The sequence below is a fragment of the Trichomycterus rosablanca genome, unplaced genomic scaffold (assembly GCF_030014385.1).
Source record: "Trichomycterus rosablanca isolate fTriRos1 unplaced genomic scaffold, fTriRos1.hap1 scaffold_213, whole genome shotgun sequence".
Classification (NCBI taxonomy): Eukaryota; Metazoa; Chordata; class Actinopteri; order Siluriformes; family Trichomycteridae; genus Trichomycterus; species Trichomycterus rosablanca.
In genome coordinates, this window is record NW_026947041.1 from 1 (window position 1) to 72089 (window position 72089).

General features: G+C 37.9%; 1 protein-coding gene, 3 non-coding genes and 2 gene segments (V, D, J or C); 3 read left to right on the forward strand and 3 right to left on the reverse strand.

The window, feature by feature from the left end:
- Nucleotides 1–976: 976 nt before the first annotated feature.
- LOC134306715 (Ig kappa chain V region K29-213-like) lies at nt 977–1482 on the reverse strand (the record flags this gene model as incomplete). The annotated part of the segment is given in 2 exon segments: nt 977–1358; nt 1443–1482. Coding segments are annotated over 2 exon segments (422 nt in total), but the record flags the coding sequence as incomplete, so codon positions are not given.
- A 6755-nt stretch (nt 1483–8237) lies between these two features.
- trnae-uuc (transfer RNA glutamic acid (anticodon UUC)) lies at nt 8238–8309 on the forward strand. The gene has a single exon. It is a non-coding gene; the product is annotated as a tRNA-Glu (tRNA).
- Nucleotides 8310–9606: 1297 nt separating this feature from the next.
- On the forward strand, nt 9607–9678 carry trnae-uuc (transfer RNA glutamic acid (anticodon UUC)). The gene has a single exon. It is a non-coding gene; the product is annotated as a tRNA-Glu (tRNA).
- A 1327-nt stretch (nt 9679–11005) lies between these two features.
- Nucleotides 11006–11077, forward strand: trnap-agg (transfer RNA proline (anticodon AGG)). Its single transcript has one exon. It is a non-coding gene; the product is annotated as a tRNA-Pro (tRNA).
- Nucleotides 11078–24188: 13111 nt separating this feature from the next.
- LOC134306717 (T cell receptor alpha variable 18-like) lies at nt 24189–24668 on the reverse strand. The segment is given in 2 exon segments: nt 24189–24502; nt 24602–24668. Coding segments are annotated over 2 exon segments (381 nt in total).
- A 40583-nt stretch (nt 24669–65251) lies between these two features.
- On the reverse strand, nt 65252–68317 carry LOC134306718 (uncharacterized). The gene is made up of 3 exons (XM_062990380.1): nt 68278–68317; nt 67828–68190; nt 65252–65619 (listed from the first exon to the last, which is right to left on the reverse strand). Exons 1-3 carry the CDS (start codon nt 68315–68317, stop codon nt 65252–65254), a joined length of 771 nt encoding a protein of 256 aa, XP_062846450.1.
- Nucleotides 68318–72089: the final 3772 nt, after the last annotated feature.

Genomic DNA, 72089 nt, shown 5'->3' on the forward strand with positions numbered 1-72089 from the left:
ATATAAACATAAAACATTTTTGTTTTTAAAATTTTATATTCAGTATTGTCATTTTCAAATCTACATCAATCCAAGTGTTATTGATTAAAAAAGAACAGCAACACAAATAAAATTTTTTGATGGAGCTCTATAGTTACTAGTGCTATTTTAGAACATGCCGTGCGGGCGACTCACGTGGTCCCTGCGGGCACCGGGTTGGTGACCCCTGATCTAATCATTGCAGATGATGTGGTGCACCGGATATTAATTTTAGACATTTTAAGTAGTAATAAATGTGGGGGTGTCCTAACTTTTTCCTCACAATAAATTTCTATTTTTGTTTATTACATTTTACATCTCTACATTCTACACTCTACATTTCTTTAACCTTAAAAAAAAAAAATTATATATATATATATATATATCTTTTTTTAATAAATGTATTTATCCAGGTGTGGAGCAACTCCTCCACTTTTCCTTTCAAAACACAATCATTAGTTGGACCTTTAATAAATTATTCTAATTAGTCCAGATGTGTTTATCTGGAACTGATGTTTAAAGGTACAGTGTGTGCGTGGTGCTGTTAATACTGCATCATGGCACCATGTGTGCAGGCACTAGTGTGTGTGTGGTGCTGGAACCAGTGTGTACTAGTGTATCATGACTGTGTGTGTATTGTGATAGTTCTAGTGTATAGCCAGACTGCTACAATAACATAAAGACTCTATGGTGAGAAAAAATTATTTTAGAACATATCACACCTTAAGATGGATGGACTATAACAGCAGATTTACTGACCACTTAATGTAAAATAAATTATTGCAAAAGAATTGTACACATAGCAAAAAAAAAAAAATTAAGTGCAACAATTGGAACTGCAATAAAATTCCATATTTAAGTATGTTACTTGTAAAAGATACATTCTTGTGTAATTACAGCTTGTTTAAACTTGCACAAGAACATAAATATGAAATAAACTCTAGAACAAAAAATGAACATCGAGTTAAGTAGTGGATCTGCCAAAACATCTGTGTTGAAGTTTTTGTACAGTGCAGCTGGGTTTCCTGTCACTGTGGGCACCAGAGCACAGTAATATATTGCAGAGTCTGATACTGCAGCAGAGGAGATGTTCAGATCCACTTGTTTCATATCCTGATTACCTTTAGCAGACAAACGTAATGAGATGTTTTTACTTGGATCTCCAAAGGGAACGGTGGAAAGAAGGAACTCTGGTTTAGATTTTGGATATTGACGATACCACTGCAGATTGTTAACATTTCCACTGAAGTCTTTGTAGCTGCAGGACAGAGTAACAGTATCACCTTCAGTTACACTTTTATGTGGATCAAGTGGCTTGATTGGATCTGTTGTAGAGTCACCTGTGATAGAGAACAGAGCATAATCACATTCTGATCACAGACTAATGTTTCCATATTTCATAAGTTAACATGGTTTTTACTCACCTAGTGAAATCCACATACACATGAATATAAAGGTGAACATGATGGGTGTGTATCAGTATGAGAATATTTCTGTAAATGCTTCTCTACAGTGGTGGTAGCATCATACATTATGATGAAGCTCCACCTCATGGCACCACATGAGAGTGACAGTTTCTTCCTGGCTTTATAATTAAAGTTGCAGATGTGTTACATGAGTTGTTGTATTGAGCACATTGTAAGTAAACACAAGCCACATCAACTATACTAGAAATATTTTGTATATACAGTATGTGTTTAACTGTTAAAGCTACATCAATTATTGTACGAACACCATTTCCAAATAAACAGTTTGAACATTTTGTAAAATGCTAAACATTTGATTTTTGTTTACAGTTTTTAACTGACAAACCTGGTCAGAGTCGTGACAAGTCTGGTTCCACCTGGAAACACTGTGTACAGGACAGGAATACCCTGGACATACCACCAATCAAAGGGCTTTGGCCACTGTCCCTTTGGACATAGCCAATCATGTATGTGTAGACAACCGTCAAGCCAAAACGATTGACTTCTTGTTTCTTTGATGGCTGCATATGCCTCTCTAAAATCCAAATGTATGCCCCTGCACCAATGGTACCTTCTCACATAACCAAATTTACTTGGACGTTGCTGCATACCCATACCATGACAGATGTTTTGCTAGTAACAGTTTTGAGGGTCTTTGACATTGAACTAAACTGACACATCTGAATGATGTATCTGTGTGTAACTGGTGCTATTTAAAAAAATAAAGATGTTTTGATGAGCATTTTACGTTCCAGCAGTTTAAGTTCTGGTTTTCTAACCTCTAGAACTGGATGAATTTAATGTTTGTTCATTTTGTGTGATTTTTACTTTAGATTATAATGTTAAATATTAGTATTTTAGAATGAGTGATGGTTCTTACTAATAAACACAATTGCAGTGTAATGAATACTAAGAAATGTTAAAGCAGCTTGACATCTTAAAAAGATTTAGGAGTTAAATTGCTAGACAGATACTGTAGCTCCCTCTTCTGAGAAAAGCAGGTTCTGTCACCAACATCTAGGGTTGCCAACCGTCCCATAAAATACGGAATCGTTCCGTATTTGGAAACTAAATGTGGTGTTCCATAAACTGCTGCTCTCACTCAGCTGGCTGTAATGTTCCAGCACCCAGAGAATGTACATGAGTCACGACCAATGAGAAGCGCTATCAGCGTTGCTACGATACGCCTGATAAAGGCGCGAGATTTTAAAAATGGCAACCACCGAGCATAATGTTAGTCCGCCGGTAAAAAAAACAGAAAAGATTACAAAAATATAGAAAGGAGTGGGAAAATGACCACCAATGGCTGGAATGTGTAAGAGGCAACAAATACAAGGCCAAGTGCACCGTCTGCCATCGGGCTTTTTCTATTAGTCAAGGCGGAATTTGTGACATCAAACAGCACGCATCAGGAGAAATTCATAGGAGGAGCGAGAGGCTGCGGAGGAGACAGGGGGAGGGAGCACTCTCAAAGTTCCTTATCCACCAGGTGTCTCCAGAGGCGGATATGGTATGTATAATAATCATATTGATTTTTGTAACCCAGATCTGGTTGCTGGTTGGTAGATAACAGGGTTAACCACTACACTATGGAACCGCATGATAGATACCAGAGTTGCTTCTTTGAAAGCCACCAATTGCTTCACACTGGAAGAAGCTGAACTACAGCAAAAATTACCCTAGGAAGAAATCTAGTTTGGTTAACTAAAATTACTTAAACTAGTTGAAATTACATTGTGGAGGAAATGATCAAATTGACAGTGTACATGTGATATGAAATTCTAACAAAATATAATACAAAAAAGTAACATGCCAGCAAAAGATGCCACACAGTAAAGTTTATTCCAAACATTCCCCACTGTAATACATAACCTTAACAAAAAAAAAACAAGTATTTATGGAAAAGTGTGAGAAATGTTCAGCATTTTATGGCCCAAATTGTATGTAGTTTCAGTAGTTAACTACACACACACTTTTATAAAAATAATAATGCACCATATTTATGGTTCATACTGTATAATATAAATAGCAACATTTGAGTAGTGAATAATACAGGTATTTGCTATTTAATTTATAAATGTTATTTATATATGCAACATTACATACATCTTACAAGTTTAAACAGTTTATATACATATACTGTACTATACAGGTAGTTTTAATACAATACATAAAGTATACATATATCATATACAGTGCAATTGCATCCCTTTTTTTTACAGGTGACTGCTGCTGAACTAGCACATATCTATCATACTGTGAAGCACAACTTGAGCTACAATAGTTCTGACTGTGCACTTAAGCTGACTCACCGAACAATGAGTGACTCCAGCATTGCCAAGAAGATGTCCTGTGGGAGGACAAAAGCCAAGGCAGTAGTCACAGATGTCCTTGCTCCAAAAGCTGTAGAAGAGGTGATCAACAAATTAAAAAGAACTGAGAATCCGCTTCCATTCTCTATACAAACAGATGCTTCTAACAAGGGCAATCGCAAGATGTTTCCCTTGGCTGTACAGTTTTTCACTCCAGAAAGCGGGGTCATCAACAAGTTGATAGATTTTGTTGAAAATCCAAATGAGACTGCTGAAGGAATTGTCAATACCATCCTGAGCTCTCTTGAAAATCTGAGCCTGACTTTGGATAATGTGTCTGCATTCAGTGCATACAATGCAAATGTCAATTATGGCATCCACAATTCAGTCTTCACAAAACTGAACATAAAGTCCAACAATGACCTCCTCCAAGGCAACTGCCATGCACATATTGTCCATAACACTATTAAAGTGAAGGTTACAGTAATTAAATGTGCAAATATTTAGTGACTAGAAAAGGTTGATGTAAAATTTGATGGTAATTTATTAAAAAAATATATATTGTTAATACAACAGGTCAATAAAAGTCTTCATTCATCATTAGCATTTTAGATGGTGCACTGTCACCTCACATTGATCAAAGCTCAAGGGTTTGATTTCCAGGTCCGGGTCCTTTCTGTGTGGAGTTTCCATGCTCTCCCAGACAGTTCTCTCGTTGTCTGGTTGAGAGGCAGGTGTGTCCTGTGATGGACTGGCAGCTTGTCCATGGTGTTTCCTACCTTTCGCCCACTGAATCAGACCCATCGCAACCCTGAATAGGATAAAGTGGTGGTGAAAGGGACAATGAATGAATGATTTACAAAGTCACCAGTGCACAGACCTTCAACAATTACAGCATCAGTTATATTTCTTATTTATGTTGTATTGTAAATCCTGGTGTAAAAGAAACTTTAACATTTAAAACAGCTTTGAATCTATAAACATGTAAAACAGACAGATAGCTCCCTCTTTTGACAAAAGCAGGCTCTGCCAGTTGCTTTTTCTCCAGTGTTTTGGATTTCCTGTCACTATCATTTGCAGTGTGAGTTGCATATTGCAAAGAAAGATACAGCAGTAAAGATCCACTGTCTGGCTATTTATGTAAGGTTGGCAGAATTTGGAGGAATTTTAGTGCATAAAGAGCAATAGCTCAAGCCTAGGATGAAAACCTGTAATGTCTCTCAGGCGACACTGTATCAAGAACCGTTATCATCAATAGTTCATATACACTTCATGGGCAAGGGATTACTTTGGCAAACCTTTGTCCAGCCTTACAATCCAGAGTTACATTTACAAAAGCCACTGATATCAGCAACAAGTTCATATGGCAGGTTCTATCATGGTATGGGTATGTGTCAGTGCCCTTGTCAAGAGTAATTTACACTTCTGTGTTGGCAGCATTAATGCAGAAAAGTACATTGAGATCTTAGAGCAACATATGCTGCCTTCAAGATGACATCTTTTCCAGGGATGTCCATGCATTTTTCAACAAGACAATGCAAAACTACATGATGCATACATTAGAAAAGCATGGCTGTGGAATAAGAGGGTACAAGTACTGGACTGGCCTGCCTGCAGTCCTGACCTGTCTCCAATAGAGAATGTGTGGAGAATTTTGAAACAAAAAATTAGACAGCAACAAGTACAATGACCATATAATGAATCTATAATGATTTCTTAGTCGGTTTAGATTAGAATACAATGTGGAACCCTAATTATAATTTTGCTCATATAGTGTGTGTATAATGACTACTGCATTGAAATGCACCATGCCACAAACCACAAGACTTATCAGACTTGGCCTATGAACGTAAAATTAAAATACTTTGCTGATTTGTATATTGTCATAATTCTGTTACAAAGCATTTAAATGCTATAAATTAATAATAATTAACCAAAGTGTTTACATTATAAGTGCATGAGTTATTGTATTACCACAAAGAATGTATTCCAGATCTATGTATGGCTAAATGCTCACATTATAAAGTACATGATTATACAATTGTTTTACTATTATCTAACATTTAGTTGAGCACTGTGCAATGACAATAAAGGCATTCTATTTAATTCCGTTATAATCTATTTTATTCTAGTATATTCTATTTTATTCTATGAAATGAAATGAAAGAAGCAAAGTGCCAAAACTCAGAAGAGAGTAAAGCATCAGTAGAAGAAATGTTTTGTTTTATTGTTATTTAAAATGTTTCATCACATCCATCACTTCCTGTTTAGACCACACTGTTGCATTAATTTTGCATTACATGCAAAATGCTATACTATTACAAAGGTCATTACTATTGTTTAAAATATACTGCCTGGCCAAAAAAAGGTCACACGCTCTAATATTTCGTTTGACCGCCTTTAGCTTTAATTACAGCACGCATTCGCTGTGGCATCGTTTCCACAAGCTTCTGCAATGTCACAACATTTATTTCTGTCCAGAGTTGCATTAATATTTCCCCAAGATCTTGTATTGATGATGGGAGATTTGGACCACTGCGCAAAGTCTTCTCCAGCACATCCCAACGATTCTCAATGGGGTTCAGGTCTGGACTCTGTGGTGGCCAATCCATGTGTGAAAATGATGTCTCATGCTCCCTGAACCACTCTTTCACAATTTGATCCCGATGAATCCTGGCATTGTCATCTTGGAATATGCCCGTGCCATCAGGGAAGAAAAAATCCATTGATGGAATAACACCTCTTCTTACCCTGATGCACCCATCACTCTGGAACAGGGTAAATCTGGACTCATCAGACCACATGACCTTCTTCCATTGCTCCAGAGTCCAATCTTTATGCTTCCAAGCAAATTTAAGCCGTTTTTGCCGGTTAGCCTCACTGACAAGGTTTTCTTAAGGCTACACAGCTGTTTAGTCTCAATCCCTTGAGTTTCCTTCACATTGTGCGTGTGGAAATGCTCTTACTTTCACTATTAAACCTATCTAGCCATAGAGTTCTACTGTAGTTTTTCTACCATTTGATTTCACCAAACGTTTAAGATCATTCAAGATTTTTTTCAGACCACATTCCTTCCTCGAAGATGATGTTTCCCCACTGTCCTTCCACTTTTTATTAATGTTAAGACAGTTCTTAACCCGATTTTAGTAGTTTCAGCAATCTCCTTAGATGTTTTCTCTGCTTGATGAATGCCAATAATTTGACCCTTCTGAAACAGATTAACATCTTTTCCACGACCACAGGATGTGTCTTTCAACATGGTTGTTTAACAAATGAGAAGCTACTCCCTGCATCACTTAGGGTTAAATAACTTGTTGTCAGCTAAAACATAATCACCCATGCAGTAATTATCCAATGGGAGGCTCTTACCTATTTGCTTAGTTAAATCCAGGTGGTGACCTTTTTTTTGGCCAGGCAGTGTATATACAAATGTTCAATATGAAATATGTTTTATTACATATTGATGAATGTTGCAACTGCCCACTGTTATGGGGTCAGTTGCAACATTCATCAATATGTAATAAAATCATTCTTTAACATCATTTTGCAAAGACTTTTTTATATGTGTACAGATAGGGTATTTACTCATTCATTTGGTTGTATAAAGACTGATACTGGTAAAAGGAAAAATATTGGCCCGGTTTTTAAGTAACAATCATGTTTGGTTAATTATTACAATCCATTTGTAACTACAAATATTTTAGCTTACTGAACAGTGTGTGTAATAATGTTAGAATTAATGTTATAACAAGGCTTTTCATTAATATTGTGATAGGCGACAATTGCAACAGCATGTTGTAACTGTCCCAACATTGACATCCATAATAAAACTTGTTGTGTTAGGCTTTCTTTAATCTCTGTTTCTATTGGATAACATGTCTGACTATGGCTCTAAAGATTCTAGGTTGGACTCCTGGCTGGCTCGGTTACCTTGTGCCTATTTTGTCTTTCTTTTGACTATTTGCAGTCTTTATGAATATTAGTATCTATGTGCCATGTTGCTGTAGCTCAAAAAGCTTGTTCTGTTGGAACTATGACTGCAGTCTATCAGGGAGCAGTGGACGTGAGCTGGACGTGGCTGTGAACGTTGGAATTGTATAGTGGTTAGTACTCTGCGTTGTGGCCGCAGCATTCCCGGTTCGGATCACGGCAGGGTGTTTTTGAATGCTGTGTTTCAAAGTTTTCCATTCTCTTGGGCAAAAGACAGAAATGAGGCCGGAGCGCGTAAGCGCAGTCTCTCAGTGGCGCAATGGATAACGCGTCTAACTACGGGTCAGAAGATTCTAGGTTTGACTCCTGGCTGGCTCAGTGGCTTGTGCCCTTTTTGTCTTTCTAACTTTTTGTGTATGGTTCTTGGTACCTCAGATCCAACAATACAGGTCTTGTCAAAGTGGAAAAAAGTGACTGATGCTGGCGTCAACCGATGGTAAGCTCTTCAGTTTCCCATATGGTCTAGCGGTCAGGATTCCTGGTTTTCACTCAGGTGGCCCAGGTTCGATTCCCGGTATTGGAATTTGTCTTTATGATAGGTCTCGAGCAAAACTTTGCCTATTAGTTCCTCTGCGCTATGTTGCTGTAGCTCAAGAGGCTTGTTCTGTTGGAACTATTACTGCAGTCTATCAGGGAGCAGTGGACGTGAGCTGGACGTGGCTGACCATTGGAATGCCGTGATCGTATAGTAGTTAGTACTCTGCGTTGTGGCCGCAGCAACCCCGGTTCGAATCCGGGTCATGGCATGGTGTTTTTGTATGCTGTGCTTCAAAGTTTTCCATTCTCTCATTGGTCAAAAGACAGAAATGAGGCCGGAGCTTCAGGAAAGCCCTACAGGGGCCAGCGGCGCAATGGATAACGTGTCTGACTATGGATCAGAAGATTCTAGGTTCGACTCCTGGCTGGCTCGGTTACCTTGTGCCTTTTTTGTCTTTCTAACTCCTTGTGTATGGTTCTTGGTACCTCAGATCCAACAATGCAGGTCTTGTCAAAGTGGAAAGGAGCGACTGATTCTGGCATCAGCTGATAGTAAGTTCTTCAGTTTTTCCATATGGGCTAGCGGTCACCCAGGCGGCCCCGGTTCAACTCCCGCTATAGGAATTTGCCTTTATTACCTCAGATCCAACAATGCAGGTCTTGTCAAAGTGGAAAGAAGTGACTGATGCTGGCATCAGCCGATGGCAAGCTTTTCAGTTTGCCATATGGTCTAGCGGTCAGGATTCCTGGTTTTTACCCAGGCGGCCCGGGTTAGACTTCTGGAATGAGAATTCATTTTTATGATAGGACTCCAGCAAAACTTTGCCTATTAGTTCCTCTGTGCCATGTTGCTGTAGCTCAAGAAGCTTGTTCTGTTGGAACTATGACTGCAGTCTATCAGGGAGCAGTGGACGTGAGCTGGACGTGGCTGACAGTTGGAATGCCGTGATCGTATAGTGGTTAGTACTCTGTATTGTGGCCGCAGCAACCCCAGTTCAAATCCGGGTCACGGCAGGGTGTTTTTGTATGCCGTGCTTCAAAGTTTTCCATTCTCTCCTTGGTCAAAAGACAGAAATTAGGCCGGAGCTTCAGGAAAGTCACAAGCGCTGTCTCTTAGGGGGCAGTGGCGCAATGGATAACGTGTCTTACTACGGATCAGAAGATTCTATGTTCGACTCCTGGCTGGCTCGGTTACCTTGTACCTATTTTGTCTTTCTAACTCCTTGTGTATGGTTCTTGGTACCTCAGATCCAACAATGCAGGTCTTGTCAACGTGACAAAGCCTTGTCAAAGTGGAAAGAAGTGACTGATGCTGGCGTCAGCCGATGGCGAGCCCTTCACTTTCCCATATGGTCTAGCGGTCAGGATTCCTGGTTTTCACCCAGGCGGCCCGGGTTCGACTCCCGGTGTGGGAATTTGTCTATGTGATGAGACTCGAGCAAAACTTTGCCAATTAGTTCCTCTGTGCCGTGTTGCTGTAGCTCAAGAGACTTGTTCTGTTGGAACTATGACTGCAGTCTATCAGGGAGCAGTCAACATGACCTGGACATGGCTGACCGTTGGAATGCTGTGATCGTAAAGTGGTGAGTACTCTGCGTTGTGGCCGCAGCAACCCCGGTTCACGGCAGGGTGTTTTTGTATGCCGTGCGTCAAAGTTTTCCATTCTCTCCTTGGGCAAAAGACAGAAATGAGGCCGGAGCTTCAGGAAAGTCACAAGCACTGTCCCACAGGGGAAAGTGGCGCAATGGATAACGCATCTGACTACGAATCAGAAGATTCTAGGTTCGACTCCTGGCTGGCTCGGTTACCTTGTGCCTATTTTGTCTTTCTAACTCCTTGTGTATGGTAACATTCATTTTGTTCAGACAACAGATGTTTTAACTCTTTAAGAAGAGGTTATAACCAGTCTATGTACTGATACGGGAGGTTTTGATAGTTTTGTAATGCAAGCACCAACCACACTTACCAGCTCAACCAGACAACATAGTTTTGAAGGTCAGTCACGCAGATTAAAGTAACACAAAGACTCTTATTCCCGCTGGCTCGTTGGTCTAGGGGTATGATTCTTGCTTTGGGTGTGAGCGGTCCCGGGTTCAAATCCTGGACGAGCCCTTGTTTAGTCAAATGCTTCGTTGAACTATACAAAAAACTTATCAAGTGTCCCATTAAAATCTAATGATTAAACAAAAATGACAAATGCTGATACACTGGTAGAAGTTGGTAAGCTTATGTGGATGTAAATACCTTTCATAACAATTCTTCCAGTCAGCTTCAATTTTTTTTTTCTTCTACAGATTTTAGAATCTTTTGGTAAATGCAAAGCACTGAAAATGTTACAAAATCCAAACAGCAAGGAGCATGAAGACAACACGTCAAGATAAAATATCATGGTAATGTAAATGTTGCAAAATCTCTTGTATAACTAAGCGATTAAAGACAGCGTCACAACGTTTGTATTGTACAGTTTGGGTGGATAAACATGATACATAACGTAAACAGTGTGAAGCATAAAGTCAGTGGGACTGCACACAGCTCCTGTCAAATGCTTCCAAGTCTTTTTATTTGACAAAGCGAGTCTTTAATGACACCTCATGCTTAAACTGTTAGAAATGCTTTAATGAAGCTCTGCATTGAATTTTGATTTGTCATGAATACACTTCCCAGTGCAACCAGTCAACATGGTTTTGATGCTAAGCCATGGAGGTAAAAAAAAAAAAAAAAGTCCTTGCATTTTTCCAAGCTGGCTCGTTGGTCTAAGGGTATGATTCTTGCTTAGGGTGCGAGAGGTCCCGGGTTCAAATCCTGGACGAGCCCTTGTTTACCCACGTCCTATTTCATAGTTCTGTAAACGTCGTTAATTCATCAACTGCCTCTTCAGGTTCTAATCCCAGCGTGCAAATGGAAATGAAATGGGGGGTTTAAGTGGCAAAACTTGAACAGCTTTCTACGTGGATGCCAGGCCACATTATTAAAATTCTAACCTTTAGTTATTCTTAAAGCCATCGAGAGGTTTTGTGAATCCATGTTTAAATGTAAAGCACTGTCATTGTGAAGGAAAGTCAAACAGTGAAAAGTATGAAGTCAAAACGACAAGGAAAATCTCATGTCAATGTAAATTTTGGGCTAGTAATGAGGTGAAAAAACGAAATAATGATGTGAGTTTAAACAGGTGATGTTAACAGGTGATTGTAATCATGGTTTGGTACAGAAGCAGCATCCAGGAAAGGCTGAGTCTTTGATGAGCAAAGATGATCAGAGGATCTCCAGTTTGTCAACAAATGTGTGAGAAAATAATTGAAATGTTTAAAAACAATGAACCTCAAAGAAAGATTGGAAGGGATTTTCATATTTCTCCCTCTACAGTGCATAATATCATTAAACCATTCAAGGAATTGGGAGAAATTTCAGTGCATAAAGGCCAAGGGTGCAAGATTAAGCTGAACGCCCGTGATCTTTGATCCCTCAGACAGCACTGCATCAAGAACCACCACTCAACAATAGCTGATATAACCACATGGGTGAGGGATTACTTTGGCAAACCTTTGTAACGCTCTACAATACAGAGTTACATGCACAAATGCCACTTAAATCTTTACTGTGCATTAAAGAAGCCTTATGTTAACCATGTCCATAAGCGGCGTCGACTTCTTGGGGCTCGGAGGCATCTAGGATGGACCATCACACAGTGGAAATGTGTATTGTGGTCAGATGAATCAGCATTCCAGGTCTTTTTTGAGAAAAAATGGATGCCGTGTGCTCCAGACCAAAGACGAAAAAAAAACATCCAGATTGTTATCAGCAACAAGTCCAAAAGCCAGGGTCTGTCATGGTATGAGGCGTCATTAACACTTCTGTGATGGCAGCATTAATGCAGAAAAGTACATTGAAATCTTAGAGCAACACATGCTGCCTTCAAGACGTCATCTTTTCCAGGGACGTTCATGCATTTTTCAACAAGACAATACAAAACCACATGCTGCACACATTACAAAGACATGGCTGCAGAAGAAGAGGGTACGGGTACTGGACTGGCCTGCCTGCAGTTCTGACCTGTCCCCAAATGTGTGGAGAATTTTGAAATGAAAAATGAGACAATGACGACCCCGTACTGTTGCACATCTTAAGACGTGTTTGCAGGAAGACAAAATAAAAGTTGAAACACTAAATCACTTGGTATCCTCGGTGCCAAAACGTCTTTTAAGTGTGGTGAAAAGGAATGGCAACATTACAAAGTGGTAAATGCTTTACTGTCCCAACTTTTTTTGGAATGTATTGCAGGCCTGAAATGCAGGAATGGATGTTTAATAATAAATAAAATGAAGTTGAGAGATAAAACATGAAATATCTCAGGTTCATCCTGTCTGCAATTAAATAAAAGTGAAAGTAAATGTAAGAAACTCTGTGTTTTTTATTTGCTTTTTCCATGCTGTCCCAACTTTTTCTGATTTGGGGTTGTAGATGAAGCTTTTATATTAATTAATGATTATTGTTATTATTAATTATTATTTATTTGTTATTATTATTATTAATTATTATTTATTTGTTATTATTATTAATTATTTGTTATTATTAATTATTATTTTTATACTTATACTAAAATGCTATAAAGTTGGTCAATAAAACATCTTTGTATTCTTTTTTTATTGAAATCTACAAACAGTCCAAACTTTTCATGAAATTTGGTTTGTATTTAATATATATAAATTTAATATATATATATAATATGGCTTTATATGTCTGGAATTCAAAAAACTAAAGCATGTGTTACTCAGTCTGTGATCTGTATACACTGGTTTTTGTACAGTGTAGAGAAGTTTCCTGTTACTGTGGGCTGCATGGCACAGTAGTACAGAGCAGAATCTGATACTGCAGCAGAGGAGATCTTCAGATTCACAAGGTTTTTTGTTCCATCAACTGTAGCTGATAAACCAGGAATGCTAGATGGTTTGAGGGTCTCACTTTTAAGGATAGAAACTATAAACTCTGGTGTAGATCCAGGATACTGACGATACCACTGCATATAAGTTGCACTCTGATATTCACAAGAGAGAACAATGCTGTGACCCACTGCTGCATTTAATGTATCATTCAGTGGTTTTATTGACTGTGCCAAACTCTTCCCTGCAAATCAGATAAATATGTTAAATGTGATGTAATAAATAAATACACTCATACAGTAAAATGAAAACACATTGTGTACTGTGACTGCATAAAAATAATGAGATGTACTTACATTGTATAGCTGAGAAGAGAAGAAGAGAACACAGGAACATCATGTTTGTATTGTGAGAAGTGAAGGAAGGACGGGGTGATTCTGCTTCTTTACAGTTCTATACAAACTCCTCCTATTTTATATTGATATGAGTGGGAAACAAAAGCTGAGCTTTACATCAATCACTCACAGCCATTTTTAATATTTTAATAAAATACACTGTATTCACTTCACATAGATAAAACAATCTATCTAATTATTCTATCTATCTATCTATTTATCATCTATCTATCTATCTATCTATCTATCTATCTATCTATCTATCTATCTATCTATCTATCTATCTATCGAATTTTTTGTTATTTATGCTGCAAATGGAAGCCATTAATTTGTCAACAAATTTAGATCTCAATTGTTCCTATAATTAAGTAGCAGGTCCTGATGCATTTTCTCATCATTTTTAGAACTGAGGAACCTTATCCACGATTTTCCTGAACTTTGACCTTTCCCGTGATTCGTAGCTGAAGCCGGTTTTTGACTTCCGGTTACAGTGTTTACGTTCTGAACGACAGAAGTAGTGGTCATTCGTAACTGGTTTTTTTTAACAAACATGGCCAAAAACGCTAGGTGGTTGAATAGTAAGTGTAGAGCGACTGTCTATTTATGCATTTTGTTAGACGAGTGCACTGTTGTACCCTTATTCCCTCCTCTCGGTGTGTTGTTGGAACGCACTCTGCTCACTCGCATGTTCTGCGTCTGCAAGCTGATACTCCGAACAATAATAAAGTAGTTTTGTTTGAGTTAAAACTGAGTCCTTTCTTAATTCCTAGCACTCGACAGTAAGGACATTTTAAGAAGCTGTGGTGACCGTGTTCTGACAGTGCTCCACGTCTACAGAGTGGGTAGATGACATGAGGTTAGCTATATTGATATAAGTGAACCATTTCGTCTTTTCCGAAGCTGTAGACGGTGAGGAGCTACAGGACTATAAAAGCACAGAGGCTTACATGCGTAGGAATTGCTGAAGGTAAACATCAGGCGTGGGTAATGCTGAGGGAAAACATCAGGCGTGGGTAATGCTGAGGGAAAACATCAGGCGTGGGTAATGCTGAGGGAAAGTGGAGTAGTCGAGACGGTGGGTTACTCGTGCATTGCAGGGTTAGCGAAGTTGTGGAAGGTAGGGATGAACCGAGGAACATTCTAATAGCTGTGAAACATTGGAAATAATAAACGATGTATCACGACTGATTTGTTGATTGTTTTTACTTCTACAACAGTGTATACTTATATTGGTTCATGAGTGGATGTAAAGTAGGAAAGGGGAGCTGAATGGACAGAATAAAACGCGTTGCGTTGTTTAATTTACTAAAACAATGAACTGGGAACAACACTTGCACAAGCCGTGTCTGTCTGGGTGTCCGGATTTAAATGTTATTTGTGCAATTTCTGCAACGCTCTCTAAAATTTTGGACTATACAAAGTGAAACTGCATTATACGATATTAAATTTTTTTTATTATTATTTCATTAATAAATATTATTATATTATTAATATAATTAATATTATTATTATGGAATGTAACGCGTAAGGCGCAGCGCACCGACAATGTTTACAAATCCGCTGCTGTTAAAAGCTCGTCCTTTCCAATAACAGCTTTAATTTCTTTGAGTTGTTGTGGCACCCGAGAGCGGCACACGTCGAGCCCGAGTTCATATTTGAACCATGCAGTCCTTACCAAAAGTAGTTTAATAATGTTGTAGTTAGTACTACAGCAAATCTAACGCGACCGGAAACGAAAAACCGGCAAACGGAAATAGGGAGGTGTCATGGCAGCCCCCATTGTGTTGCCAGGAAAATCGTGGATAGATCAGGTTTATTTTTTACTCGCTCACTTACTCCTTCATTCACAAGTCACAGATACTGTAGTAGTTTTTATGTGCACTGATACATTTTCTCTGGTTTGTCATTTTGCTAAAATAAAATACTACACTGTGGTTTCTAAAGTGGTTGCTGGTGAGTTACATAAATTGTCAAATAAATATTTAAGTCACCCAATGTTTTGCTGACTCAGTACCTCCTCTGGAATTAACATCAGCACAAAAACTGCTCCAGGAGTTTTATGGTATGGGGTTCCATGGCTGAGCAGTTGCATTCGAGCCTTACATCACCAAGCATAATGCCAGCTGTCAGAGGGAGTGATGTAAAGCACACCACCCCTGGACTCTGGGCAAGCTAAAGGCTGAATTGAAAGTAATAAGATTATCTGATCATAAATGCATTTGTTAGTTGTCTTGTTAAAAAGTAGTTGTTTATTATTAAAGTTCAGTAAAAAGTTTCATGGTTATTGATGCATTTGTCAAATATTTAAAACTCTACTTTATACACATTGCCATGGTGGCACCAATTACATATAATTACTTTGCTAATCCCCCCCACCACCAAAACCAAGCTTTCAACCCAGTGCAGGTGTCCGTCTTGCCCATGCTGCCACCCTGCCAAGTGTTCTCTTATCTGAAAACCAAAATATCATCACCCTATATGAAGTAGTATTTAATGCACATTACATGTTATTTCTCACTCAATGGAACAATTAAAAAAGGCAAACAAATCCAAGCAATGTCATATTTGTGCTGCAGAATCACTCAGCCCAAAGACTGCCATCATTTTTATGTTTGTTTGAATCATGTTTTATCTTCAACTTCTCCAACAGTACAGCTTTGTTACTGTGTTTGACAAAAGGTAGATGGAGTCTGCCATCATGTGTTTACTTTCCTTCACTACATCTGTGTGCAAAAATAAACAAACTGGTAACTGATCATTTATGCCAAGTTGTTTCTGCCTGTAGAGCTTGTACAAGAACTGTTTGTGTCTTTCTGTGTAACTAGACAGTTTCTGACTTAAATCAGTCCATCCAACACCAACAACCCTGCCAGAGTCAAAGTCAATCAGACAACTTTTATAAAATTTCAGATATAATGTTATTTTCATGTTGGATATGAAGAGTAACTGAACTTCTTCACCCAGGTCTGTATGATCTCATGCACTGCACTGATGTCACACTGGCATGGCTGACTGAGTTATTATATTAATCTAAAAGTGTTATTAATAAAATGGACAATATACATCCTTTAAAAAGTGCACATTTCTTACAGTATAATTGGTTTGATAATCTAAAAGTAAAAGATTTATATTGTTAAGCAATATGCAAAATCATATGGCTGGCTGCAGCATTGTCTCTACAAACATTTAGACAAATCAGAACAATGATGATATTATTGTTATTCATGAGGAGGAAGGGTTACCATATTATACCACAAATAATCACAGTAAAGTTTGGAGCTGAGAAGATTTAAATATGGGGCTGAATCTTTATCAACCCTAGTAAAAAAAATTTACTTAATTGTACTAAAAATATACTGAGATTTGTCTAAGTATACTGTAAATAAACTTGCACATGTCTGTACTTATTATAAACATGTTAAAATATATTGTCATACTTTAACAAATGAGTGCAAGTAAACTTTTATCATACTTATTAAAAATGATAGAAAGTATACATTTAATAAATACATTACCATGAAGTTTACTTTTAGTTGAAATTAAGTTTCATTCATTTAATATATTTCTCAAATACTTTTTTTTAAAAATAGATGTTTGGTCTGTTTTTCAAAGTATATTAAATAACTGCTGTAGTAATTCACTTAAATCACTTTTAACAAATACAAATGTTTACTTAAGTGTATTTTTCAAAAAGTGACTTATTGGTACATTAGTAAAATGTTTTACAATATTTTTGTTGTATTAAAATTTAATCATTTTAAATATATTTCAATGTTCTTTACTTTGAATAGAAAATATAAATGAATTATATTAAAGAACATATTCAGGTACTTTTAATACTATGTTATGTATTTTTACTTCACATGATATTAATGGATGCTGTATTTATACTTGCAAAGAATTCACTACATAAATATTCATTCAGTGTACTTACAGAGTTTAAATAATAACCTGTATTAACTGCATTAGATAAATGCTTTTAAAAATACAACTAATTATGTGTCTCTCTGTGTTTCACCTAATGAGCTCTGGGTTAAACTTTAGCACCCCCATGACCCTAATTATGATGAGAATCTGATGAATGAATAAGTTAAAATATACATTTCAAATGTACTTTTAGGTGACTAGCGCTCACAATAATGCTAAACAGTTTATTTAACTTTAGTATGACAGATCACTTTTACTTACTAATTAAAGAAGATAAAAAAAAAAAAGAAAAAAAACATGTAAAAATATTCACTTCAACAACACACGTTAACACATAAGAACTGACAAATGTAAATCCCAGACTTTGTGCTGACTTTGTGCAAGTGTACCTAGAAGAATTGATGCCGTTTTGGCAAAGTGCAGTCACACCAGGCTGCAGAGCACAATAGTACAGAGCAGAGTCAGATACTGCAGCAGAGACGATCTCCAGTTCTACTTTCTTATTCTCTTTAGTTTTGATGGACATTATTGGATCAGGTGATGAAGCCTTGGTGACAAAACCCTCATTAATCAGCAGTAGAAACTCTGGTTTTGATCCAGGTTTTTGTCGATACCAGTGGAGTATATTAACTGATGATTCATATGTGCAGGATAGTGTGATGTTGCTGCCTTCATTTGATGTTAAGCTGGGTTTATCTGCTGTAATACTCTCAGCAGCTTCTGCTATAAAACATGTTAACAATATAGAACATTTATTTCATTCTAAATTAAAAACATTTTAACTAAAATTGCTATAATGCTTGTTATAGTGGAAAATTAATACAAACTCAATGAAATATGAAAGTTATTGTATAACACTTACCATTTTCATCAGTAATAAGTAAAATGAAGAGAAGGAGTAACATCATTGTGCTGAGTGTCAGATTCACATCTGGTATACCAAAAGTTGTCTATACTGTATGAAAGAACATAACCCCGCCCCACCCCCAATCCATGTGCATTCGTGTTAACCCTGTCTTCATATGTCATGCATCTAGATGCATCTGTTTCCAATATCTTAAGTAATCCATGCCACGAAGACCTAATAACTTTTGGAAACCAATGGAGATCCTTCACACTATTAGTATAGTGTTCCCAAAAAGTGTTTAGTGAGTAGAGACAGTTAATAAAAATATATAATTAATCATTAGTGTTTCAGATGCAGATGCTGTTTTTAGCTTTAGTCACATCACAATTTAATGCAGGAACAAGTATGTTGACTCCTGACAAATGACTGTCATGCTGTTATCACTCCACATAACTGTCTTATTTACATTGAAAAAATAGTGACTAACATCATATTTGGACATGACTAGTTGCGTTCCTCTAAATATTGGTGAAGCAGACTATGGATGCACAGATTATATATAAAGTTTAAAGTCATCAGTTGACATACAGCATTATGAATTTATTTAGAAGGATTTTAATGTTATAGTTTACACTTTGGTTACACATTTATAATGTCATAGGCATTTTGTTTTACTGTTAAGCATCAACTGTTAAGCAGCTGTATTACTGTATAAGGCAGTCATGATTATCAATCATAATAAACAGGCATGTGCACAGACATTTTTGGGGGCAGGTGCTGAAGCCAAAAAAAAGGGCACCCATCGCCAAAATTATTAATAAAATAAAAAAAATAAAAAACACAGTAGGATATTTAACTTATATATTTATTTTTGTTAACACAATCGATACACATCTAATCAAATAACTCAAATTATCAAATTGCATAAATAAATGAAAAACAGGCCAAAACAAGGCCATATTGTGCACGCTTTTTAGTAACCAAATAACTGATACTGACACATCTCCCTCATTTGCTTTACTGGTAGATGGCCTAATCCAGGATAAAAGAGAGCTGCTACCCTGAGCTGTCTTTGACATTGAACTGAACTGACACATCTGAATTATGTATCTGTGTGTAACTGGTGCTTTTTAAGAGAAGCGAGATGTTTTAATTAGCCTTTTAAGTTCCAGCAGGTTGTTCTGGTTTTCTAACCTCTAGAACAGGCTGAACTTAATGTTTGTTCATTTTGTGTGATTTTTACTGTAGATTATAATGTTAAATATTAGTAGTTTAGGATGAGTGATGGTTCTTACAAATAAATACTATTGCAGTGTAATAAATACTAGAAGATGTTAAAGCAGCTTGACATCTTAGAAAGATTTAGGAGGTAAATTGCTAGACAGATACTGTAGCTCCCTCTTCTGAGAAAAGCAGGTTCTGTACCAGTTACTTTTTACACTTTGTTGGGTTTCCTGGCATGATGAGCTGCATGGAACATCAGTACAATATAGAACCAATTACTGAAGGAGAGAAGAATTTCAAGATGAACTGATGAACAGACTGCAACAGCTCATGAACAATAGTTTCAAATTTGATAAAAAAAAAAGTATTAGTTATTAGTTTTTTGTGAGTAGCCTAGTCCACACTGACAAATCTACATTTGAAAATGTTGTCTTGATGTTTTGACCACATTAAGGTATTTAGTCATATCATTTTATTTTGCTATTTTTATTTATTTATTTATTTAATCAGCAGAAGTGCACTATATGGCCCATATAATATCCATAACCTATGTATTATTTTAATATTATTATTCGGATGAGTTTAATATTGATAGTGCCAAGCAGTTACAACCGGTATTTTTATTTGTATTAGGGATGTTAATAATTAAGTAATTAATTACCAAATACAATTAAAATCACTAATTACATTTTGTTTAAATAGTTAAAACAAAGTCCAAGTGATTGATGATTATAATACAGGGGAGTCCAAGTATCCAAGCATCCAAGTATCGTCCCCTAAACTCAAAATCTTTAAAATTTGACGCCCCTCATCAAGAAATGTGTACCCACCCTTAAACTCAACGTGTTCAGCGTTTTTTGTTTTTAAAAAAATATATTTATTTCATTTCAAATTAACAATGAACAGCCATTTTGTACAGCGCTCGACTTGAGCTGTGCGGTAAAACATCATCAAAGTGTGAATGTGAGACGAATCTGCATTTGTGTGGAATAACAGTCAAATTCACTCTGAAAGCTCTGGGTTCTAAAACGCTTATCGTTACAAAAAAAAAAAAAAAAAAAAAGCTTAATGTGAATTAATGTATTAAAATAACAAAATAGAAACACTAAATAATGGCACAGCCAGTGCAAAAGCTATTTTGTCACTTCTCATGTGAATGCGCCTTTACTGAATGGAATACGGTATTCCAAGATCAAGCTTCTCCACGATTAAGAAGCATAAGGAAACAATAAAGAAGTAAAGGTAAACAGGTTTTATTGTATTTTTTATTGATTTTTTACTGTTTTAAAATGTATTTCAGTGTTTCTATATCATATTTGTGTTATTTTCAGTGTATAAGTGTCAAAAACAACCCCATTATTTTACATTAGCCTAAAATACATGCAGTTTCATGGGACAGTTGAACACATTAACAGGTTTCCTATACATCCTTATGGGAAGAAACACTTTGAAACTCAACGCCTTTTAAACTCAACGCCAATCCCAGAACCAACTGACGTCGAGTTTCAAGGTAACACTGTACTTTCACTTATTATGTTTTGCTTAATACAAGACTTCAGTCTGTGGTCAGTGTAGACTGATCAACCTCTTCATGATGCAGCATGTATTTACAATGTATGTAGAATGTATGTACAGATTATAATTAAAAGCCATTGCAATCTGTTGTTGAGAAATTTTATTTTTATAATGATTAATAATTATTTACCACAGAGTGGTAATCCACGACCCATCTTTGCTTGCAAAAACTTTGCTGACTTTGGCGGATATACCTCCTAATGATATCCTTACCTGTTACCAGTTACTCTGCTTATTGTAGAATGTACATTTACATTTTCTGCATTTAGCAGACGCTCTTATCCAGAGCGACTTACAGAAGTGCTTCCATAGTAAACATTTCATTTCTCAAGTTTTAGTAAACAACAGTCAAAGAACACAAATCTGCTGAAAGTTTTTTTTTTTTTTTTTTTTTTTAAATGGAAAAAAATGTTAGTAAATAAGTACAAGTCAGCCTAAGTGTTTAGTAAAAAGGTGGGTTTTTAATCGTTTTTTAAAGACAGCAAGAGACTCAGATGTTCGGACAGACAGAGGAAGTTCATTCCACCACTTGGGTGCTAGAACAGAGAAGAGCCTTGATGCTTGTCTTCCTTTAGTCCTGGGTGGAGGCTCAAGTCGAGCGAGACTAGAGGCTCAGAGGTTGCGTGGTACAGAGCGGGGTTTGATTAGGCCTCGAAGGTAGCTTGGGGCTGGTCCATTTTTGGCTTTGTAGGCGAGCATCAGTGTTTTAAACTGAATGCGTGCAGCTACAGGAAGCCAGAGGAACACCGGTTGAGAGAGTGCATGGGGGAGTTATGGATCCCCTCCATTACACTTGGTAGGAGCGCCCTTCGAGGTAGGAGGTCATCCATTGCCATGCTGAACCTGTTACTCCAAGGTTGGAGAGAGTGGACAAGAGAATGCCGTGATTCACTGTGTCGAAGGCTGCAGAGAGGTCAAGAAGAATGAGGTCCGATGACAGTTTGGCTGCTTTGGCTGCATGAAGCTTCTCAGTAACAGCTACAAGTGCTGTTTCCGTAGAATGCGCTGCTTTGAAGCCAGACTGGTACGGATCGTGGAGGTCATTCTGAGTAAGAAAGGCAGATAGTTGGTTATAGACAGCACGTTCAAGAATTTTGGATAGAAAACTGAGGAGTGAGACAGGTCTGTAGTTGTTAATGTCTGTAGTGTCTAGTGTAGGTTTCTTAAGAAGGGGAATGACCTGAGCCTTCTTAAAAGCAGTAGGGATGACACCTGATGTCAGGGAGTTGTTGATGATGGGTGTGATGAAGGGGATTAGGTCCTGTGAGATGTCTTTACGGATGGTGGATGGTATAGGGTCGAGTGTGCATGTAGTGGGATTGCTGGATGAGAGGAGCTGTGTAACCTCATCCATGGTGAGTGGGGTGAAGCTGGCGATTGTGTTGGTGGGTTGAGGGTCAGTTGAAAGTGGGTCAGTCGGAGAGAAGGATTGATTGATTTAGTCAATCTTGTCCTGAAAGAATGTTGCAAAGTCAGTAGCAGTGAGAGAGGCAGAAGGGGGAGGAGGAGGAGGGTTTAGAAGAGAGGAAAAGATAGCATGAAGCTTACATGGGTCAGCAGCAGATTGTTCAAGCTTGGCTTTGTAAAAAGATGTTTTTGCAGCAGTCACGTCGGATGAGAACCTGGACAGCAGATCGTGGTAGGAGTGGAGATCAACACCGAGCTTAGATTTCCTCCACTTTCTCTCAGCTGCCCTTAATTTTCTTCTGCTGCTGCGCAATGCATCTGAAAGTCAAGGAGCAGAATGTATTAATACAATGTCACTTAAATATTTTTAAAATTTTTCACAGTGATGTTGCTTTTGTCCCATCTTTATTAGAGTGTTGCAGGCACTAAATTCAACATTTGTTAAAATGTATCAAATTTAATCAACCAATGAGAATCATCTCTTTGCACCTTTGTCATTTAAATAAAGGTTCATCACCAAATCACAGATTCTTGTTTTTTTACATTTTACAAAATGTCCCAACTTTTATAGATTTACAACTTTTATAGTATTATAACTAGGGCTGTCGAAGTTAACGCGATAATAACGCATTAACGCGATCTCAATTTAACGCGATTTAAAAAAATAGTGCCGTTAACGCAAATTCTAGTTCATGTTGAGACTTGACTGGTAGAACAAACGTTTTAATGTCGGACTTGCCACCGTTTTTCATTTGCGGTTTGTTAACATAATGTAACCGAGTGTCGTAGTGATGCACTTGCATAATAAAGAAATAAATACACGCTATATTCACAAGTTGTCGGGAGCAGAACACTTTATTAACTTATTCTGTTACTGTACCAAATACCGGAAAGCTGAGTCAAGCACGTTAGTCCATGAACTATGGAAGCCCCAAAGGGTCAAAACACACTCACTTCGTGTAGAAACGTCCATCAAACCAGTGTCACAATACAACCACAGAAAAGTCTGTTACAATAACTACGCCGTATCCCACCTAAAGCACCGCTGATCTACAATGTTTGCTGATGGAGAAATTCTAACCTACAATCTGACATTTACTGCCTAGTATGTGAGTGAATAAAACTCCCTTACAGTTTTCTCTTGTCCCAGCAGTTTTTAACATAAGTACATTTAGCATAAAATGTGTTCACCATTTTAATTGTAACATTTCACTTAAAAATCCTTGTTTTGTATAACATTTACACAGATTTTTTTAAATGTGATTAATCGCGATTAACTATATGAAATTCTGAGATTAATCGCGATTAAAAATTTTAATCGTTTGACAGCCCTAATTATAACATTTAAAATTTTAATTCATCCTATCTTAATTTTAATATACCATATGGTTATTTTCATACAGCCCCAAAACAGAAAAAGTTGGGACAGTGTGGAAAATGCAAATACATTTACTTTGACTTTTATTTGATTGCTTCATTTCATTTATTAATAAACATCCATGTCACAGAGAGCAGGTGCTATTTGTATCGTATTGTGTGTGTGTGTGTGTGTGTGTGTGTGTGTGTGTGTGGTTAACTGATAACAAGTAAAAAGGAAAAAAAAACTTTCATCTTCTGAGCTTTGGCGAACTTCACATAAGTGAGTTTTTGTACAGCATCTCAATGGCTTTGTATCACTGGGCTACTACTTGAAGAGCACAGTGATAGAGAGCAGAATCTGTCAGCTTTAGATTGTTGATGGTGAGTTCAGTAGATGTATCATCTGTGTTTGACTTTAAGCGAGAGTCTGTTGGTTTTTTCTCTGCACTACTACGTGATTTGGCACCTTTATACAGTAAAAACTGTGGTGCGCTGTTAGGATTGTGTTTGTACCAGTAAAGATCAATGTAGCTGCTGCTGGACTGATATGAACATTTTAGAGTAACAGTCTCTGTTTCTTTCCTCACAACGTTGGCATCTACTGGCCCAATTTCATCTGCAAAACCACCTGTTGTAAAGGAAAAAAAGACAATAATGTGTAATTTTAAAAACAAACAATATAGTAAATCAATAACATTTATTTATTAATAAATATGTTTGCTTTTACCTGATGTTACAGTGAGAATAAGTCCTGTGTATCTCCAGATGTACAGCAAGTTGCATAGTTGAGGCATTTCTGAACACAGCATTGTGAGCACTTGTTATAACTGTTCTGTATAAAACTCATCACGTAAGTCTCTAGGAAGCCACACACAGGAAAGGCAAAAGCTACAGCACAACTACACACATCCACAATTTCAGTATCAGTTGTTTACTAAGACTCTGCTGGAGACTTTTGGAGTTAGTTGGCTGAGCGAGTCAGTATTTGACAAAAATATATAAAATATCTCAAAACACTTTCTTTATGTTTGGCTTTTAAATTAGTTTGATAACAATGGAAATTGAAATAAGTTTTTAACATTTTTAATAGTGTCACAAAGAAGCTTTACAGAGACCCCAAATTAGCGAACCAAATTACATAATGATTAGTGATAATTAATTAACAACTATAAACAGGGATTAGAAATAACCAAAATGAGCTCAAGTAAGTGATGATTATAATGACAAGTATTTACCAGCATTTATAAAAGTGCTCTAAACATGAGCTCTTGTAATCTTTCAGCAACAAAATACTGAAACAAAAGTCAAACAGTGGGTGAATGATTTGCTGGTTTACCAGTCACCAACATCCCACACCAAACCATTCAGGGCTTTTTACTGCATTCCAATATTAATGAAAGTTGTTCTGGAGTCAAAGAGCTACAATATTCCTCATTACAGTGGGTAGCACTGCTGTCTTACAGTAAGATGAGCCTGGGCTTGATTCTAGTTATATAAGCTAGATATATTCTAGTTATATGTTTAGTTATATAAGCTTAATCTCTCAGTACTGTTCAAATGAAGCTCAAATGTTCATATGTTTAAATATGTTCAAAAAGACAAAGTTTTTCATGGGGTGTCCCAATTTTTTCACATGACTGTGTATATATGTATATAGGCTATGGCTTTTGCACCTTTCATTGATAACAGCCCAGATGGTTCTTTTCAATCTTTGGCATGGAGAGCTAGACTTTGGAATGAGCTCCTTTTACACCCAGTCATGATTCTCTCGCCTGCTTGTCAACTTTTCGCTCATATTTTGCCCCTGTCTTAACTTCTTTGGAGTGTGTTGCAGGCATCAAATTCTAAATATGTTCCTGTTTACAAACTACAATGAAGTGCATCAGTGAAAGTTTAAAGTGGACTGAACTGGAATGTAATTACATTATTATATGGAATATTAATGATGAGAACTTTAGAACTTGTATAATATATTGTACAGATTTGGGTTTTGAATGAAATAAATCATCACAGAGTGTAAAAAATTCCATCTAAAACAGAAACTGTGGAGAATTTCTATCATAAACTGAATCTACAGACCTGAGTAACTGATAAGTGAGACATTATAAGCACTCAGGGCTCTCAAGTTTTCAAGTTTGCTTGGAGTGAGACGGTGGGGGGGGGGGGGGGGGGGGGGTTGGTTCGGGGTTGTCAGAGGTTGTTCTGTTGATGTCCCTTTTGGGGGGGGGGGGTTTGCAGGTGTGCGGTCCCTCCCAGTGTCCCATCAGCATAAACACAATTTGCCTCAAATGGGCCCCTTGAACTGCAGTGGTCATTGTCTCTTCACTTTACACTAAATTCTGTAATATTAAATAAATTGTTCTAGCTATGCCTTTCTAAACAAACAAACAAAAAAACCCAGACAAATTAAATAAAGAAAAACAAATGGGCCCCTTGAACAGTGGTGGTTATTCTGTCCCTCTGTGTGTGTTTGTGTTTATGAGTGATGTTGTGTGTTGTAAGTGTTTGTGGCAGATTTTGATGCCTTGATGACCGATATTGGGGGCTCCCATTTAAAGCACTGTGGTTCAATGTCAGTCATTTTCACGGTCATGATGGATGACAGAGTACCATCCAGAGCCAACATGTTCCTGGGTTTGGTTTTATTAAGCCCCACCATGGAAAAAACCCTCTCTACATCTGCATTTGAGTGTGGCAGAACTAATACCAGTTTGGCAATTGTAGACAGCCTCGGAAATCTGCTCATACCAGTCACCTTTGAAAAAAATGAAGCAAGGAAGCCTAATTACACTCCTACATATTTTTAATTTAAAGTTTTGCAGTTATTAAGCTGCTCATGTCAATGGGTGTGTGCTGAGTATAGGTCTTATACAAAGAGTAGGAAAACTAGTAACTAATGAAAGATTAAAATAAATGAAGATATTAGCTGATGATCCTGATGGTTCTCTTTCACCTCCAGCTCATCTACAACTATGTGCACAGACCTCACCCAGCAACAAGAAATTCTATTTCCTGATTGGCTGAGAAATTCTATTTTCTGATTGGCCGATAGGTCGCTAATTCAGGACAGCTGTATGAGCACAGTTTACACTGTAAAAAATGTTTTGGCTTTGCCATCATTATAGTATTTTGTGTCTGCCACAAGACGACAGTGTTCTCTTAATTGTAATATATTTTTGTCAGGAAAAATACAAACATGGATGGTGTGGTAACAATATTCATGTGTATTAAGAAATATAGAGGTATGCATTTATTATTTATTATTGTTATTATAAGTATAAAAATAACTATATTAGATTGCTATAATAGATATTAGAAGCTATAATAGATAATATACTAGAAGCTATAGATATTAGGAGCTATTATATGTATTATGTTTATGAATATGGAATTATATGTATTATGTATATGTATTTTAATTATTATATAAGAATATTTGTAATTATATGTATATTACAATACTATACGATCATTGGTTTGATAATTTTATGTTTATTATATAAAGAAAACTGTAAACAGCCGCAGCAGATAGAGTGAGCACTACTGTGGGCTGGCTTGCTGACCATTCCGTTGACTTTATGTGGTTGCTGAACTTGTTGCAGATCAATAAAAAAAAGCCTTCATCCACCAACCAGTGTCTGTGATTGAGGACGGGACGAGACACAAAAGATCAGACAAGCACCACCAAGCATTAACTACATTTTAAATAAATACATCACATTACCACTCCGCGTTAATAAGAATTAGCTGGGTTAAAAAGATTTGGGACCTTATATCATAAATGTGTAGGCTATGTTCTTTAGAGACTATGTGGTATTTTAGCTAACAAGCTAGCCACGCTAATTACTGACTATTAGCATTAGCCTGTCGTGTGCAAAAAAGCAGTTGTGACTAATGAAACCATATCTAAAAATGTAATTAACCTAAATAACTTATCACAGAAAAAGTTCTGATTCCAACAGCTAATCCTGAGTCTGGAAAGTTCTCCCGCTATGCTTTGTTGCACATCATGCACACTGCAAAGCACAGACTGGAACCTGTGTAGTTTAAGTGTACTTTACTCAAGCATATCTAGTTTTAACTTTTTCATGTTACTTAAATTGTTACTTACATGAGTAAAATCACTAGTATAGTCTGAAATAAGTAAACTACACTAATGTTATTTAAGAAAGTAGTAGTGCTACCTTTTACAGTCAGTGCATGTGTAATCAATTCAGTATCTTACAATACAGAAAACAAATGTGCACAATTGTTTTTGAATGTAGAAGGAGAAAGAACAACAAAAGAAAATAAGAAAAAATAGGGTATGTAGTTTAAGCATATGTGCATATTATTTTACCACAGGGCATCATGGTGGCACAGCTGATAGGCTGAGAGTTACTTCCCAAAATTTTGCAGAAGGTGGACTGGCTGCTATAAATTGGATTTAAAGTTGTTATTAATTTATAAGTGTATGTTGCTATTAAATGTTATAGGTAAAAACACAGAAGTTTTCTGTGCCAAACACAAACAGAAACATCTAGACTGTTTACAGCAAAGGTGCAAAAGTCAACATCTGCCATGTTATGGGGGTGCATCCGTACCCATAGCATTAAGCTTTCATACCACCCATTGTGTGGTGTACCACTAATGCAAAGATGTTTATTGAGATTTTAGAGAGAGACGTGCTGCCATCTAGGTGACATTATTTCCCAGCAGGTTCATGGTTATTTTAGCAAGATGTTCCAGACCTCATTCTGTATGTGCTATAACAGTGTAGCTTTAGTATTTTCAGTTTCCAAATAATTGTAAAGTGTAATAGAGTGTATAAAATGTATAAAGTGTGACCCATTTAAATTTTTTTTTTTTTTTTAATTATTTTTGTACTTAGAAAATGTTACAAAGCTGGTCAGTGAAAAACATCTTTGTATTTAATATAAATAATATGACTTTATAAGTCTGTTGTAAATCTAAAAAAAATAAACCATGTGTTACTCAGTCTGTGATCTGTATACACTGGTTTTTGTACAGTGTAGTGAAGTTTCCTGTTACTGTGGGCCTCATGGCACAGTAATACAGAGCAGAATCTGATACTGCAGCAGAGGAGATCTTCAGATTCACAAGGTTTTCTGATCCATTAACTGTAGCTGATAAACCAAAGATGCTGGAACTCTTGTAGGATTCATATGCACTGATAAGAACAATAAACTCTGGTGTAGATCCAGGATACTGACGATACCAATGCAGATTATTTGCACTCTGATATTTACAAGAGAGAACAATACTGTGACCCACTGCTGCATTTAATGTATCATTCAGTGATGTTATTGACTGTGCCAAACTCTTCCCTGCAAATCAGATAAATATGAAGTAATAAATGTGATGTAATAAATAAATACAGTCATACAGTAAAACTAAAACACATTGTGTACTGTGACTGCATAAAATATAATGAGATGTACTTACATTGTATAGTGGAGAATAGAAGAAGAAAACACAGGAACATCATGATTGTATTGTGAGAGGTGAAGGCAGAACAGGGTGAATGTATTACTTTACAGTTCTATACAAACTCCTCCTATGTTCAGTTGATTTGAGTGGGGAATGAAATCAGAGCTCTACATTAATCACTCACAGCCATACTAAATATTTCAACTGAATACACTGTATTTTTTCACATAGATAAAAACATTCTATCTAATTACATTATATACATTTTTGTTTGTAACATAATTCCACAATGTAGATTAATTAACTTTTGACTGGTAGTGTATACATACACACATCTGTTTAGCATTTGCATTTTTTATCAGCGAAGATCAGAAGTGTAAGTGAAAGAATCTATTCCAAAATCATATGTGGAAAAATACTGAAATGATATATGATTGTACAATTACTTTACCAATATCTTAATGTAACCCAAATCAGTGCAAGGTGTCATGCTGCACCCTATCGGTGGTATCTTTCCTCTGAGTTGTGTTATTTTTTGATGGAAAAATACTGAAATGATATATGATTGTACAATTACTTTACCATTATCTTAATGTAACCCAAGTTCAGTGCAGGATGTTGTAAATCTAAAAAAAATAAACCATGTGTTACTCAGTCTGTGATCTGTATACACTGGTTTTTGTACAGTGTAGTGAAGTTTCCTGTTACTGTGGGCCTCATGGCACAGTAATACAGAGCAGAATCTGATACTGCAGCAGAGGAGATCTTCAGATTCACAAGGTTTTCTGATCCATTAACTGTAGCTGATAAACCAAAGATGCTGGAACTCTTGTAGGATTCATATGCACTGATAAGAACAATAAACTCTGGTGTAGATCCAGGATACTGACGATACCAATGCAGATTATTTGCACTCTGATATTTACAAGAGAGAACAATACTGTGACCCACTGCTGCATTTAATGTATCATTCAGTGATGTTATTGACTGTGCCAAACTCTTCCCTGCAAATCAGATAAACAGGGTGTTTTATGTAAGATAAATATGCACTCTTAAACAACATGAACACATGTTCTGTGATTGCATAAAATATAATGAGATGTATTTACATTGTATAGCTGAGAAGAGTAGAAGAGAATACAGGAGCATGATTACAAAAAATCACAATCACTTTTTACAAGGTTGTTATGGGTGTTAAATATCATGTTTTGTTAAATAATACAAGCTACTAACAATTAATCAGAGAGAGCAGGTGCTATTTATATTTTACTGTGTGTGTGTGTGTGTGTGTGTGTGTGTGTGTGTGTGTGGTTAACTGATAACAAGCTGTGGGAATAAATAACTTTGATGTTCTGAACTTCATACACGTGAGTTTTTGTACAGCATCTTAATAGCTTTGTATCACTGGGCTTCTCTAAGAGCACAGTGATAGAGAGCAGAATCTGTAAGCTTTACATTGTTGATGGTCAATACAGTTGAGTCCCCGGTTGTTTCTATCTTTAATCGAGGGTCATCAGGAGTGCTCTGATATGTACCACCTTTTGCAACTTTATACAGTAAAAACTGTGGTGCGCTGTTGGAATTTTGTTTGTACCAGTAAAGCCGAATGTAGCTGCTGCTTGACTCATATGAACATTTAAGTGTAACAGTCTCTGTTTCTTTTTCAATAACGTTGGAACTTACAGGCCAGATTTTATCTGCAAAACCACCTATAAAAATAACAGAGAAAATAATATAAAAAATGTTGTAATGATAAACTAAGATTTTACATCTTAATAACACAGGCTTTATATAGAATGATAATAAATTACCTGATGCTACAGTAAGAATCAGTGCTGTGTATCTCACAATGTGCAGTAAGTTACATAGTGGAGCCATTTCTGATCACAGCTTTGTGAGGACTCTGTATAATAGTGCTGAACTCATCACATGAGGAAACAAGTCTCTAGGAAGCCACACACAGGAAGTGCAGGTGCGGCAGCAACTTTATACACGTCATTATTGTAAAGTATCTATTCTTTATCAAAACACTGATAGAGACCTTTAAAGTTACTGTGCTGTTATTAGTCAATACTTCAATAATTGTACATGATACAATATTTATTTGGGTCATTCAGTAGCTGCACTGCAATAAATAACATTATAAACTAAACATATTAGTTATATAAGTTTAAAACTGTCAGCAAATCAGGTTTGTAAAGATCTGTGAGACTAAGTACAGAAACTGTGAATCCTGTTTTACTTAAGCAGCATCAGGCTGTGTGATAAAGTTCTTAAGAATCTTAGCATGAAAGTAAATTAAATGAAAAAGAAGTGAAATGGGGTTTCGGAATTGCAGGTGTGCCAATATTTTGGCCACGACTTTAGTTACAGACAAACCGATAAGTCTGTACACCCCTTTTACCTTCTCCACAAAATTCTACACAATATAACCCACAATGACAAAGTGAAAGCAGGTTTTTAGACCTTTGTGCTAATTTATTAAAAATCAAAATGTAAAATATCATATGTACACAAGTGTGCACACCCTTTAATGTGACACCCACAAGTGAGCTGAGGTGCATTTTGTTTTCACTGATACTGCTTGAGAGTCCACCTGTGCTAAATTAAATTGATTGGACATGATTGGGGATTACCAACACCTGCCTATATAAGGTCCCACAGTTGACAGTGCATATCAGAGCAAACTCCAAACGCCATGGGGTCAAAGGAATTATCTGCAGACCTCAGAAACAGGATTGTGTCAGGGCATAGATCTGGTGAAGGGTACAGAAAAATTGCTGCAGCTTTACAGGTCCCAAAGAGCACAGTGGCCACCATCATTCGTAAATAAAAGAGAAAGACAGAGCTCCAGTGTATCCTTGTGGAGATGGGAGAACCTAGCAGAAGATCAACCATCCAGGCAGCACTCCACAAATCACGCCTTTATGCTAGAGTGGCCAGACGGAAGCCACTCCTTAGTAAAAGGCACATGACAGCTCGCTTGGAGTTTGCCAAAAAGCACCTAGAGGACTCTCAAACCATGATAAACCAGATTCTCTGGTTTGGTGAAACCAAAATGGAACTTTTTGGCCTGAATACCAAGCGTCACATCTGGAGAAAACCAGGCACCGCTCATCACCTGGCTAATGCCATCCCTACAGTGAAGCATGGCGGTGGCAGCATCATGATGTGGGGATGTTTTCAGCAGCAGGACCAGGGCAACTAGTCCTAATGGAGGGAAAGATGAATGCAGCTAAGTACACCGAGAACAGAGAGATTTTAGAGCAACATCTGCTGCCTTTAAGAAGACATCTTTTACAGGGACGTCCATGCAGCCTGTCTGCAGTCCTAACCTTTCCCCAATATCAAAACAACGGCATCCTGTGCTGTTGTACACCTTCAGAAGTGTCTGCAGGAAGAATGAGACAAAATCGTTTAAGGACCACTGAGCTAAAACACTGATTGTTTATTAGATAAACAGACTTTGGATATAAGAAGCAGCAAGTGATACAATGTAAACATGCTAATAGCTCCCTCCTCTGATAACAGGTTTTTGTACAGTATAGCTGTATTTCCTGTCACTGTGGGCTCCATGGCGCAGTAGTACAGTGCAGAATCAGATACAGCAGCAGAGATGATCTCCAGATCTATTTTTGTTTTGTAGCGTTTCATTGAGATTCTTGGGTCAGACGCTTGAGCTGTTTTAACTTCTTCACTACCTTCAACAATCAGCTGCAAAAATTTTGGTTTTGATCCAAGTTTTTGTTGATACCAGTGAAGACTATAAACTGATCCATCATACGTACATGACAGTGTGATGCTGCTTCCTTCAGCTGAAGAATAGCTGGTTTGATCTGGTTTAATGCTCTCAGCAGCTTCTGATATAAAACATTATAACAATTTATAACATTTAGTTAATATCATATTAAACACATTTTGTTTGTAAATATATAATTTATGCTTCTAATAGTAGAAAATTTATACAAAAATATGATGCCTGTTGTATATCACTTACGATTATCATCAACAATAATGAAAATTAAGAAGAGGAGGAACATCATTGTGCTGAGTGTCAGATTCAGATCTGATATACAGAGTTGAAAGTGTCTCTGCTGTATGTAACCATATCTGGCTCCCCACCCCCAATCCAGTTACATTCATGTCAACTCATGTCAACCTTTATATAATATTGTGAAGATAGACTAACAAACCATTGTATATAAATAGCTGCAGTTTATGATGTGTTTGTTGCTACACTTCAACAGCATACAGATGTTACTAATATTTCTATTGGCACATTACTGAAACACTAAATTCATTAATCTATCCATCCATCCATCCATCTGTTAGTTTTATATTATTGATTTTGAATCTCTAGATGACTGGTTTAAGGTGCATGTTTACAGGTGAGTTTAATGGTAGTTTATTGTTTAAGTGGTAGTTAAAAAGGTACTGTGGTTAATACAGTGGTGTAGCAAAAGCTTGATTAATCAGTAGCATGTACATTCAAATACTGCTCTTTATTGTGTTATAGCTTTATTCATAATAATGCTGATGATTAATTGAATCTTCTTTTTATTTACTAACTTCCCAGAATATAGACCTTTCAATATAGACTAACTCAGCTAAAATGGCAATCGATGTAAATAGGGGCAGTGGTACATTAGTTGTTAAGATGCTGGACGAGTAATTTAAAGTAATTGAAGTGGTTTAAACCTCACTGCTGTGAGGTTGCCACTGTTGGGCCCTTAAACAAAGCCCTTAACCATCAATCGCTTGTATTGTATAATGTATATGGTCACAATAGTAAGTTCCTTTAGATGTCTGCTAAATGCTGTAAATGTTAATAATCATTTTTATCTCTATTTATTATTGTATTGTACTGTATATTTGGACAACTGGTGTTACAAAAACTTGGGACTTTAACAGCTTGTCATCTTGGTGTATTAGAGATGAACTATAAACAGACAAACAGCACCTCTTTTGAGGAAAGCAGGTGCTGCAATAGTGTGGCACTGTGAGCTGCAGGGTGCAGTAGTACAATGCAGAGTCAGATACTGTAGTTGAGAAGATATTGATGGAACACCTTTATATGTCATATTTACATTAACCCGGAAACAGTACAATAAAATTCTTCTTTTGCATATCACAGCTTCTTTGGAAGTCAGGGTCAGAGCGCAGGGTCAGCCATTGTACAGCACCCTGGAGCTGGGAAGATTAAGTCTCATTGTGACCAATAACAATAACAATAATACAAAATTCAATGGAATACAATAAGACATAACAGCATCAAGCAGTGGAAATTTATTTTGTTGACTAACAAGGCAAAGAGTGTACAAGAAAAGTAATTAACCCTTTGAAAAAAAAATAAAAAAAATTAAATTAAATTAAAATAAAAAAATATTATTATTGAAGGTGATGCTCTATGTTAATATACCTATACTTTATTATTAATATAAGGACTTCAAATTTGCCCCTCAGGGTCCAGGACCTCCTTTTTGGTTTTTTGTTGGTTTGTTGGGGCAGGCCGGGGGCTAAAGGCTACTGTCACACATCCAGCCTGTCTATGGAATTTGTTTATGTGCCACGCCCTCTTTCCAGGAGCACATGTTTAGAGTGTTTTGAGCCAACTTCCCTTTTGTGATTGGTCCCCTGATAATTAGCCACAACTGCACCTTATCTGAGGTAACAAGCACATGGCATGATATAAGGGTGCAGCTGTGAATCAGGTGGCAGAGACCGTTTTGATTTGGGTTTGCTCCTGTCCATTAAGCTCCTGTCTGGTTTGCTACTGTCTGTTTGTTTTGATTCATGCCTTGTTTAGGCTTGTTTATGTTTGTCTTAGTCTAGTTCTTATTTAGTTTTGTTCAGGTGTGTTTAGTGTAGCATTTAGCTTAGCTTAATGTTTAGGTTTAGTTAGGTTCATGTTTCATATGTTTGATTAGCATTAGCATTCAGCATTTAGATTAGCATTTGTCTTGTTTTAGTGTGTCTTGTCTGGTTTAAATCTATCTTGTGTGTTTTGTTATAATTAAACTCTTTGTTGAAACATCTGTGTGTGTGTGTGTCCCCCTCTTGTCCCATCTAGCCCAAAATCATTACAAGCATGACTTTGAACAGTCCTAAATCAGGAAGGTAAAGAAACCCAGCTCTGCAGTTCTGAAGGTCCTGAGATAGGAGAACATATTGAACCTGTTGTTATTTCTGCAGCCTCCACAGATCAGAGCTTTATACAGAGCAGCAAGATGGAAGCACCACTGAGAAAAATGCAGAAGAACATTTGAAGGTGGCAGTTCAGTTTGGTTTCTCCATGTTCTTTAGATGTTTCCACCTTGTTTACGATCCCAGGAGCCAGTAAACATTCATCAGTTCACCTTTAATAAGCAACTAAACTTAAACCAGCAGATTATTTTTTAATGTTTTTTATTTTTATTTTGATGAAGGAAAAGTTTCTGGTGCCCATCATGTCATTTAGAGGTTCTTCATTCCATCTTCTTCAGGTTCTCCAGATGATCAGGAGGAACGATCCCTGTGGAGCGAGGATGTTCTGAAGGACGCCACAGCGCTGCAGAACACAGCAGAGCCGATGAGACGTATTTTGAGGACGGCAGCACCAGTACAGGGCGCTCGGTCCAGCGGCTCGTTCTCTTCAGCTTCAGCATGTAGACCGGGGGCACGGGAGCACCGGCGGGCACGGACACGCCTACACAACACACACACACACATTACAGGAACACTCTAGGATGTTCACTAGGATGAAGATCTAGATCTGAAAATAATCCACCTTGATTCTCCAACGTGGTCTCCATCAGTCTCCCACTCTCCTCAGGTTGGATTATGAATGTGGGAGCAATCAGAACGTGCTCATCCTGGACATTCTGCTGCTGCACCACTTCATCAGATGAGGACCTGAAGACGTTCTCCAGAACGACAGCCTCAAGTGGATCTGCTGGAGAAATGAAACCCGATTCAGCACCATGATGAATTAAACACCACACAGCTCAAAAAAACCCTTCAAGATGTACCTTCAATCCTTTCTATAACTGGGTTCTGCTTCTCTGGGTTCTTCTCCTCCATGTTCTTCTCCTCCATGCTCTGCTCCACCTGGTTCTTCTCTTCCATCTCTATCACATGTACCTCTGGTTCCTGCCCTTGGTCCTGCAGAACCTGGGTACTCATCCCTGCGTTCTCCTCGTTTCCTATCATCTGATGTTCCTTCACATTCGTCTCCTCCTGCCTCTCCTTCTTTTTTAGTCTCTGCCACCATTTCTTTTTCTTCTCCTTCTTCTCAGTTTTGTGTCTGAGGCTGCGCAGGTCCTCATCATCAGACGGGACGCTAGAACACCACAACTTCTTGAACAAGAACATTTTAGCTGCTGCTGCTTTGATGTGAGATGCAGCTGGTAATGGGGGTGAAGCACAGAATTATGGGACCCCGGGATCTGGGTTCAATCCTAAGATCTGATAACTATACCAACGAGGCATAACATTATGACCACTGACAGGTGAAGTGAATAACACTGATTAGTTCTGTAGTGAGTTGTTATTATTTAATTCCTGGGTACATAATGGATTCTCTTTGGGTTTTAGCTCTGAAAGAAAAACTCAAAAAGGAAAAAGTGAGGATTTTATGGTGAACCATTTGAAAACTCTTGAGGCAAAGAGGGTTGAAAAATTCATATTAATGAAGAAAAAGGGAGAGAAGCAATTTCAGTGACGTTGTGAAAGATCAAGTAAATGCTTTGGGAAATCCATTGATGGTCCAAAAGTTACACGAGCCAATTCATGTGGTGCTTACATTTCATTTACCTTTGTTAACTATTCTACAAGAGGATGTGTTGTGCATCTAATGAAGGATCATTCAGGCCATGATTTACAAAATCCAGAAGAGTACTCTGTCAACCGCATAGATGAGAATCTAGTGGCATACATCCAAAATGTGTAAGCCAAGGAGCCTCAAACGCTGAAGTTTTACTTAAATGCAAAGACTGGTCTCAGAGTCAAGGGAAGAGAGATTTAAGGGACAGACAGTACTACGTTACCCCTGAAGACATTGGGAGGATCAGAAAATGTTTTTACTCACACAACAGAATGAATGGAAATGACTGTATTAGTAGATTTAAAAGACAGCACACTATTATCAGCCAGTTTCTCACAGTCAGAAACAGCCCCTCATAATTGTATCATGCACAAAATGGCAATAGCACCAACAAAAAAAATGTGGCTCTGATTTAAACTACCTTGATGCCACATACAAGGGACTGACACAGTATGAATATGCCTTTTATGCAGTTTTGGTCAAGTCTGACCGAGGACGGGGTATTCCTGTTGCATTCTTCATTATGAGCAAAGAATGAAGTGACAGCTTGTCATTGTAGGCCATAAAGTGAACACATTTTTTGTTTAATACCGTTCTCATATATGGGGCACTAAATGATTTTTACTTTATTAAATACATCCATTAGAACGAGATAATAAATAAAAGTTCTACATTTATTATCCAGCAGTTTGTTTTTAATTAGTGTTTAAAGTCACCAATAGTTCTTTTCTCGTGTAGTCATGTTTTGATCATGAGCGATAAGGATTTACAGAGTAATCATGACTTGCTTCCCACTGGACCAATCAGGTGGCCGCCCTTTGAAGTCGGAATCCAAAATGTCTGTGTCCTTGTTGTCCACATCGAGCAGTGAAGACGAGGATTGTACGGCCAGAAAACCTTACAAACATAGTTATATGCATCTCACGTCCATAAAGAATAAAGACGCAAAGGAAGTTTATCTCGCTTTTTTTTTTTTTGCCTCTTTTATATTCTTTCTTGGCGGTTCTCCATCAGGTGAATTCATTCCACGTTTCCAACCATTAACTGCAACATCATGGCTTAAATTTGAGGCTGTTTTTCCACCCACTCCAACCATTTCGTGAATCTCATTGTATTCTGCATCATCTGAATATGCTCTGAATGTTTACATTCTTTCACTAGTCTCTCCAGAATTTCATGTTTGAGCTCTTTAGTGACTTTCAGAAGAGTTCCATCTTTGAGATGAGCCAGGTTTCCTTGTCGAAGCCAATGTTCTACATCAACACTGAAAAGCGAGATGTCAAAATCTTCTGGCCATTGTCCTACTTATTCAAGAGATGAAGAATTAGGAAGTATCTTAGTGTCAGCCATGCTGGGTGTATCACTCAGTTGCTCACTGAGTGCATCTACAGTCATCATTTGTAGTGTAGGGATAAGTTTCAGTGTAGGTTTTTCAGGAAGTTCTGATATGTTATTGAAATCTGGAAGCGCAGCACAGATCTAACCTTGTCCATCTCAACACAGGGTCAGAAAAATTAGCTGGAATCCAAATGGAATGCCAAAATTTTTTGGTGTTTGATGGCCAATGTAAGAGCAACATTTCTGTAATTTTAAGAGTCACAAATGATCTTTTTCAATACCTTATGCTTGCCCTCAAAACGCATTGTCCAAACGTCTGAAAGAGGACCAAACACTCTAATCAACTCAGGATAATGTTCCAGAAAATGGTGAAAATTAGGGAAAGTAGCTTGCAGCACCTCTCTGTGCTCTGACAATTTACTTTCCATGTCCATCAAATTGAAAGTATGTTCTGGCTCCGTTTCGTGATTGCCTTATTTGTTGGGCTCATTCTTCCATATCATCGGGACACCCATGCGAGGCCCAGCCAACAGCTGCTTTCCATTAAATACTGGTGGGAGAATATGCTGGCTGACGTTCATCAGTTTATAACATCATGTTCTACGTGTGCTCAATGTAAGACTCCTAGAGCCTTGCCTGCAGGCAAACTTATGACTCTGCCAGTTCCAGAGCGTCTATGGTCCCATATTGCGGTGGATTTTACCTAGTTCTAATAATTACACTGTCATTTTAACTATCGAAGATCGCTTTTCTAGAGGTGTTCGATTTATTCCATTCCCCACTATCCCCAATGCTTTTCAGACTGCAGAGGCCTTGTTTCAACATGTTTTTAGAATCTTTGGAATCCCGGAGGATATAGTTTCTGATCGTGGGCCACAGTTCATCTCTCAGGTATGGAACTCCTTTTTTGAAAGAATCGGTGTTTCTGTGAGCTTATCTTCAGGATACCACCCCAATCTAATGGACAGTGTGAACTGGTTAACCAGGAACTACGGAAATTCTTAAAACTCCGTAGAAGTTTTAATAACCAGACTGACTGGTCAAAGTTTCTGCCCTGGGCAGAGATGGCCCAGAACTCCTTAATTAATCGATGAGGTGTCCCCTGACATTAATCCTCCACCACTTATGAAGGTTGAGGGCTCACCAGTCTATGCTGTTCGTTGCCTGCTGGACTCCCGTTGGCGTGGTGGGGCTCTTCAATACCTCGTGGATTCGGAGGGTTATGGCCCTAAGGAGCAGAGCTGGGTACTAGCTAAGGATGTCTTGGACCCAGCTTTGGTGCGGGAATTCCATCTGAGTCACCCTAGCCGGCCTGCCCCCCATCCCAGAGGTCATCCCAGAGGGAGTTCTTCTGTCCAACGTCGCAACAAGATCAATGGTCATCAGTTGGTGAATTCTGGAGGAGTAGGAGATCATCACTGGGGTCTTCCTCACGTTTCCATTGTATTTTTGATATCCTGGTATGGACTCTCTTTGTTTATCGATTTACGTGGTTTATATGGTTTTGGTTGCCGATCGAAATTGATTTCCATTGCCGGCTTTCGCCTGTTTACCGGATTCGCATTAGCCTAGCCCTTTGTACCTCTGCCTGTTCCGTGGTTTGTTGGAGTTCATGCCCGTTCTTCGTTAATAAACCACACTTTAACCTTTTAATCAGCAGGCGTCTCGTCTGTTTGTATGCTGTTACACTTATAAACTATTTCAATATTTACCTAATTGTTTTTATATTGTTGCAGACATTAATTCTGAAAGTTTTAATTGTAGTGAAAATCTTACTATACAACCATGCATTTAGCCAAGTGTTATTTGACAGATGTAGTTAAGTCAATAAAGCATTTGCAATTTCTACACAACAAGCCTGGTACTTTATTTTCAGATCTGAAATGTGATTGACTGCAAGATTAATTGACTCAAGTTGCTGCTGATTGAGATTGATTTGAGGTGGTTCTACAATTACACTAGGGACCTGCTCAGCATCAGTAGTTGGTAGTGGCTCAAGGCCATGCTGTTTCAGAAGTGCTTCCAGATTCTCTGCTGTGTAGGGATTTTCACCAAACACATTGTTTGTTGCTGTGCTGTTGACGCCCATGTTTGCCAACATCCCTTCTGTCCAGATTTGTGTTGGTGTTCTGTTGTTTTCTGTATGCAAAGCATGGTGGTTCCAGGCCTTTCTGAATGGTTCTAGTCTGTTTTGAATCTCAGGAAGAAAAACTATGTGAAGTGAAGTTTGTGCATATGGTCACTGGGATCCAATAGGATTGAATCTTCAGTGTAGAACATGCAATAAAATGGTTCCAGAACATGCAAAAACACATCCCTTGAAAGACGCTCTGTTCTCTGATTGTGGATCGACTCCCCTGTAATGTGACTCAGACGTTCAATTCCCTGTACAAGGTTCATTAACAGGGCCACCTGCAGGTTCTCGCCACCATGGTCTGATCTTACTCTAGATCAGGGGTCGGCAACCCGCGGCTCCGGAGCCGCATGCGGCTCATTCATCCTTATACTGCGGCTCCGCGTGGCTTGGGAAAATAAATTATAAGTACAGTCGAACTTCGGATCCACATATGTATGTGAGCAACTATTCTCCACCATGAACAATGTTAAAAAACAAACACCGCTCACGCTTTACAGACGGCAGCTTACAGTCCTGCGTAAAGATGAAAGTGACTTCATACAGCCCTGATTTGCAGACGCTGTGCGCAGAGGTTCAGGCTCCGCTACACGCTCCGAAAGCCCAAAGGCGATGTAAGGATGACGGCTCACGGCATTTTTTGTTTGCTACATGGATAATTAAAGTTCAGCTTTTTAATTCATTTGAAAGAGACCTTCAACTCGGCGTGTTTTTTATTATTATTTTTTTAAGAGTTCAAATAAAATAAAATTTAATTTTCACTGTAGCACTTCATGGATTTCATAAGCAACACACGTATACGTCCTTAATCCGTTCCAGATCCTTGGATTTATACCAAACAGGACGTATACCAAACGAAAATCCTATTGTTATTGGCATATTATACGTTGATGGGGTTGTATAAAAAAAAAAACGGATAGTTCCGGTCCTAAAATCTGATTGGCTGAGCCGCGTTTAAAGCCGCTGTTAAATCCCTGATAAAAGCGCACCTGTCACCACCTCACATCATTCCATATTAATACACCACTGAAAAGAAAAAGTACAAACTTGGCTGAACACTATTTAAGTCATGTACTATACATGGAAATGTCCAGATTAATATAAACAGTAATCCTAATCATTAAGCGGGTGTTTCGTCCAAAAAATAGTGTAATAGTTTGCGAATGTTATGTTCGCCCTAATGTTGCCTAGCAACACGGCGCACCTTTAACGGGACTACAGTACCTGAAAATTCACAGAGAGTTATAGTGCGTTATAGCTACAGATTATAGCGCGGGTTGTTTACTGAATGGTAAATTTTTCACGTCCGAACAGGACGTATACCAAGTTGGACTTATTCCAAAGCAGACGTATACCGAGGTACCAATATATAGTGTTATCTTTTATATATATATATATATATATATATATATATATATACAGTTGGGTCAAAAAGTATTTAGTCAGCCACTGATTGTGCAGGTTCTCCTACTTAAAAAGATGAGAGAGGTCTGTAATTTTTATCATAGGTACACTTCAACTATGAGAGACAAAATGAGAAAAAAAAATCCAGGAAATCACATTGTAGGATTTTTAAAGAATTTTTTTGTAAATTATGGTGGAAAATAAGTATTTGGTCAATAACAAACAAGCAAGATTTCTGGCTCTCACAGACCTGTAACTTCTTCTTTAAGAAGCTCTTCTGTCCTCCACTCGTTACCTGTATTAATGGCACCTGTTTGACCTCGTTATCTGTATAAAAGACACCTGTCCACAGCCTCAAACAGTCAGACTCCAAACTCAACCATGGCCAAGACCAAAGAGCTGTCGAAGGACACCAGGAAGAAAATTGTGGCTGCACCAGGCTGGGAAGAGTGAATGTACAATAGGCAAGCAGGTTGGTGTGAATAAATCAACTGTGGGAGCAATTGTAAGAAAATGGAAGACATACAAGACCATTGATAATCTCCCTTGGGGTCAAGATCTCATCCCGTGGGGTCAAAATGATCATGAGAACGGTGAGCAAAAATCCCAGAACTACACGGAGGGACCTGATGAATGACCTGCAGAGAGCTGGGACCAAAATAACAAAGGCTACCATCAGTAACACACTACGCCGAGAGGGACTCAAATCCTGCAGCACCTAACAATGGCTCTGACATGTCTTACTGTAATTTTTGTAAGTGCTATTTGTTGGGGTAGTTTTAAGTGACTCAAGCAACTGAAGACATTCAAGTGTTCTATCTTTTTATAATTTAAGAGAGTAAAACAGACTGGGATTACTTTAAACAAGAGAACTATTTTGTATTCTTAATAAGTGCTCTTGTTTGGGGCAATCTCATCTGTGCAGATCCAGTTTAGTGTCCTGCAACTTTTTAATGTTTAATTTAATTCCTGCAATGTATTTCTCAAGTGTACCTACTTAAAGTCTACTGTAAGTGCAAATAAGTTGGGGCAACATTCAGTAAAGTTACCTTCAAGAGACCAAAAACAACAAGCAAATTGATGTTGGATTTTTTACACAGTAGAGTTATGTGGAATCTGACCAAGTTCTTCTTCAACCTCAGCAGCTTTACATTTAAGAACTTAAAATGAAAAACTTTATTACAGTGTACTAAAACTCTAATTTGACTAAACACTGGCAGGTATTGCACAATGGGCATGATCTTCTGTGATGTCACAATTGAGACCCTAAGAATGGCTAACACTGGTACTAAAATTCTAAATTTACTATAGTTCTAATTTGACTAAACACTGGCAGGTATTACACTATGGGCTGTTACTGTTAATCACCTGTCTTTCACATGGTACTTTTCAAAACGATCAGTTCTATTGTGACAAAGGAATTTGATGTGGGCGGAGCTGTGAATTATCCCAATCAATGATCACAGTCTGAACAGTTATAAGAAGAGCACCTGATTCATGTTCCTCAGAATGAAGGACTGTAGGACTGAGCAAGATGTTTTGAGCTGAGTCAGGTATGTCATTATTACATTTCCATTTGTTCTATTCAAGCTGAACTCAAGAACATGATCTTCTGTGATGTCACAATTGAGACCCTAACAATGACTCTGACATGTCTTACTGTTATTTTTGTGCTATTTGTTGGGGTAGTTTTAAGTGACTCAAGCAACTGAAGACATTCAAGTGTTCTATCTTTTTCTAATTTAAGAGAGTAAAACAGACTGGGATTACTTTAAACAAGAGCACTATTTTGTATTCTTAATAAGTGCTCTTGTTTGGGGCAGTCTCATCTGTGCAGATCCAGTTCAGTGTCCTGCAACTTTTTAATGTTTAATTTAATTCCTGCAATGTATTTCTGAACATTACCCTAACTGAAGTGTACCTACTTAAAGTCTACTGTAAGTGCAAATAAGTTGGGGCAACATTCAGTAAAGTTACCTTCAAGAGACCAAAAACAACAAGCAAACTGATGTTGTATTTTTTACACAGTAGAGTTATGTGGAATCTGACCAAGTTCTTCTTCATCTTTAGCAGCTAGGGATTTATCCCAATCAATGATCACAGTCTGAACAGTTTTGAGAAGAGAAGCTGTTTTATGTTCCTCAGAATGAAGGACTGTAGGACTGAGCAAGATGTTTTGAGCTGAGTCAGGTTTGTAATTATTACATTTCCATTTGTTCTATTCAGGCTGAACTCAAGAACATGATCTTCTGTGATGTCACAATTGAGACCCTAACAATGGCTCTGACATGTCTTACTGTTATTTTTGTAAGTGCTATTTGTTGGGGTAGTTTTAAGTGACTCAAGCAACTGAAGACATTCAAGTGTTCTCTCTTTTTCTAATTTAAGAGAGTAAAACAGACTGGGATTACTTTAAACAAGAGCACTATTTTGTATTCTTAATAAGTGCTCTTGTTTGGGGCAGTCTCATCTGTGCAGATCCAGTTCAGTGTCCTGCAGCTTTTTAATGTTTAATTTAATTCCTGCAATGTATTTCTGAACATTACCCTAACAGAAGTGTACCTACTTAATGTCTACTGTAAGTAACATTCAGTAAAGTTACCTTCAAGAGACCAAAAACAACAAGCAAACTGATGTTGGATTTTTTACACAGTAGAATTATGTGGAATCTGACCAAGTTCTTCTTCATCTTTAGCAGCTTTACATTTAAGAACTTAAAATGAAAGACTTTATTACAGTGTACTAAAACTGTAAATTTACTATAGTTCTAATTTGACTAAACACTGGCAGGTATTGCACAATGGGCATGATCTTCTGTGATGTCACAATTGAGACCCTAAGAATGGCTAACAATGGTACTAAAATTCTAAATTTACTATAGTTCTAATTTGACTAAACACTGGCAGGTATTACACTATGGGCTGTTACTGTTAATCACCTGTCTTTCACATGGTACTTTTCAAAACGATCAGTTCTATTGTGACAAAGGAATTTGATGTGGGCGGAGCTGTGAATTATCCCAATCAATGATCACAGTTATGAGAAGAGCACCTGATTCATGTTCCTCAGAATGAAGGACTGTAGGACTGAGCAAGATGTTTTGAGCTGAGTCAGGTATGTCATTATTACATTTCCATTTGTTCTATTCAAGCTGAACTCAAGAACATGATCTTCTGTGATGTCACAATTGAGACCCTAACAATGGCTCTGACATGTCTTACTGTTATTTTTGTAAGTGCTATTTGTTGGGGTAGTTTTAAGTGACTCAAGCAACTGAAGACATTCAAGTGTTCTATCTTTTTCTAATTTAAGAGAGTAAAACAGACTGGGATTACTTTAAACAAGAGCACTATTTTGTATTCTTAATAAGTGCTCTTGTTTGGGGCAGTCTCATCTGTGCAGATCCAGTTCAGTGTCCTGCAACTTTTTAATGTTTAATTTAATTCCTGCAATGTATTTCTGAACATTACCCTAACTGAAGTGTACCTACTTAAAGTCTACTGTAAGTGCAAATAAGTTAGGGCAACATTCAGTAAAGTTACCTTCAAGAGACCAAAAACAACAAGCAAACGTATGTTGGATTTTTTACACAGTAGAGTTATGTGGAATCTGACCAAGTTATTTTTCAATCTTAGCAGCTTTACATTTAAGAACTTAAAATGAAAGACTTTATTACAGTGTACTAAAACAGTAAATTTACTATAGTTCTAATTTGACTAAACACTGGCAGGTATTACACTATGGGCTGTTACTGTTAATCACCTGTCTTTCACATGGTACTTTTGAAAATGATCAGTTCTATTGTGACAAAGGAATTTGATGTGGGCGGAGCTGTGAATTATCCCAATCAATGATCACAGTCTGAACAGTTTTGAGAAGAGAAGCTGTTTTATGTTCCTCAGAATGAAGGACTGTAGGACTGAGCAAGATGTTTTGAGCTGAGTCAGGTTTGTAATTATTACATTTCCATTTGTTCTATTCAGACTGAACTCAAGAACATGATCTTCTGTGATGTCACAATTGAGACCCTAACAATGGCTCTGACATGTCTTACTGTTATTTTTGTAAGTGCTATTTGTTGGGGTAGTTTTAAGTGACTCAAGCAACTGAAGACATTCAAGTGTTCTCTCTTTTTCTAATTTAAGAGAGTAAAACAGACTGGGATTACTTTAAACAAGAGCACTATTTTGTATTCTTAATAAGTGCTGTTGTTTGGGGCAGTCTCATCTGTGCAGATCCAGTTCAGTGTCCTGCAACTTTTTAATGTTTAATTTAATTCCTGCAATGTATTTCTGAACATTACCCTAACTGAAGTGTACCTACTTAAAGTCTACTGTAAGTGCAAATAAGTTGGGGCAACATTCAGTAAAGTTACCTTCAAGAGACCAAAAACAACAAGCAAATTGATGTTGGATTTTTTACACAGTAGAGTTATGTGGAATCTGACCACGTTCTTCTTCATCTTTAGCAGTTTTACATTTAAGAACTTAAATTGAAAGACTTTATTACAGTGTACTAAAACTGTAAATTTACTATAGTTCTAATTTGACTAAACACTGGCAGGTATTGCACAATGGGCATGATCTTCTGTGATGTCACAATTGAGACCCTAAGAATGGCTAACACTGGTACTAAAATTCTAAATTTACTATAGTTCTAATTTGACTAAACACTGGCAGGTATTACACTATGGGCTGTTACTTTTAATCACCTGTCTTTCACATGGTACTTTTCAAAACGATCAGTTCTATTGTGACAAAGGAATTTGATGTGGGCGGAGCTGTGAATTATCCCAATCAATGATCACAGTCTGAACAGTTATAAGAAGAGCACCTGATTCATGTTCCTCAGAATGAAGGACTGTAGGACTGAGCAAGATGTTTTGAGCTGAGTCAGGTTTGTCATTATTACATTTCCATTTGTTCTATTCAAGCTGAACTCAAGAACATGATCTTCTGTGATGTCACAATTGAGACCCTAACAATGGCTCTGACATGTCTTACTGTAATTTTTGTAAGTCCTATTTGTTGGGGTAGTTTTAAGTGACTCAAGCAACTGAAGACATTCAAGTGTTCTATCTTTTTCTAATTTAAGAGAGTAAAACAGACTGGGATTACTTTAAACAAGAGCACTATTTTGTATTCTTAATAAGTGCTCTTGTTTGGGGCAATCTCATCTGTGCAGATCCAGTTTAGTGTCCTGCAACTTTTTAATGTTTAATTTAATTCCTGCAATGTATTTCTCAAGTGTACCTACTTAAAGTCTACTGTAAGTGCAAATAAGTTGGGGCAACATTCAGTAAAGTTACCTTCAAGAGACCAAAAACAACATGCAAACTGATGTTGGATTTTTTACACAGTAGAGTTATGTGGAATCTGACCAAGTTCTTCTTCATCTTCAGCAGCTTTACATTTAAGAACTTAAAATGAAAGACTTTATTACAGTGTACTAAAACTGTAAATTTACTATAGTTCTAATTTGACTAAACACTGGCAGGTATTGCACAATGGGCATGATCTTCTCTGATGTCACAATTGAGACCCTAAGAATGGCTAACACTGGTACTAAAATTCTAAATTTACTATAGTTCTAATTTGACTAAACACTGGCAGGTATTACACTATTGGCTGTCACTGTTAATCACCTGTCTTTCACATGGTACTTTTCAAAACGATCAGTTCTATTGTGACAAAGGAATTTGATGTGGGCGGAGCTGTGAATTATCCCAATCAATGATCACAGTCTGAACAGTTATAAGAAGAGCACCTGATTCATGTTCCTCAGAATGAAGGACTGTAGGACTGAGCAAGATGTTTTGAGCTGAGTCAGGTTTGTAATTATTACATTTCCATTTGTTCTATTCAGGCTGAACTCAAGAACATGATCTTCTGTGATGTCACAATTGAGACCCTAACAATGGCTCTGACATGTCTTACTGTTATTTTTGTAAGTGCTATTTGTTGGGGTAGTTTTAAGTGACTCAAGCAACTGAAGACATTCAAGTGTTCTATCTTTTTCTAATTTAAGAGAGTAAAACAGACTGGGATTACTTTAAACAAGAGCACTATTTTGTATTTGAAGTGTCTTTTGTCTTGCTTTAGCGATGAGGTGTTTGATGAGGAAATGACGACTCCGTTGACACAGCTTATTTGTAATTAAGAAGTTTATTATAGAATAATAGCAGTGTCGCTCGGACAGCCTGGCTTTGTCCGGAGAGAGCTTGTGTTCGGATCTGCTGCTCTCTGCTTTCCTTACGCCAACCTTAGGTTTAAATACCCCAGTAATTTACATACAGCACATCTGTTTTCAATAGCATTCAAACACAAAGAAAGAGTGCTGTGGCCTCTTGTCTACCAAAAACATTAGCTCTAGATTGCCTACTGCCCCATGCGACCCCAACAGAAATCTGATCTCCTCAGGGGTCACCAGGCACCAGGATTGTATACATTAATCAACCATCTCCTATAGATGAGACACAGTCTTCATCATTACCCATGGCGCCAGCAAGGCCTCACAAATAATGCAACCCAGATGTGAGAATGCCCCAAGGGGACATACTGGCCCTTAGCAAAATATCTTCAACAGAACTACCAGTTGAAGAGAAATGGATCTCACTCACTAACTTAATATGTTCTAACAGAGGTTACTGAATACAATATTTCATATAAAACTTCCAGATACATCATATTCCCCCCTTTGAGACTAATTAGTCTCAATAATCCAAAGAATAACATAGTAAATAATGGATATAAACATAACATAATACCTGTTCCACTTATATATATATATATATCTCCAACCTAAAAGCAGCATTTAGCGACTTTTATGGAATGCGGGAGTGAAAAAACCTATCAGGCAGTATTGTCTTTCTAAAATGACCATCAATCAATCAATCAATCAATCAATCAAGATAGGAAAAAACTCACTCGCGACCCCTCTGCCCCAGGCGGCCACATATTGTATTCCAGTCCAATTTTCCCCCAGAATCTAAAAGAGGAACCATTCTATTTGAAAGGATCACGTCCAATTGTACCCCAAACTAAAAGTGGAACTATTATATTTGATAAGATTATGATTTTAGCAAATACATTCGAAAACCTCAGAAAAGAAAATCAATAATGTCCCAATTCCGGCTGGTCAACCCATCGGACCGTCAATAAGGACCTGTCCCTGCCTATTAATCAATCTGTCCCTAATCCATCGAGAAACAAACAAAAAACTCTGAGGTCCCCAATGTACCTACCTCATAACTGAACATTTTTCCATTAAAGACTAATACCCCCAAAAACAACATAATATCACATTAAGTACTCATAATTACATACTACAATTATAACAGCACACATCTATTTGCATAGTATAACATAAGAAAGACATAAGAATGTATCACACTGCAGCTCCTCAGCAGCATTGACTCTCCATGTGACTCCATGCAGTCTTGATGATGTATTGAATCTTGACATTCATCACAGAGTCCTTGTTCAGAGTCCTTCAGTCCATTCTTATTGTCCTCATGTGAGCTGTATGAACCCCTTCAGCACATCAGGGTCCTCGACTAATCAATCACCCAAAAAGTGGTCTCCCCCCTTTCATACTAAAAGGAAAGAAAAAAACAAACAAACCAGTATCTTTTGCAAAAACATCAGATGCAAAATTAAAACATCATACATAAATGTAAAACTTATACTATCATACTATCATATTCCCCCTAATCACATCACTCAAACAGCAAAACTAGTAAACAAAATAACTAAAACAAATGCTGGGACCACATCCACACAATAAGACCATAATGAGATTACATATTCAAAATGGATATGTCTCCATCAGTTCACCTTCCATTACTACTTCTCCGTCATCATCCATGTCAATCCCTTGTAATAAAGGCATCTGCATCCTATCACCAGGCATCACAACACCTACCCATCTCATTATCATAGCCTTCGCAAAGGTCAATAATAACGTACAAAAACAAAACATCACACATAATGACAGAAGAACCGCTACCAAAATCTGAACTAACACTGCTCCCAATGGCCCTAATTTCTGCTGCAACCAAGCATTCGCAGACCATCCAGCTCCTTCTGACGCTCCAAACGCATCCCTTATATTCTTCAATGCATCTATAACACTAGTCATATTATCTGAACTATCAGGAATCAAAGTATAACAGGCATCTCCTGTCAAGTTCAAAGCTACACATAGGCCACCCTGTTTGGCCAAAATGTAATCAAGAGCCATATCATGTTTCAATAACGTCAATCTGTGACTTTTCTGAGTATTTGATAAGTATTCAAATCCTCTCACAGTTTCATTCGCAAAACCCTGTAGGGTGTAGGTAATATTATCAATGTGATCTGCTAAAAATGTCACACCATACCATGGAAATAAGCCTATACCCCACTTTTCTCCTATACTTATTCTCCAATGGTAGGCCTCTAGATTATGAAATTGTGCCATGTCCCTTTTCTTTCTACTTCCAGAAACAGCCTCAGATCGGCTCTCATCCGGTCTTTCACCTCTCTGAACAGTAAAAACCTCATATGGCAGCTTCAATGTTGCCATGTAACAACATCCTATCCATCCATATGGCAGAAATATATAAGCTTTATCACCACAAACCCACCAAATATCTTTAAAATTTCCTATAGTCACATTTCCAGGCAAAATCTGATTCCGCACCATCAAAGTCCTACTCCTTTTGAGGTGTGGCATATAAAAAGTCACCTTAAATAAATCACTCTTAGCCTTCTGCTTACGCTCACCCAAGTCCATTATATAATTGTCACAATCTGATATTCCCATAAACATTTTAGTTCCTTTACTAGTTTCATTTGAACAAAAACAATCTTTAGCTCCAACAGATCTTACCTCTATTTCATCAGGAACCGCTGTCAACACATTCTCATGTTGATCAAGTAAATTCACATATGGCAAATCTCTCAACCAAGAACAATTATTCTTAGGTCTAAACAAATGCACTGACAAAGCCATCAATCTATCTCCTCCTGATTGCTGCTGAAATAATAACCATGACAGCACATAGTATTGACATATAGAAAGCAACGGCTCTGGTTCCGTTTCCAAAATTGAAGGCCATGTCCCAGGCGTTGGAACTTTCACTATACATGGACCATTCAGTCGTCTAACTGATCTTACTGAATGAGTTAATTGCTGAAACCACAAATTCCTACTTGCCCATGGGTCTGAGATTTGTAACACTGAAGAATCGAATCCAAATGCCTTCCACTTAGTTTCTCTCTTCTGTAATGAACGGTACTGGTCAGCCATTTCTTCTGATGTCCAGTCAAAATCTAAGAACTGATCTTTAACATCTAAAACAGTCCTCTGAGTTGTCACAGATGAATCTACACCCTTCTCTTCCTCCATCTGCTTTCCAGATTCAGACATCTTACTACTACTATTTACACTAAGCTTTAGCTTCAACATAGGCTTCTGAGTTATATTCTCCACTTCCTTAAAGTTCAAAGTTGTCATGTCAGGTGTTTGAGTCACTCTTACAAAAGTCTTAGGCAACACCGTCGTCACCGAATTATTAACAAAGGTTGCCCTTATATCAACCTTACTTGTAGTATTTCCAGAAGTGACAAAAGTAGATGCTTTCACCATCACTGTAGTAGCTTCCATTCCCTTCAAAGTCGAAGCTACAGTAGTAATCTCCACTGATGTATTAACACTCTTAGTTGTTTCCGGAACTAAAGTAATACTCCTCATCCGTGTTCTATTTACCCCTAGAGTAGTCGCTGTAGTGGCTTGCTCCTCAATTCTCTTAGCAACCGTAAACATCTCCACAGGACTCAAATCTACTATCATAACCACCACTTTACGAGTTATATAACCTCCTCTCCAACTATTTACCAAAGGAATGAATTTAAACTCCGGCTCATAATAAGTACATGTATACTCCCCTAGGTCTTCTCTAGTAATATTTCTCACAAAAAGTGTACAATCATCACTGACTGTCAACCACCTTACATCATTCAGCAAAATATATTTCCTCTGATCAAGAGGCACAGTATCAACCTCAGGTCCTGTTAGCAACACTTCTTTACCACGACTATCGCTCCACACAGGCGAATTATTACCACCAACATTAAACCTCGAGCATTTACAGGGAAGATAAACTGCTCCCCCTAACTTGGCTCTAACTACCTTCTTCTTAAGAGTTGACACCATTGTCACCATCTGAGGCGCTACCGTAGTTAAACATAACACACTCATACTTTCAGAATCATTCAGTGCTGAAAGATTACACTTCCCTGAAGTTCCTACCACTCTAGTCGTCATAACGCTTTGGTCTAACCCTTTTCCTAGCTGGTCTTGGACTCCTTTGTCTACCTGTGTCTCTGCATTCTCCTGCATCAGAATCACTTCCCTTTGTAACCTCTGGCGCTTCACACTCCTCAGGAACAAGCTCTGCTGTTCCTGGGACATGTTGAAAATCAATGTCTCCAAATCTCCTTTCCTGCTCACTAACTGCAGAGTCATCTCTGACATCATCAGACACATGCACACTCCCATCAACATCTTCCACATTATCTTCCACATTATCTTCCACAACATTCCCTTCTAACTTTCTTGAACCTTCAACTTCCTGACTCTGTGAATCTAGTACCTCCTCACTTGGCGCTTTAACACAATGCGACAAATGGTACCACGTTGGAGACCCCTTAACCTGAACCGCAGTTCCTGTACTGCGAACAACTTCAAATGGTCCTTCACGACGTTCGTTATACCACTTTCTTCTAAATACCTTCACAAACACCTTGTCCCCAGGTTGCACTGAACACTTCCTTTGTTCGTCCAGTCTCTCCTGCACCTCCTCTTTCTTTTGCCTGTCAGAAACGTACGCGGATATTCTTTTATGCAGATTAGCCATATACGCAACATATGCTCTCATTTCATCCTCTAAAAGGGCTAAGCTTGGACCCTTTCCACTTGTACGCAAACAAGGCATCGGCATCAATCTACCTGTAATCAATTCATGAGGTGTCATATGTAACTCACGCAGCTCACTCGAGCGACACACCATTAACGCCAATGGAAGCGCTGCTATCCAATTCAACCCCGTATGCTGGCAAATTTTCACAATGCGATTTTTCAAAACACCATTCATCTTTTCACAAATCCCTTGACTCTGCGGATGATAGACCGCACCAAGACGCTGTTTAATTCCCAATTTTTGCAAAATCAATTTCACTGTTTTATCCACAAACTCTTTCCCATTATCTGAGGATATCCGATCTGGAAGTCCCCACCTGCTTATGACCTCTCTACACAAAAACTTAGCAACAGACTGGGCATCCTTTCGCTTGGTTGGACAAGCCTCAGGCCATCGTGAAAATCTATCCACAACAACCAACATATACCTCTTTCCTTCAACTGGCTTTATCATATCCACAAAGTCCACAACCAACTCACGCATAGGACCTCTCGGTGTTGGAATATAACCAGGAGGAACCATCACTCCCCTTCGAACATTATTTTTCAGACAGATAGTACATCTACCTATAACATAATCAATCTGCTCAAGCAGACATGGTGCCCAAAAACCATACTCCTTTGTAATCTTACGTTTAACTTCCCCTCTTGCAACATGAGCCAACCCATGTGCTTCCTGAATCATTAGACCTAACAGGTCTGGAGGTGCTACTATCAATCCCTCATGATTTCTCCAAAGACCTGTAGAATCCTTGGTGGCACCTCGGTCTAGCCACAACTGTTTATCCACATCAGGAACAGCTTCCTGAAGTAAAATCACATCCTTAAGTGTAATTTTCTCTTCCAAATTCACTTCATGCGTAACCAGAAACACTTCACCCACTTTGTCTGCTCCTGTAACTGCCTTTGCAGCTTCATCAGCTGCTTTATTTCCTTGTGTGACCCTTGACATATCCTTTTTATGTGCTGCACATTTAGCTATTGCTATTTCCTTGGGCTTCATCATAGCATACAACAGTTTCATTATTTGAGCATGATGCTGTATTGGGGAACCATCAGTTTTCTTAAACCCTCTGTTCTTCCACACTGATCCAAACAAATGACACACATTGTGCGCATAGGCGGAATCAGTATATATTGTCACTCGCTTACCTTCCGCCAACAAACATGCTTCAGTTAGCCCCACAAGTTCAGCAAGCTGCGCAGATGCAGGCTGCAGTATTATTTCAGCCTTCTCAATAACAAATCCAGCTCCTTGGGCTTTCACTACTGCATAACCAGCACTCAACTTATCTCCCACACGATAACAAGAACCATCAGTCCAATATTCTACATCTGCTTCATGCAGTGGGAGAGCTTGCAAATCTGACCTAAGTTTCATATACCTCTCTGCTTCCTTAACACAATCATGTGGTTCACCATCCTCAGGAGTTGGCAAAGTCTCAGCTGGGTTCACCGTAACACACCTCACTACAGTGACATCTTCCTGCTCTAAGAGTCTATGATAGTCCCTAAGCCTAGGCATAGTCAATGTATACTTGCCATAATTCAAAAGATTTCTAAGGCTATGATGGGTAAGAATTGTCACTGGATATCCCATCGTAACAGATGATGCTTTATCATACATCAAAGAAACTCCCACCATTGCTCTATAGCACAGGGGTAACCCCAATTCTACTTCTGAATACGCAGTAGAATAATAAGAAACAGGTTGAGGGCTTGTTCCTGTTCCTGTTGGCTGACAAAGAACTGCACATGCATATTTACCCCCAATAGAAGTAGACACATACAACAGAAAATTCCTAGAATAGTCTGGAAGCGCTAGCGCTGGAACCTCCTGTAACCTCCCTTTGATCGTCTCAAAAGCCAAAAGGCCATCCTGTGTCCACGAAAGATTACAATGCAATTGAGCATTCCCTGTATCTTTAATCATAGCTCTCAAAGGCCCCGTTAAACTAGCATAATCCTCTACCCATGCTGAAGAATAGCCAGCAATACCCAGAAATTTCATCATTTCTCTGACCGTTCTAGGCTTTGGAGCCTTGCGAATAGCTTCCAACTGACTATCAGCAATACTTCTATGTCCCTGCGTTATTGTTTGTCCCAAATAAACCACTCTCTCCTGACAATACTGCAGCTTTTTCAGAGAGACCTTATGCCCCTTCTCTGCCAGTATCTGTAACAACCTAACTGAGTCCTTGTGACATGTTTGCTCATCTAATGAACAAATAATAATATCATCCACATACTGAATAACCGTGCTTTCTAGCATCTGATCTATTCCTGCCAAATCATCCTTTAACACTTTATTGAATATATGAGGACTATGTTTAAATCCTTGCGGCAACCTCTTATACTCATAGAACTGACCTCTGTATGTGAATCCAAATAAACCCCTACTTTCTATACCAAGTGGAACACTAAAAAACGCACCACATAAATCTATCACTGTAAAATGTGTCGCATCTGGAGGCATTTGGGCTAACAGAGTATGCGGATCCGGCACTTCTGCTGGAAAATCTGCCACTACTTCATTCACTGCTCTTAAATCATGTACCAAGCGATAAGAATCGTCTGGCTTCTTCACAGGCAACAAAGGCGTATTACTCTGAGGATTTTGTGTTATCTTCAAAACATCTGCTTTCAAAAGTCCTTCTATTTGTGGTCCAATCCCCCTAATTGCCTCTTCTTTTAATGGATATTGGTTCTTCCAAGGAAGTTTGACTCCTGGTCGTAGTTCAACTTTCACTGGTTGAGCTGACTTCACCAGTCCAATATCAGTACTATGCTGAGACCATAAACATCCTGGAACTTGTTGCAACATCTCTTCTCTCATAGAGTTTCCATCCATCTTAGCACTGCAAATGGACTCATGCGTCATTCGCACAGTTTGTGGCTGTCCCTGCCCTTGAGCAGAAATCATAATCTTAATAAAACGCTGGTCCTCACTTCTCCAAATTGCAAGATTCTCCTTCATCGGTAGAAAAACAGCTTCCTCTGCTTGCACCATCATTTCTCCTATATGCTTCTGCTCATAATCTTCAGACACCAACAAAGTCACATGTGGGACACTCTTTTCAATATCAAACTCCTCGGACAAATAATCATCTCTATCTATCTTCATAGCTGCCCCTTGTGGTCCCAAAACTATGCAGCACGAACGAAGTTGAACTTGCTTCGGTTGACGTTTCAACCATTCCTCTGAATTCGATTGGGCAGCATCCTTGAAATACTTAAGCGTACAGTGATATGGATACTCCGGGAGCTTCGCATCAGGCATGTTTGCTACAATAAACTTCTCCCACAACTTGGCGGGCTCCAAAAATTCTGCACCAAGATTTCCAATCCAGAATACTGAAGAGACCTCAGTCTCCACTGACATCAACAATTGGTGCACCACATCATTTGGCACCTCCACCAGACAGCCGTCAGGTGTACACTTTATCGTACAGTTCAATCTACACAAAGCATCTCTTCCCAAAAGTGCAATAGGTGTATGTTCTGATACCAATATAGGTATTGTAGTCTTCAGATTTTTATAACAAAGCTCAATCGGTTTTGTAAGAGGTATCAGCTGTTTTATTCCCTCAAACCCAATTGTCCTAATCCATTGATTGGACATAGGGAGATGTATAGCATCTTCAGGTCGAATACAGGTGAAAGCCGCTCCACTATCTGCCATCATTTCCAAAGGTCTATTATTTACTTTCACCTCTATTGTCGGATCTTTCTCCGACCCTGATGCTACCAGCTGACACCCCCCTTTTGGGTCCTCTGGGCACCTCTAAAATCCTTGCTCCGGGCCCCTGTAAGGGTTCACAGGTCCCTCAAAAGACCTCGGTTGGCCCCTAAATCCTCCTCTTCGGAAATTTCTTCCTCTGAGAATTCCTCCTCTGAAATTTCCTCCTGGCCTGTTGCACTCCCTGGCAAAATGACCAAACTGTCCACAATTAAAACACACTTCCGAAGACTGTTGGAAATATGGATTAAATCTTCCTCCTCTTCCTAGGTTTCCACGACCTCTTCCTCTCCAGGTCTGCACTTGACCAAACGATGGCTGTGGGTAAGAAACAACTGGAACCACTGATGATGACTGAGATGGTTGAGGCTGAGCCTGGCTCGGCTGTACTTGTGGCAAAGGTGGATTTTGCTGAGACTGACTCTGTATAACCACAGCCTGCTTCTTCTCCTTCTTCTTATTATCCACCAATTGTATTTGGTTAAGTTTTCTAAGGGTTTCTTGGTCCTGCTCTTTTTGATCATACTCCTTCTTCCTATATAGCTCCACCTGGTGGGCTATATGATCTGCATAGACACCCTTTTCCATGCTTCCAAGACCAACCACCTCTGCTAGCTTACTCCTCACCGGCAAAGGCAGCCCCTTCTGTATTTTAGCTCGCAAAATTGATTGCTCCATTCGATTCAAGTCCGGGTCATTTCCTGTGACATTTCTCCACACTTGATGGGCTCTCGAGACATATGCCCTCGGGTTTTCTTCCCTGCCCAATGGCTCAATGAGAATATTATCTGGATGCACATTTGTCGGAAACGTATCTCTTAGCGCTCTCCACACTCGACCTCTATTCGCAGAAAACAACTCCGGGTCATTCACAGCAGTCCCCACATATCGATTAAGCCCTGCTTTCTGTAGAAGCTCCTCCATGGCTGGAACCCCAAGGAGATTAGCTAAAAGTCTCTTAATATCTCCTATAGCCGATTGTGTCCCCACCATAATCTCTTCCAGCTTTGAAATCCAAGGATGTGCTCCATCCTGAAGAGTAGGCAACTTCTCAAGTATATCTGACATATCTGTATTCTGCCAAGGCTTGTACTCCAAACTCTGTCCTCGGATGACCACTGGACACATCTTCTCCAGTGACTTCCCTTTTCTTGAACGCAACACATACTTTCTGTCCACTTGTTTGGAGTCTTCTTTCTGCAACTCTTTCTTCTGTATCTGCAATTCCCTTAATTGCTCCTCCAGCTCTTTCCGGCCTTCCGGATTAGTGGATTCCTCCAGGCATGAAAGACATTGATCTATACTTTTCCCCACCTGTCTTAAAGCCTTCTGTTTGTCCTCAATTCTGGTGCTGGATGTTGCAGGAAAAAACCCTCTTGAATACATAGGACCATCTGAATCACTATTTTCACTCTCCTTAGAGCTTTCATCTCCTGAGTCTTCTCTCCTCCTTGTTTTATCTCCTCTCTTTTCCGCTTTAGCCAATATCTTCCTGACTGCAGGGTCATATCCTCCCATGACCTCCTCCAGATCACTTCGATCTTCATCATCTTCAAATTCCATCCTCCTGGTCCTCAGCTTACCCTCAGTTTTCAAAGATGTCATCTTCTTCTTACTTTTAGAACTTGGGTACATCTTTATGGTTGTTTCCGCTTGTCCCATTTCTATTATTCGATCATCCTCATTTCTGATTTGATAATTGCCCTCCTGACTGATCACTGGGAGCTGGGGATAAACCTCCTCAAATTTCACTTTCGTCTGATAGGGAGGGGGCTTCTTTACTGAGTCCACATGTGAAAAAGGCACATTGATTTCCGCCATTCGTTTTTCTATTTCTTTTGTGCTTTTTTCTATTTCTTCTGCACCTCTGTCTCTCTTCTCTTTTGCAGCTCTCATCCGCTTCTGCCCTTCCTTCTCAAACAACTGGAGAATGCCAAGCTCCTCTTGTCTTTTTTCTTTACGTTTTTCGCCTTTTTTACCCTTCTTTTGATCAGCTTTATATGTAGACACAAGCACCTGCATTGTATTAATTACATCTGGATTAAACGTTCCCTCCAATGGCCAAGGTTGGTTAATCTCAGGCCAACGCTTATTCCACTTCTCCATCATCTTTGGGATGCCTTTAACTAAAGAGTTATTCTTCTGTATCACATCAACAGGAGTAATAACCTTCGCAATTTTAGCGTCCTTCTCCGACATTGTAATGACTTCCTTATGTACCCTTATTGCAAAAATAAGACTAATCACTATAACTACTTAAAACTATTTCAATTACCACTCCTTTATTTCATAAGCAACTGATTTGACACAGTCAATAAAACCCAAAATGAATTTGCCAACTCCAAAGGTGACAACCATCCACAACACTAAGTATCTCCTATTATAATAACCAAACACTTAAAGAATTTATCAAATTGTAAGCAAAAGCTCACTCAATTAATCCCCCAAATAAAAGAAAGTCCTATCCCTTATGAAACTCAAACTCACACACTCCCACAAGGGACCAACTATCATCAAATATATTCCTATTTGCAACAAACAATCACCTTTTCACCTTAAACCAACAAATAGTCTCAATATCAAACCCCAACACAGCTCAGATCAGAAATCATGCACAGACAGTAAAACTCACATTAGCAATCAAAGTTTAGTATATTCCTATGAACGATCAGTCTGTTGCCAAGCCTCTGCTCTCTAATCATTTGGTATAAACAAATACATATACTCTTGTATACACAAATAGATGAATAATAATCATAAAATACACTTAGAATGCAGGTATTGGATAGCAGAGTTTGTGATAATAAACAGGAACACTGGCCTGATTTAGATGAATGATGTCATCACACTTCAGTCCTTATTGTACAACTGCACCGCCACTTTGCATCAGCACACACAAGGGGAGAATCACCCCTCCTTCTCCTCTGCTCACAGAAACCCACTTTGTAGTCGTCTCATATGAACACACAGGAATCAGAAGACAGGGCAAAGTTTATAAAGTCTTTTACTAAACAGCACTCTATTAATTCACAACTTTTCTCAGGTTTTTTTCCTTCACTTCGATAAACTTTTACACACTCGAGCATTTGCATTCACAACAGCTAAGCATTGCAGTTACACACCTTCTTTAGTTTTTTCTTAAATTAACTCCTGCTTAATTAGGTCATCTTAAACTCTTTTACAATTAATTTTACTCCTTGAACTACAAGTCTCAATTACATACATTCTATTCTTCTGCTATCTTAACTTTTGCTATCTGCTCCTCATCCTTTAAACCTCTTTTCCAATGTGGTGTCAAAAACTCAACTTCAAACATACTTTATCTTAAAACCAAACCACATCCAGTGGCAGCAATAATCATATAGATTATACCATCTCTTTTCTCACACACACACAGAATAAGAAAGACAGGAATTCATAAGCTCTTATAACACATAATAATTACAATAATATTTAATTATATACCTCTACCGAACAACACCTCATCTACAATTAATGTTGTCCACATTTAAGCACTAAACCACAATTTCACACTATACTTCATCCATAAAACATCTAGTTTCCACTCTAATAATATCTCTCCATTCTTAAAAACACTATGTCTCTCTTTGGGAGTTTATGCATTTTAACTACACAATGTCCTCTTATGTCTGAGGCTCATGAGTTATTTCACTTATTTAACCTCCCAAGAAAGCTCATTAATTATCATTAACTAATTAACATTAACTGTCCTTCTTGAAGAAGCTTATTAAAATTACTTATTACTTAATAAAACAAATCTTCTTCAAGGGCTCATGTGTTTTTATTATTAAAAGACAAAATAACTGTACACATAATTACTAAACCTCCTTTCTCCACCTATATGCATATGCAATAATTACACACTAACACTTAAGACAGGCGCCACACATTACACAAATGCACACAAATCAACTTCATGCTCTTACACACCACACACACATAACACCCCTCCTTCTTCTTATCACACAAGGGGGTTCACACACACACAAACGCACACACATAGACCTAAAGCTCTTACACACAAAATCCTAATATTAAAGTCAACTAATTCATATTTTCCTTAACGCATGCTTCTTCCTTACACTCATTTATTCTCCTTTACTCATTTTAAATCCTCTTTTTTCCTAGTTCCTGTTTAACTACTTCTCCTTTGTTACCTTGAATCTCTTCACTTTCCTCTTATTTACCTCTGTGTTTACCACTTATTTTCTCTATTTCTCTTAATCCTTACCTTCAATTAACTCTCACCTTATAATTTCCTAACGACAAGAGACTAACACTCACGATTTACCGTTAATAATGCTAAACAGGCCTGTGCAATATTCCCTTACGTGGCGCAATTAGTAATCTTAATCGCTATTACTGAAGGCTATTTTTCTTCTTTTTTTTTTTTTTTTTCTCTTCAACTCTTTTCTTAAACTTATTTTCCTTCTGTATCATCTCTATTCCCATGTTACCTCTTTTCCCCTCATTGCAAAGTTTACAACACAACTATATCTAGCCACTTTTCACGCAATGGTTAAAACTCATGTCTTACAGCTTATAAAGCCAATTGGGCCCTGTACTTTATAACGTGCATGGCGTATTAACACACTGTAACCGTTACTAATTAAGGCTTTCCACACACTTTTTTTTTCTTCTCTTACTTCTACTTAAACTTTTTCCTTGTCTATCCTTATTAATTATATTTCCCCCCATTATTGCAAAGTTGACTATGCAATAAACCTCAAATTTAGACGAAGCATCATTCCACCGTCCACACCTCATAGCTCACACCAGATCTTTCAGTGCAGCCAAACACCACAGATTACAACACACAGGCTCACGCCCTATCATCACAAAAAATAGAACGCTCACCTGATGTCGCTATGTCATCAGTGGTGAAGTATCCACATCAGTGCCCCACGTTGGGCGCCATTTTGAAGTGTCTTTTGTCTTGCTTTAGCGATGAGGTGTTTGATGAGGAAATGACGACTCCGTTGACACAGCTTATTTGTAATTAAGAAGTTTATTATAGAATAATAGCAGTGTCGCTCGGACAGCCTGGCTTTGTCCGGAGAGAGCTTGTGTTCGGATCTGCTGCTCTCTGCTTTCCTTACGCCAACCTTAGGTTTAAATACCCCAGTAATTTACATACAGCACATCTGTTTTCAATAGCATTCAAACACAAAGAAAGAGTGCTGTGGCCTCTTGTCTACCAAAAACATTAGCTCTAGATTGCCTACTGCCCCATGCGACCCCAACAGAAATCTGATCTCCTCAGGGGTCACCAGGCACCAGGATTGTATACATTAATCAACCATCTCCTATAGATGAGACACAGTCTTCATCATTACCCATGGCGCCAGCAAGGCCTCACAAATAATGCAACCCAGATGTGAGAATGCCCCAAGGGGACATACTGGCCCTTAGCAAAATATCTTCAACAGAACTACCAGTTGAAGAGAAATGGATCTCACTCACTAACTTAATATGTTCTAACAGAGGTTACTGAATACAATATTTCATATAAAACTTCCAGATACATCATATTCTTAATAAGTGCTCTTGTTTGGGGCAATCTCATCTGTGCAGATCCAGTTTAGTGTCCTGCAACTTTTTAATGTATGTTTAATTTAATTCCTGCAATGTATTTCTCAAGTGTACCTACTTAAAGTCTACTGTAAGTGCAAATAAGTTGGGGCAACATTCAGTAAAGTTACCTTCAAGAGACCAAAAACAACAAGCAAACTTATGTTGGATTTTTTACACAGTAGAGTTATGTGGAATCTGACCAAGTTCTTCTTCATCTTTAGCAGTTTTACATTTAAGAACTTAAAATGAAAGACTTTATTACAGTGTACTAAAACTGTAAATTTACTATAGTTCTAATTTGACTAAACACTGGCAGGTATTGCACAATGGGCATGATCTTCTGTGATGTCACAATTGAGACCCTAAGAATGGCTAACACTGGTACTAAAATTCTAAATTTACTATAGATCTAATTTGACTAAACACTGGCAGGTATTACACTATGGGCTGTTACTGTTAATCACCTGTCTTTCACATGGTACTTTTGAAAATGATCAGTTCTATTGTGACAAAGGAATTTGATGTGGGCGGAGCTGTGAATTATCCCAATCAATGATCACAGTCTGAACAGTTATAAGAAGAGCACCTGATTTATGTTCCTCAGAATGAAGGACTGTAGGACTGAGCAAGATGTTTTGAGCTGAGTCAGGTTTGTAATTATTACATTTCCATTTGTTTTATTCAGGCTGAAATCAAGAACATGATCTTCTGTGATGTCACAATTGAGACCCTAACAATGGCTCTGACATGTCTAACTGTAATTTTTGTAAGTGCTATTTGTTGGGGTAGTTTTAAGTGACTCAAGCAACTGAAGACATTCAAGTGTTCTATCTTTTTCTAATTTAAGAGAGTAAAACAGACTGGGATTACTTTAAACAAGAGCACTATTTTGTATTCTTAATAAGTGCTGTTGTTTGGGGCAGTCTCATCTGTGCAGATCCAGTTTAGTGTCCTGCAACTTTTTAATGTTTAATTTAATTCCTGCAATGTATTTCTCAAGTGTACCTACTTAAAGTCTACTGTAAGTGCAAATAAGTTGGGGCAACATTCAGTAAAATTACCTTCAAGAGACCAAAAACAACAAGCAAACTTATGTTGGATTTTTTACACAGTAGAGTTATGTGGAATCTGACCAAGTTCTTCTTCATCTTCAGCAGCTTTACATTTAAGAACTTAAAATGAAAGACTTTATTACAGTGTACTAAAACTGTAAATTTACTATAGTTTTAATTTGACTAAACACTGGCAGGTATTGCACAATGGGCATGATCTTCTGTGATGTCACAATTGAGACCCTAAGAATGGCTAACACTGGTACTAAAATTCTAAATTTACTATAGTTCTAATTTGACTAAACACTGGGAGGTATTACACTATGGGCTGTCACTGTTAATCACCTGTCTTTCACATGGTACTTTTCAAAACGATCAGTTCTATTGTGACAAAGGAATTTGATGTGGGCGGAGCTGTGAATTATCCCAATCAATGATCACAGTCTGAACAGTTATAAGAAGAGCACCTGATTCATGTTCCTCAGAATGAAGGACTGTAGGACTGAGCAAGATGTTTTGAGCTGAGTCAGGTTTGTAATTATTACATTTCCATTTGTTCTATTCAGACTGAACTCAAGAACATGATCTACTGTGATGTTACAATTGAGACCCTAACAATGGCTCTGACATGTCTTACTGTAATTTTTGTAAGTGCTATTTGTTGGGGTAGTTTTAAGTGACTCAAGCAACTGAAGACATTCAAGTGTTCTATCTTTTTCTAATTTAAGAGAGTAAAACAGACTGGGATTACTTTAAACAAGAGAACTATTTTGTATTCTTAATAAGTGCTCTTGTTTGGGGCAATCTCATCTCTGCAGATCCAGTTTAGTGTCCTGCAACTTTTTAATGTTTAATTTAATTCCTGCAATGTATTTCTCAAGTGTACCTGCTTAAAGTCTACTGTAAGTGCAAATAAGTTAGGGCAACATTCAGTAAAGTTACCTTCAAGAGACCAAAAACAACAAGCAAACTTATGTTGGATTTTTTACACAGTAGAGTTATGTGGAATCTGACCAAGTTCTTCTTCAACCTTAGCAGCTTTACATTTAAGAACTTAAAATGAAAGACTTTATTACAGTGTACTAAAACTCTAAATTTACTATAGTTCTAATTTGACTAAACACTGGCAGGTATTGCACAATGGGCATGATCTTCTGTGATGTCACAATTGAGACCCTAACAATGGCTAACAATGGTACTAAAATTCTTAATTTACTATAGTTCTATTTTGACTAAACACTGGCAGGTATTACACTATGGGCTGTTACTGTTAATCACCTGTCTTTCACATGGTACTTTTGAAAATGATCAGTTCTATTGTGACAAAGGAATTTGATGTGGGCGGAGCTGTGAATTATCCCAATCAATGATCACAGTCTGAACAGTTATGAGAAGAGAAGCTGTTTTATGTTCCTCAGAATGAAGGACTGTAGGACTGAGCAAGATGTTTTAAGCTGAGTCAGGTTTGTAATTATTACATTTCCATTTGTTCTATTCAGACTGAACTCAAGAACATGATCTTCTGTGATGTCACAATTGAGACCCTAACAATGGCTCTGACATGTCTTACTGTTATTTTTGTAAGTGCTTTTTGTTGGGGTAGTTTTAAGTGACTCAAGCAACTGAAGACATTCAAGTGTTCTATCTTTTTCTAATTTAAGAGAGTAAAACAGACTGGGATTACTTTAAGGAGGGGCTTCTGTCATAATGAGCTCCTGTGTGCCTTTTTCAGTGTTTTTCCTTCATTTCACATTTACAGATACATTGCCGAAATACATGGAAATTCACATAATTACGATGTTTAAGTAATGATGTCAAATTGGCTTGGATAAAATTAGTGGCTGAGTTCGTGGTTTTATAACTCAAATCTTTAGATAACTGATTATTGAATTGATTATTATTATTAAGAAACCACTTAAGCTTTAAAATAAAACAGCTCTTTCTTCTGAGAGAAGGTTTTTGTACAGCATAGTTGGGTTTCCTGTCACTGTGGGCCGCAGAGCGCAGTAGTACAGTGCAGAGTCAGATACTGCAGCAGAGATGATCTCCAGATCTACTTTCTTTTCCTTTTTGAGTTTGCTGGACATTCTTGGATGAGGTGGTTGAGCTGGAGTGACATCTCCACTGCGTACATCAATCAGCAGCAGAAACTCTGGTTTTGATCCAGGGTTTTGTTGATACCAGTGAACATACACTGCTGATCCATCATATGTACAGGACAGTGTGATGTTGCTTCTTTCAGTTGAAGATAAGCTGGGTTGGTCTGGTGTAATGCTCTCAGCAGCTTCTGCTATAAAAACATTTTAACAAAACCATTGTATTTGATATTGAATTATTATAATTATTATTATTACAGTGGAAATATTAATGCTTGTTATATTAGAAAATTAATAATAATAATTAAATTTAATGCTTATTATATCATACTTACCATTATCATCAGCAATAATGAAAATGATGAAGAGGAGTAACATTGTTGTGTTCGGTGTCAGATTCAAATCTGGCATACAGAGGTGTCTCTTTGAAACGGTACCTGCTGTATTTAACCACATCTAGCTCCCCACCCCCAATCCAGTTACATTCATGTCATCTCTGCCTCCATCTGGTGTTGTGTACCAAACCATTGTTTTTGATTGTGTTTGCAGTTACATAGATTACCAGCATACAGAGCTCGAACTTAAAAACAATATACATGTCACTGCCACATTAGTTTTGGGTTCTTGATCCTAGATCATCAGCACAGTGTTGCAGTGGGTAGAGCTGTCACATCACAGCCAGAAGGTCCTGGGTTTGATTTCCAGGTGAAGCAGTCTGGGTCCTTACTGTGTGGAGTTCGCATGTTCTTCCAGTGTCTGTGTGGGTTTCCTTCGAGAGCTCCAGTTTCCTCCAACAGTCAATAGACATTAAACTTGAACTGATGACTACCTACTAACTACCTGTCCTGTTATAAACATAACAACAGTGTAAAACATTATATTAAAATCTTAAATATGAATCATTATGTACAAATGATACATCTTACTGTGTTATAGCTTTATTTATTTATTTTTTTTTTAGGTTGATAATGAAATGAGCAGTAAGGCATTATGATTTAAACATACAGTTGACTGCCCTGCAGAATTCTGTTTAAGTGATTAAATAACATGGGATGAAATTAAACTATAAGCTGAACGGGAAGGCATATGCAATACAGAACACCATCATCAGGGACAGAATAGAATTTTTTATTTTATTTTATATATATAGTTATAATAGTTGTACTTTCTTGCCTAACTTCATGTCATCAATTAATACAAAATGATATTAAATAATAATTAAATTAAATAAAGTGATTCATAGACATAAGTTGACTCATTATTAATATTTTAGGAAGGCGTTATTGCTTAGAAATACATCAGACATACACTGATCAGCCATAACATTAAAACCACCTCCATGTTTCTACACTCACTGTCCATTTTTTCAGCTCCACTTACCATATAGAAGCACTTTGTAATTCTACAATTACTGACTGTAGTCCATCTGTTTCTGTACATACTTTGTTAGCCCTCTTTCATGCTGTTCTTCAATGGTCAGGACCCCCACAAAGCAGGTACTATATGGACAATGACATGGTAGTGGTGTGTTAGTGTGTGTTGTGCTGGTATGAGTGGATCAGACACTGTGTCCACTCACTGTCCACTCTGTTAGACACTCCAACATAGTTGGTCCACCTTGTAGATGTAAAGTCAGAGTCGATCGCTCATCTAATGCGGCTGTTTGAGTTGGTCATCTTTTAGACCTTCATTTGTGGTCACAGGATGCTGCTGCCCATGGGGTGCTGTTGGTTGGATATTTTTGGTTGGTGGACTATTCTCAGTCCAGCAGTGACAGTGAGGTGTTTAAAAACTCCAGCAGCGCTGCTGTGTCTTATCCACTCATACCAGCTCAACACACAGTAACAGTGCTGAGAATGATCCACCACTCAAATAATACCTACTCTGTAGTGGTCTTGTGGGGGTCCTGACCATTAAAGAACAGCATGAAAGGGGGCTAACAAAGCATGCAGAGAAACAGATGAACTACTAAGTTAATAAACACATAAGTTTCAAAAGCATCTTGACATTATAGATGGATTACAGGTAAATGTTAGACAGAGAGCTCCCTCTTCTGAGGAAACCAAATTGTCACAGTTGATTTTTGTGCAGTGGGTTGTGTTTCCTGGCACTCTAGAGTTGCAGGATGCAGTAGTAACATACAGAGTCAAAGAAGATCTTCAGATTCACTATCTTATCATTTTTACAGAGTTTGATAGTTTTAGATAAGACTAACAAAATAGGTGAAAGTCTTCCATGTCTGTGTGTGTGGTGTTTGTACTGGTGTATTGTGGTGGTACTAGTGTGTGTGTATGGTGTGATTACTGGTTAGATGTGGTATGAGATGTAGTAGGTGCAAAAAAGTGATTTAAATGACACAAGAAAGTGTCATTTAAAAAATTAGTTTGTTACATTTTACCCACCCAATAACATAACTGTGTTAAAGTTTTTGTACAGTGCAGCTGGGTTTCCTGTCACTGTGGGCATCAGTGCACAGTAATATATTGCAGAGTCTGATACTGCAGCAGAGGAGATGTTCAGATCCACTTGTTTAATGTCTTTATGAACATCAGCAGATAAACCAGGTGGAATGTTTTCACTCAGAGATCCATCTGGATAGATGTAAAGAAGGAACTCTGGTTTAGATTCTGAATATTGCCGATACCAGTGCAAGTTCCGTACAGTCTGAGTGAAGTCTTTGTAGCTGCAGGACAGAGTAACAGTATCACCTTCAGTTACACTTTTATGTGTATCAAGTGGCTTGATTGGATCTGTCATAGAGTCACCTGTGATAGAGAACAGAGCATGATCACATTCTGATCACAGACTAATGTTTCCATATTTCATAATCTATTACTGACATCTGTACTCACCTAGTGAAATCCACATACACATGAATATAAAGGTGAACATGATGGGTGTGTATGAGTATGAGATTATTTCTGTAAATGCTTCTCTACAGTGGTGGTAGCATCATACATTATAATGAAGCTCCACCTCATGGCACCACATGACAGTGACAGTTTCTTCCTGGCTTTTTCTGTTTAGCATTGTATGTTAGATCTGCATTTAGCACTTTAGCCACATGGCATCAACTGTCCTAAACACATTGTGTATAAACAGTAACATGTTACAACTATTATTGTTTATTAACATTATTGTTTATATTGTTTATATTCTATCAGTGCATAAGTGGCTCGGCAGTGACAACAGTCATATGGGCTCCAATACAAAAATAACATAAATTATTTAAAACACTGGTTCCAAGATGAAACACTATTGTAATGTGATAAGATTTTACTGCAGCTTTGTCTTGTTGGTTGAGTGTGAATACTTATTACTTATTATTAAAATATTTTAATTAGTATCTGTAATTTATAACTATTTTATTGGCACTCAGGTGGTGTAGTGGTCTGTTATACTACCTCAGCACTGTTAAGTTCAATTGAGGCTTTTGTGACCAACTTTAGTACAAATACTTCAAAGTCTTGTGAGAAGCCTTCACAGGAGAGTTGCTGCTGTTATAAAGGAAAATATCACATAAAGGTCACTCTATTTTAATACCATTTGTTTTTTAATTGGGATGTACAACAAGCTCATGGTTAGGTGTCCAAATACCTTTGGCTATATAGTGTATGTCTAAACGGGGGCAAAGTAGCTAATAAACTGTCCATGGTATTCCTGCCTTGTAGCCAGTGTTTCTTGGTGGAACCAGACCAGCTGTGACCCTGACCAGTATAAAGCAGCAGATGAAAACTAGAGAGGTGCATTTCCTGAAGAAAATGTGAGTGTGATTGCAGCTCAGCACTGGGAGACACCGCTCACTGTAATCTCACAGATTAAACATGGACATCAAAGCAATGCACACGCAACTGTGATATAATGATGATGAACAAAAAATCGCTGTTTATATAAGGCAGCAACATCTCTATTGTTATTTACTTTACCATACTGATGTATCACTGCATTACCATACTGAACAGTCACTCAGCATCTCCTCTGCAGAGACCGGTGTACATACCATGTACAGGTCCTTCTCAAAAAATTAGCATATTGTGATAAAGTTCATTATTTTCCATAATGTAATGATAAAAATTAAACTTTCATATATTTTAGATTCATTGCACACCAACTGAAATATTTCAGGTCTTTTATTGTTTTAATACTGATGATTTTGGCATACAGCTCATGAAAACCCAAAATTCCTATCTCAAAAAATTAGCATATTTCATCCGACCAATAAAAGAAAAGTGTTTTTAATACAAAAAAAGTCAACCTTCAAATAATTATGTTCAGTTATGCACTCAATACTTGGTCGGGAATCCTTTTGCAGAAATGACTGCTTCAATGCGGCGTGGCATGGAGGCAATCAGCCTGTGGCACTGCTGAGGTGTTATGGAGGCCCAGGATGCTTCGATAGCGGCCTTAAGCTCATCCAGAGTGTTGGGTCTTGTGTCTCTCAACTTTCTCTTCACAATATCCCACAGATTCTCTATGGGGTTCAGGTCAGGAGAGTTGGCAGGCCAATTGAGCACAGTAATACCATGGTCAGTAAACCATTCACCAGTGGTTTTGGCACTGTGAGCAGGTGCCAGGTCGTGCTGAAAAATGAAATCTTCATCTCCATAAAGCTTTTCAGCAGATGGAAGCATGAAGTGCTCCAAAATCTCCTGATAGCTAGCTGCATTGACCCTGCCCTTGATAAAACACAGTGGACCAACACCAGCAGCTGACATGGCACCCCAGACCATCACTGACTGTGGGTACTTGACACTGGACTTCAGGCATTTTGGCATTTCCTTCTCCCCAGTCTTCCTCCAGACTCTGGCACCTTGATTTCCGAATGACATGCAAAATTTGCTTTCATCCGAAAACAGTACTTTGGACCACTGAGCAACAGTCCAGTGCTGCTGTTTCTGGTTCAAAAGTGGCTTGACCTGGGGAATGCGGCACCTGTAGCCCATTTCCTGCACACGCCTGTGCACGGTGGCTCTGGATGTTTCTACTCCAGACTCAGTCCACTGCTTCCGCAGGTCCCCCAAGGTCTGGAATCGGCCCTTCTCCACAATCTTCCTCAGGGTCCGGTCACCTCTTCTCGTTGTGCAGCGTTTTCTGCCACACTTTTTCCTTCCCACAGACTTCCCACTGAGGTGCCTTGATACAGCACTCTGGGAACAGCCTATTCGTTTAGAAATTTCTTTCTGTGTCTTACCCTCTTGCTTGAGGGTGTCAATGATGGCCTTCTGGACAGCAGTCAGGTCGGCAGTCTTACCCATGATTGCAGTTTTGAGTAATGAACCAGGCTGGGAGTTTTTAAAAGCCTCAGGAATCTTTTGCAGGTGTTTAGAGTTAATTCGTTGATTCAGATGATTAGGTTAATAGCTCGTTTAGAGAACCTTTTCATGATATGCTAATTTTTTGAGATAGGAATTTTGGGTTTTCATGAGCTGTATGCCAAAATCATCAGTATTAAAACAATAAAAGACCTGAAATATTTCAGTTGGTGTGCAATGAATCTAAAATATATGAAAGTTAAATTTTTATCATTACATTATGGAAAATAATGAACTTTATCACAATATGCTAATTTTTTGAGAAGGACCTGTATATGTGAAACCCCTGTATGTTCAAAAGCACAGCTGATAATTGTTTATGGAGGATTTTTAAACCACTTAACATTTAATAAAAAGAGTAATATTTTAATTTGATTATAAAAATGACACTATTATTTACCCTCGTGGAAAAAAAGTATACTTAAGTGTACTAATTTTTAATATGCTAAAGTGCACTAAAGTGTATTATTGTCACACTAATCAATACGCTTAAAGAGTGCTAAAATGGAACAACTATTTTTGTACTTAATATACTTTAGTTGTGCAAAAATAGTGCAAAAGTTCAACTTTAATTGTATTAAGTGTACTAAACTGTACTAAATTGAGACTATTCTAAGTATATTTAGTTCAACTTAAGTATACTACAGTGAATGTATTTAACTCGGTTTCAGACACACTTAAAGTGAAATAAAAACACATTTAATCAGTATTTTAAGTGCACTACTAATATGCTGAGAGTACATTAGAAATGTTTCAAAAATGAATTATAGACATTTTTAATCAGTATTTTAAGTGCACTACTATTATGCTGAGAGTACATTAGAAATGTTTAAAAAAATGAATTAGACACATTTAATCAGTATTTCAAGTGCACTACTATTATGCTCCAAATACATTAGAAATGTTTATAACAATGTTTCACTGAACACACAGAAACTGCAGATCAAAAATTGAAATTGTTGTAAATTTATGCATATTAACAACATTCTTCTCTATATTTCGCACAACTCAGCCACTAAGTCCAGATAATAAAAAATCTACTAATTTGCCTGAGAGCAATTAAAGTATTTAAAATAAAATTAATAATAATAATACAAACAAACCCCAATTACATTTTCTTTGGTTACAACAGTGGCCATCAAATGTAAAAGAAGTGTAAAGTGCTTAGTACAAAACAAACTAAACATTTTTTTTTACTTATGAACTGCTCATTGTTGCATTTTCGCCTTATTGCAGTCCGCACATCTGAAGCTGATGTATTTGGAAATTCTGCCATAACTGTATCTGTTAGAGAAAAAATATATATTTTAGCTTACACAGTACATTTTACAAAAAAAAAACTTCTGCCTTGC

Excerpts from the sequence above, each read along its gene's own strand:
- LOC134306718 (XM_062990380.1), bottom strand. The coding sequence starts at position 68,317 with ATGTTCACCTTTATATTCATGTGTATGTGGATTTCACTAG. Across the intron at positions 68,191-68,277 it reads GTGTATGTGGATTTCACTAG|GTGACTCTATGACAGATCCA; the intron begins GTGAGTACAGAT and ends TCTCTATCACAG. Across the intron at positions 65,620-67,827 it reads TAACACAGTTATGTTATTGG|CAGAAGCTGCTGAGAGCATT; the intron begins GTGGGTAAAATG and ends ATGTTTTTATAG.